Genomic DNA, 72089 nt, shown 5'->3' on the forward strand with positions numbered 1-72089 from the left:
TCACACTTCACTTCAAATCATACATACATTGAGGAACAAGCAATCTCTGTCTTGCCTGCAGGTTCCCCTTATGTATCACACAGAGGATATGTCTCGGGAGTGATTAGAAGATGTGAAGTTTTGCAACAGCTTCCAGACAACAGTCTTCAAAAACTGACATAGAATGAGTTTTAGACGCAGCAAAAATCCCTAAGGATGATAATCGGAGGCTTCTTGTTGCCATGTCGCTTCAGTTACACGACTCGCAGACATTTGAAACACGTTCACACTATTTCACGATTTACACTAGATGCAGAGAGCTGTGGTCCACTAATTCCGTCCTGGGGGTATGGGGTGGCGACAGGAAGGGCATCCGGCCACCCCTTAACTTAACCATGCCAAATCCGGATTTAACCCTGCCAACCCTGCGCCCAATGTGATATAAAGGCAGTAGCGAAAGAAAGAAAGAAAGAAAGAAAGAACTTCTACAAAAGGTGCTCAATATGGAGCCCATCAGTGCTCAAAAGAATCTGAAGGCGCAGGATTTCATTCTACACAGCAGAAGAAAGCATGTCTGTAGGTATGATGGCTACCTCTCTTGACATGCAGCGCTTCAGATCTGCTGATGTGTGAATGTTCCCTGTCCTTCAGGTAGCCCCACAGCCAGAAATCACGGGGAGTGAGTGCATTTGGAAACGATCGGCTGATAACTGGATCGTTTCCAAATGTTTTTTCGGAGAAGCATGTGCACTTCAAGAGCGATGTGTGGCGGGGGCCCCCTCTTGCAAGCAACCTATTGACAATGAGTCTCCTTCCTGTACAGCGGGTATGACATTCTGGCGAAGCGTATCACAGTAGTGCTGGCCAGCCACGCTGCACATCTTTGGTCCTTGAGCAACAACATGTTCAAAAAAGGATGGACCAATGATGAATATAGCCGTGAAGCCACACCATACGGTGACACTTTCGCCATACAGAGAAACATCATGCACAGTGACTGGATTTGAAGATCCCCACACTCGGCTATTCTGTATCTTTACCTCACCCATCAGAGAAAAATGAGATTCGTCTGTCCATAGGATGGTCCCATAGGATGGCTCTCGTCAACTTCAACACTCGCAAGAAAGTGGAGAGAGAAGTCAACACATCGATGTTTATCCTGTGGTGCAAGCTGGAATGTGATGTGGATCTTGTATGGATATCATTTGAGAATGGTTTGAAATCCCTTCTGTAGTGTGGTCATGGGATGTTTAACTGGGGTGACACTGTGTGCACGCTGCTAGACGATCAGGAGTTGCTCACAGCCTTGACTGCCATAGCACCAGCGATTTCATCAACCACCTGTGGTGCAACCGGTTGTCAGAGCCTTCCTGGAGCGACGCCCAGCTATTCAGTTGATTCAAACTCCTTCATCCCACTACAAACAGCAGGTGGCGAAAGAGGACCCTTCCAAAATCCTTTCAGCTGGCAATACTTTCAAAGTGCAGCTACAGCATTACTGTTGTTTTGACACTAGAGCTTCACCAATAATGCCCTGATACTTTTGTCCAAGCTTATGTTGACACTTCAACAAGTGCACTGCGACTAATCAGGTACAGGAGACTATGAATCACGATGACTCGTCACACCTGGTGGCCGTAGTTGGAACTGGACAGTGGTGCTGTGACGCAAGGAAATGATGCACCCCACACTCTGGACATTAATGCTATCAAGTTTCATACTCTTATGGTACTTAGTTCCTATTTTATAATCTGCTAAATCTATAACCACCCATAGACCATCCATTGCTAGTGTGTGTTGACGTCAAACATACGCTGTGGTCACATTAATTCGACTCCACTGTGTATAAATAAATGCAACTTTCTCATCTGTGTTTGTAGGTTGAGAATCGTGTGTTTGATAAGACATAAATACATTTTGCATTAATGTTATAATATACTGTACAAAACTGAATGTTTAGTCATAATCTGGCATTATTTTAAGCATTACGCAATAGTCGCACCTACATGTGTAACTTAAAGTTGGCTGCTCATTGTGAATATTGTAAGTAATTTGAACCACCTTCTGTGTGTCTCAGGGTATCCACTCAAATGATCTGCAACTCCACGGATGGATTAACAGCATGAAACATTTGAGACACATGCTGCACACGAAATTAAGCGGCTGGGTTCATGATGTGCAATCCGTCAGCGAGCAGATGGCGTACTACAAAGTGGAAGAACACAAGAACAGGCCTGGGACTTATATACTTAGGTAAAAGCAAGTATACTTTGTAACTTTTGTCGAACTCATTACGATTCATGAATTTTTATTCCATTCGTTCCCCTCGTACGTATTTTTTACAGTTACGTAAACAGCTGCGATGATTTAATTCAGGACTGAGCAGAAAATGTGACAAGTGGACAATAGTCAAATACCGTTGCTGCCAGATACTACATAAGTTTACATAATTTATGGAAACAGTGAGAACCTCTGAAAATTTGTGGTACTTGACACATAAACCTGGTATAGAGGACAAACAGGGCTAAAACAATTTGTCTAATCGAGGAAAGTCATGCTAATAACGTGTATTTCCACGTCTATGCCTAGATGATGGCACCAATTAGGGAAGGAAGAGCGTACAAAAGTTATGTTAATCTAAGGGCTAACCAGCGATAACGATCAAACAAAAGATGAAGAGGTGTCGATAGGAGGATGTGGGGTGGTAATTGGTCATAGTTTTCATGTCTTACACTGTGACGTGCGGTTTTAAATCCGCTCATAGCACAGTGCATAAATACTGAAAGATAGAAGTGAGAGGTACAACGTGTATGCCTCTCCACCACTGGGCATGTGGGGTCACGCAGTGGCCAGCTTGGGATTGTCGAGGATGGTGAGTGTGTCTTGGAGGTGGAGGGCGAAAAGTTTTACTATACTTACGACGACCCCTTTGAGTGCGGGGTGGCAAAAGGCCAATGATGTTTGTGGCATTCGACTCCTCAAATATTGTCTATCATGCAACCACAATATTGACTGCCAATGGCAACAGGGGTGGGACTGGAGGTCTCCAGCTGCGAGCACAACATGAGGCTATGGAACATAACTGAACTGCTTAGTCAACGAGTAACTCGCAATAGTGTTACAATGCTAGTGGTGCTGATACGAAGCAGAGCAATGGCAACAATAAAGAAACAAACATCGTAATATATCTACAACAACACTTGACGAAGTTGATAATTCGTCAGAAAGAAACACAGGGATTTTTGCAGAGTGAGAAAGAAGTGGCAGATGAAATATTAAGGTTTCTGCAAGATGATTCAGTGGGATGTGTGGCATCGTATACGTTTGACTGTACAGATGGTATAAATAACGAGTGCAATGATGATAATATGTGCTTAACAAGTGAAACTGATACCGAAACGAGTCCCAGCTACGTAGTTCATCATACTTGTAGGGCAGGGAGCTAGAAATCCCGGCTCCAGTGAAACGTGGTAAAGACCAATCATTGTCCAAGGAGCGGGTATTAAACATAATTACGTACATGGAAGATCATCCGCAGCATGGGAATAACGCAACTGTGAATAGATTTCGAATAATTCCACAGCAGTATGACCGTGTTCTGCATAAGAAAAAGGACGAATATTCAGGGTAGAACAAGAAGCACCTTTTACAAAAACTGATCTCCGCGCATTTCAAGGTTTCTTGATAAGATTTATGGGATGTCCATGATAGTTACCTACTACGTTATGCACATCAAATTGTGTGTGACGTAGATTACAGTGATTTCAAGGGAAGTAGTAGACGGTAGCATAACTTGAAACAGTGCTATAGAATTGGAAGACATAAGATAACGACATTTCAAACGAAGTGTCCACTTGATATGCACAGCAAAATACGAAATCGACCCGAAAATTTGTAGATGGTTATTCTATCCTTCAGTAAGGAATTTGTTTGGAGAAGAAATGCATTTAAAAGGAATGCAGGAAATTAGAGGTACTAAGAGAGTTGTGTCAAAGTCGAGTAAAATCAATGCCTCAATACATTAGTATACAATTATACCGATTGTTTAACTTGATGGTAAATCGGCTATAAAGTTATTTATTGTGCTGCGACAAGCTGAAGGTGCTCTGCTCCCTACGACTCTTTCTCGTGTGTGTGATCTTGCAAGAGCAGTAGGATATATTTATGTCACAGAAAGCAAGAATGGAATAGCGGCGTAAGAAAACAACAACTATGGTAAGAGCAGTGGTTTGGGCCAATCGCTGGTCCATTTAACTTGCTTTTGCTTGATTCCTCGTCTCCAGATAAAAATCATGCTCCTTTAGAGCAAACTATTCCTCCCAAAAAATGTGTGACATTGCATTTCACACCACCTGGAACCACTGTGCAAATTCGGCCTCTGGATGTTTGCTTTTTGCACGTCTATAAACCATATTATAGCACTTTCTGGAGCTATGTCTTCAAGGATTTCAGTTTCACAATAAGCTCTTCGGCGAGCTGTTCTGCATTAGGCTGGATGAATCACATTCCATCTGTTTTCACCACCCTATTACACCAATATGATTCTGTATGCTTTCTTTAAGAGTGAATATGCAGTTGGACGTCCTTTTTGGTTTGTAACCCCAAAGAAGTTCGCCTTGGATCTTGATGGTTGGCACCTCTTTGATGACTATGATGCACTATTGTTCATAGTGCAATTTCATGGTTTGCTTTTACATGTCTTGAATATCGACAATGTCTGTCTGTGAAGTATAATACATTACGTGCCATAGAAGTATGATCTGTGCACCTCCTAGACACTTATTTTCTGTCACCTTCCTGATGCACATGGCGAGTCATCAGCAGCTGATGTTCTTCCTGTCAGAATTGTTAACACAACGCTTTCAAATTAGCTTTACTAAAGACTGAAGTTGTGATCTTGGACTCAAGACGGTCCTTGATAGACTGTCAGTCAGGGGTTGATTGCTGAGAAAGAGACGGTAATGTTGAGTGGATCATGGCTGGTAAGTCAATAGAAAGCTTGCCAGTACTTGAGTTTATAGTTGGTATACTCAGAGCTTGTCTGTCGTCAGTCCAGGCGTCTTTTTGTATGAAGTATATTGCTGTGGCATCTCTCTAATTCCCAGTGGCGAGTTAGTCTGTTCAAGACATTGGTGAAGAAGAAGGAGCAGTAGTACCCATGAGATTCTTTGAATATTTCAAGAGGTCAAGGAGTATGGAGAATTCAAATGGGACTGATAGCTGGGATGAGTGTGTGTGTATGTGTGTGTGTGTGTGTGTGTGTGTGTGTGTGTGTGTGTGTGTGTCTGTGTGTGTGTTTGTGTGATAGTGGCTTTCGTTGAACTTTGCTGCAGGAAGGAATGAGTATCGGATATACCTTCGGGATATAGAGAGTGACAAGGTATCTTCTGATTTGAGTCTGTACAGGCTTCTAGTAAACGTCCTAGATTTTATGGTACTGTTCTAGAAATATTTTACGTGGGTTATTGTGAGGTGGATATGACATGGAGTGAGAATAAGGGTTGACTTTTGCATGAACTCGTGATCACTTTCAATCAGATGAAGGATATGTGGAGTTATACGTCTGAGGAGGTAGACAGACGAATCATTTCAGTGATAGCGGAGTTGAGACAGGAAAGGAAGTAGATCATTTGTCCTCAGTTACGTTCAACATGGTAACTGCTGTGGATATACAGGTCCACAACGATAATGCAGATGTAGAAGGGTTAATCAAAGTGAGCAAGGAAATAGTGTACGACAACTCAGAACGATATAGGCAGTGATTGTTAGGTGATTGTTAGGTAGGGTAGATCACATAACTAATGAGGAAGTACTGAACGGAATTGGGGAGAAGAGGAGTTTGTGGCACAACTTGACTAGAAGAAGGGATCGGTTGGCAGGACACGTTCTGAGGCATAAAGGGATCACCAATTTAGTACTGGAAGGAAGCGTGGTGGATAAAAATCATAGAGGGAGACTAAGGGATGAATTCAGCAAGCAGATTCAGAGCGGTGTAGTTTGCAGTAGTTACTCGGGCATGAAGAGGCTTGCAAAGGATAGAATAACATGGAGAGATGCATCAAACCAGTCTTCAGACTGAAGACCACAGCAACACCAACATGGGGAATGACTCCTCTTACTACCTTGGGAGGTGGCGAGGCTTACCTGAACACCTACAAAATGAATTCGTTTTAAACAAGTGCCAGTTGTTTATATTATTGGATATTCTCTCACTTCCTTCCACTTCACATATCTTATTAATCTGTAGTCCACTGCAAGTTGTTAACGCTATTTAGTGTTCTGTTACTTTCGACTCCTGTATACACTTTAATGATCTGATCTGCCTGCTCCAGCTGGTTTCCTCCCAAGTCCTACTTTTTTGACTTACTAACGCAAATATCTACTATCCTTATAGTGTTATTCACTTATCTGTTCTTTGCCTTTTACGTTTAAATCCTTATTCTTTCACGTTTATTTCTGTATACTCATCAAACTTTAGTGTCAATTAAGTCTCCAGAGGGTGGTAGTGATTTTTTAGGTGCTGTGTCGTTGATACTACAGGATATATTTTGCATGTTTCTGAGTACATCTTATCCACCCATGTGACTTTACATTTTCACATCTATGCACCTATCAAAGACTATTGTGTCTCTTGATCTATTTTATGTTCATGATTTATATGACTTCCACTTTAGCATTTTTGTTATTAGGTATAGTTAAAAGAATTTAGGTTTATGCTTTAAAGATTGACAGGATATTTGAAGAACGCATTGTCATACAAAAAACCTAAATGCAGAGATTACCAAACATGAACCTGAGCCCTTATGCTCCTTATCCGCATGTTCTGTATAGCTGCACAGCGCCAGAGATTTTGTTTAATGCTGAGACTCAATCTATCACGTTTTTCTTTCCTCGATGTTGTCTTTTACTCCATAATTGAGTTTCACACTTACCTCTACTTCAGTCCCCTTGGATCCACAATTAAAGAGTACTCTTGATAGGAGAGTTGGCAGTAGTGCAGAATTGTGATATAAACTAGATAGCACCACCGTGGCTATGGGCCCTATAATGGCGAATTTCATAGCTGCAGAACAGTTGTGCGTCCCCTGAGGTTACTTAGTATCGACTACAGGGATCAGTATAAATTTTGTACTCATCACTAGTTTGTAATATATACATTTTCTCATCAAATGTATCCATTTTCTCTTCATCAGGTATCAGATCGCTGTAACTTGGACTTTACTTTGGTTTCTCGTTTGTCCTTTCTTTATAATCTGATTTATACTTCTCCCTTCTCTCATAAATATCATTTTCTGAATTGCAAATGTTTAGCGACTTATCTTTCAGTGCATTCATTCTTGGCTTGTTGAAACGATCGACTTTCATGAAATATACCTCTTTTGCAACACAGGCACACGAGACATTACTAGTGTCCTCCCTGTATTTAGCAGACTCCTTTATTCAATCCCCATACATGTATTTACGATGTCTATGTTCTCTTCACATGGGTGATTGGTTTCGTTTCCGTATGTGTTAACCCACATTATTTTCTTGGGCCGTTTCTGTTTTACTCTCCTTGGTACCTCCAAGAATTTTACTTTGTGCAGTCCCTTAGTTGTTAATGTACATGATCGGACTTCATACGAACCTGGTACGTCACCCATCACCCTCCTGTCTCCATTTGTCTTTCCATGTGATGTGACGTGTGTAATTTTTGACTGAGTCAGGTAAATTTATTTTCCGGTAATTCCACATTATTCCATAAGTCCACAATGCTTCGCTTTTCAGGATGCCTAACGATGGCTGGCGAAAATAGCTATCAAATCCATATCCTCAACTTACCTAATCTCTATTTCACCGCAATCTTAGATCAAAAGACAGTTCGCCTGCAACCCCATTACATTTGATTTCAAATAGTTCTCTTATACTAGAAAGAGATTTGCATACACTTTATCCAGTGAATCACTGCTGCTTATGTGAAATGTGACAGTTCTCGTTTTTCATTTGTTTTTTAATTAACTGAACATCGTTAACTTCTAAAGCCACCAGTTTTTGGTCATTTCCTATGAAATGCTGATGCAGTGTCTACAAGCCAAACTGAAATTTCTAAGTGAACTTCATTCGGTAACTACACCACATTAGATTTATACAAGCTATTGTAGGCTTGTATGCCTCAAACACTCTCTAATCTTACATAATATTTTCCTTTACAGCCTCAAATACTAAATTTTGCCTCTCTGCCAATTCCTTAAATGAGGTCTGTAAGCAAGTCTCATATTAGATCTCGCCAACTTAAGCATTTGTGCCATCGATTTTTTGATTTGTCTTTCCAAATTTTATTTGTCTTCTCACTAGCTTGTTTATATTAGTTATTAGAACTGTCAGTTTTATGACACAATCCCTGAGGAACCTCATTACACCATTTTCAAGATCAGTGCTTACACTGGACGATTTGTCATCACTGTCAGGAGGTACTGTTTCTGCTGATGTAGTGTGGCAAGTCACACTTGGTGCACGCATATCAGACACATGGCCTGCACTCGAATGGTGTGCATCTGGAAACTACCTTCCTTTAGCCCTGAACTGCTTTGCAGTAACGAGCTGTCGTCATTTGATTCCGACAGTTTGTCATGTCAACATGATGAAATTTCATCCCCGTCACTTATTCTGTTAGTAGAGCAACATACCTCTCAATTTCTTAACATTACAAATTTCATACTATCACCCTTGTTTAAAATGTTACTGACTTCTTACAGCTAAAACGAATCTATTTACTACTTGCTGCATATGTGTGCTTGATCTGTGCTGATCTACACTGCTGCCACAGTTTGTCACCACACTAAGCTGCTAGGCCGTTTGAAGTGGTAGGACCAGACAATATGTCATACTTTCCTATGCAAAGCCATCCTTGAAGCTGCGTGTGCTGACTGGCCTGGTAGACTTTGGGTTTCCAGTGGCCACTTCCTACTGTGAAAAGGGTCGTCTGCTCAGACTGCGTTACAACTCTGTCATCCACAAAACTGCTCCACCGTCCACATCGTTTTGTTGCTGGGGGCTACCTGCTCCCTAGCCATGTCGGTCTACAAAGCGATATATTGGCACTGTAGCGAAGTCTCACTGCTTTTTGCTCTTGATGTCAGTCTCCGATTTGGCGTCCGATATCACTATCCTTTACACATGCCTTATCAACTGTTACGACAACACATACTATCACTCACTGTCACAAAATTTTACTAAATGTCAGTATCTTAGTTTTTTCTTTGCGTTTCACTAGTTACAAATGTTATATATCATACACTGTGATCTTTACGACAACTATTAATTGTCACAGTATATATGATCACTGACACTGTTCCACATATTATCACTGTCATAAATTTACCGTTGTGCTGAAAACCTACTTCAGCACCCCTCATCCACAAACACAGTTCACTGTTCAGTCCAATCATGCAGAGTTGAAGCAGTATAAAACCCATCCATCAATCCAAGGGGTGCCATATGAAGCACTCCCCTTGTGTTAACAAGATAGGTCTCAAATTCTGGTTGTAACAGAGTACCTGTACAGACACTGTTTATCATTGGAGATGTGTGTGTCCATCACATCTAACGATTGTTCTCTGAAAAATCTTCAACTTGATTCTTCCAAACATGTGTATCTGTGGCAGTGGAAGTACTTGGGCATCACCTCATGCAAAACTAGCCCTGTAGTGGTCATTATCAGAGACAATCCTTAACTAGTTTCTTCTAAAGAGCACACAGTTACTCTTTCTCAAAGGGTGTCTTTTATTCATTCCTCTGGTTTCCGACCATAGCGTGGTGATCACAACACTCCATGTACTGTAAAGCATATTGTTCACTCCTGAAATTCTTAAATTAAATGATAATTAATTGAAGCCCTCAGCTGCCGACAGGTGTTGTTCATATACCTCGATGAGGACAACTGAGAATGTGTGCCCCGACCAGGATTTGAACCTGGGCTCTCCTGCTTAAATTAGACTCAGATTAAATTTTTAATTAGTTCCGACCTACCTATGCAACCACACTATCCCACCAGTCTGATGATAAGTCGTTTAAATGCAATGTTCAACCCATTTTAGCAAACAACTATCGAGAACCACCACTGATCTGCCAATCTACTATGCCCCTCTCTCCGCGGTTGACGTTGACAACCATGACTTCAGAGAGTCTGTCGACACAACAGAGCTTCTGGCGGAATGGTTTCAGCCAGTCACAGAAAAGGGAATTTCGTGCTACTGTATACAGTGGAGCCTTGCCTGGCCATTGATAAGAGAGGACATTGTTTGTAGTTGAGTGACACCATGCCATGTGAGGAAGTCGCCACACTGATACTGCCACATGTACTTCTGCCTATACTGTACGACTTGTGACACATTGCACCATGTCACGAATATATGATACCCATTTCAGCATAAATTTCTTATGCAGATGGTGTGGAGATCACTGTTTCCGGGAAAAAAGGGGGACAGGATGTGAGGTTGCTGTGGGGATGGAAGACAGGAGGTCTTCAGAGAGTGAATGTGAGCGGGAAAGCATGAAGGTGCAATTGTATGGGGAGATGAATCGAAAGGTAGCGGTTGATAGACTGGGTGTCGATATTTGGAAGGAATGCCGATTTCATGTCCATGAATTCAGATCAGTCATTTTTGGATTGGATTTCTTTTTGTAAATGAGGATGATGGTTATCTGTTCTATTTTGCTAGTGGTTCTGTAGCTGCATGGATGGGATTTATGGGATAATAAGTGGCACTAGATGGGTGTAGGTAGGGACATTAACAGGAGTTCCTTACAGTTGCTATGTTAGTTCAGTACTGGCGAATAAGATTGGAATAGCTGGCACCAGCAATGGTGCTAGTGATACAGGTGGTAACAGTCATGGTGATGCAGGTAATGGTGATGGCGCTGGAGCATTTGGGGATGGCAAGGTAACGAAGCTAGTTATGACTAGTAAAAGAATTGAGGGGATGTGGAATGACGAGAGATTATGGGTGCAGGAGCAGTGGGTGGCTATATATGAAGGAATTGAGGTGGTGACGTAAGTTACTGAGGTTGTTGTTTGTCCAATGTCGATGCAATTTTGAACTACTTTAGCAGTGACAGATCTTTGACACCAATTTTGCAGCTCATGGAGTGCAGCGTTACATGTACATTCTATAGTTTTCGTATCACTGTTTACAATTTGTCATCTATAAATTTCACTAGGCCACATCCTTAATGCAGTCACATAATGTCTATAGCAATGGTTCCATCGCTACAACACGAAACTATGAACTACACATTGATCTCTGAGGCAGCTATTCTTCGCACAAAGACGACAGTTTTTTAAGATTTTAGTAGCCTTTACGCATTTTACAAAGCCTCTAGAAACTCTAATTTCCTCTAACGAGTAAATAGGTTATCTGAGGCATCCCTAGCGAAAATAATCAATGAAAATCGCATTATTTATTGTGTCTTTTGTTGACTTTCCCACTTCTTGTGCCACTGCTAGCATTTCTAAGTTGACTTCCATAGTCAATCAGTATTGATGACTACTACACTGGCAAATTACCTGCCCACATACCTATGGATGTTAAAGTGCCGCTTCTGGGAAGGGAAGGTGCAGCTGCCCAAGATCAAGTTCGCTTGGCGCACGACCGCCTGGCGGACAGTCGCCTGGCGTGTCAGCCAGTCCTGATCTAGTTTGTGCCGGTTTTCCCCAACCCAGTAGGTAAATACGAGGCAGTACACACGTCACATCTCAGTCTTACACGTTTCGCGATAATTTTGAAGACTTTCGCTCACTTACACATCAGCGACACTACACGCAGACATTTGAGTAAATACATCGCCTCCCACATGTAATGGGGCGCCATCTGGAAGGGTATATGGCCACCCCATAAAGTAACCATGTCAAATCCGTTAATGCACTAGAAAACGAAGATCTATACTGGAAGATTGGGCTTTTCCTTACACTTCTTCTGTGAAAATTATAATCTCACTTCTTTCCTGCAGATAATGGTGTCCTCTGATTGCCTGTGGGGAATAACCTATTGCATCACATTACAGGCATCCCTCTCCCAAAATTCGTCACCATGAAGTCTCCTTAGAACAATTGATCAGACCATTGTCAGTACCACCTCCTTCCATATTTGGCATGCAGAACAACTTACTTGCGTCAAAGCATGGATTCTGAGAACCTAGGTTTTCAGTGAATTTGGAGTGGACTGTACGTCCAAGCGCAATGGCCTCTAGCAGGAAAATATCACAGAGAAATGATTTGTGAGTCTCGGACCAATGACATCAAGTGTGATGGAAAAGATTGCTTTACATTTGAAGTCAGATGCAGAAGACGAACTGAACTCCTTACTACACACTTCCACCCATTAATTGATGTTGATGCTCTCTAGTAACACTGATAATGAAAGAACACTCTACCATGAGTACAAGTTCTTCAGTTTTTTAACTGACAAGTAGTAGGGCATGATATGTACTGACACAGTCTCTACTGTTGTGAGATTTCTGTAGGCATCATCGATGAAATCATGCCTTGTTTTCTGATTTCCTCCATCCTTTCCCACCACAATAAACCTATGTATAAAATATGAGTATGTGAAGATGGTGTCTGTCCAAAAGAACAGATACCACTACTGATCTTGCAGCTCTCGAAGAATGAGATTAGAATGAAATCCTGACCATTAGCTGCTTACAGGTGTTGATAAATATCAATGGGGACAGTTGAAAACGTGTGCTGTGACCAGTACTTGTACCCGGGATCTCCTGCTCACACGGCAGACACTCTATCTGACAACCATCGTGGACACAGACGATAATGCGACTACAGGAACTTATCTCTGGGATGCTCCGCATGAGACCCACAATTCCCACTTACTGTCCACACACTACATTTGTAGTGACCATGCCCACTATACTCATTACTCGCGGCAGTCGATCTACTGGTTTCAGTAAGAGTTTGAGCAATGCGAGTGCATCCTCATTGAAGAATATCATTGTCCAATAAGCCTTATCTATATGAAGATGGTATCTGTTCTTTTGGACATGTCAATGACCTTCAGACATGTCGTACTGTCCTACTGGATTTGCACAAGCCTGTCAGAATGCACAATGGACATGAATGGATGCAGGTGAACAGTCAAGATACTTATGTATGTGTCACCTGTCAGAGTCGTATCTAGACTTATCAGGAATCCCACATCACTTCAGCTGCACACACCCCACACCATTACAGAGCCTCCACCGTCTTGAACAGCCCTTGCTGACATATAGGGTCCATGGATTCATTAGGTTGTCTCAGTAGTTCGTTTCACGATACATACATTTTTTTTAAAAAATCGAAATTTTCTGCTCCCGTTCAATAGAGTATTCCCTCTTTAGTGTACTTTGACTTTAGTCGATATTTACTAGCAAGAAGAACAACGAGTACTCCAGCAGCGACTCCCACGCCGCCTTGGTGCGTGCTAACAGCTACTGGGAATCACCACCGCCACTCCTTCAGTAATGGTTATTCTTCCTATCTTACTGGCCCTGCTAATTCATACCGATAAATCGTATGTCTCAACAGGTGCCCCAATGGGCGCATAAAACCCCTATTCTAAAATTATTTTGAATGTAAAGGAAAATAAACAGACCCTTGCTGAAGTCACTGCCCATCTCATGATTGACATCAGCTACTTCGGTCCTCTCCTAAATGAACACTGCTACTGCCACCTTACCCCAAAATATTGAATGCATTATGGGTATAATTTGAAGGGTGTGTCGATAAGGGTAAATTTTTGCATTGGCGTTTGTACTCTGAAGAGACAAAAGTCATGGGATACCTCGTAATATCGTATCAGGTCTCTATCTGCCTGGAGTAGTGCAGCAACTACATGCGGCATTGATTCATTGGAAATCCCCTGCAGAAATATTGAATCATGCTGCCTCTGTAACCATTCATAATAGCGAAAGTGTTTCTAGTGCACGATTTTGTGCACAAACTGACCTCACAATTATGTTAAATTAGTGTTCCATGGCACTCATGTCCTTGATTGTCCAGAATGTCCTTTGAAGCAGTTGCATTCAGAAGCAATCCCATTGTTCTCATTTGATTGACAGGTACTTAACCTGTTGTCCTGTTAAGTGGTTTTACATGTCACTGCAGTTAACCTATTGTCCCCCCCCCCCCCCCACCCACTCCAACTCCCATGCCCCCTCACTGCTACAGGTACACTTTGAAGTCTGAGTTATTGGAATAGAAACTGTCACTACTATTTCACATGATGACACAAGTGCAATTAGACCTGTGATGTCACAGATACACTGATTGGCCTCCCATCACAAATCCAAGATGGCGTGATGGCGCTAGTATTGTTACCCAAGATGGTGATGGTGGGAAATTCAAAAAGTGCCATACCCCCTCACAGGTGGGAAATTCAAATTTTGTGAGTTTTTCGCGAGGGCCATGCTCACCTAGACTTGAAATGAGTTTTTGTGAGTGCCATACCCACCTAGACTTTGAAGGCAATAGTTAAAGCCTCCACCACGCTCTTTAACCGACCACCACATCCCCTTACCATGTTGGTGGGCTAACGTGTACTAACGTGCACTAACGTGTACTAATGTGCATAGTGTCGTCTAAGATGGCAGCTGTGACATCAGTTGATGATGCAAGTGCCACATCCCACTGGCGGGAAGTTGAAATTTCGGCGGGAAGATAGGTCAACTGGGCTACCTCCCCTAACTTAACCTCCCTCCCCTCACTCCAGAAAAATGGCAGAAAGCTCAAATTCCAACAGGATAATGCATCACACCTAAGAAAATGGCAGAGCTCTACATATTTCTAACACCTTGAGCACAGTGCCTAATTTATGTTCTATCTCTCTGCCTATGTGAGTCACAGAGCATGCTCTAATGTATTGTTCTAGAGTCTAGGATGTGTACCTGCAAGGTATTGGTAAGAGAGAACATAGACACACGCACTTCTAGGGCTACAACGTTCTGCACTTAAAACGGGCTATAATGTTAGATCATCTGCATTTTCAACCTATCAGTTGTATGGAATGTAGCACTGTTAATATTCCAATGCAAGAAATATATTTCATGCATGAGACATACATCCTTCTTCTCGGATTCTCTATGATAAACTATGTTATCAGACCATAAAACGAAAAAACTACTTCCTTAAAACATTGGCTCCGTGTGATACGGGTACAATATTGCTTTCAGGTGATGTATAGCACCCACTGTACACATCCAATCATGGTTCCAAAATTATACTATGCCTGTGTCAGCCCTATATAAAATGATTGTTAGTAACTCCGAATATCTCTTACAAGGAAACAGATAAACGTACAGCAGCAGCGCCTGACATGTGAAAATTACCAATCATTCCATCACTAACTGCTGGCCTTTGTGGCTGAGCGGTTCTAGGTGCTTCAGTCCAGAACCGCACTGCTGCTACGGTCGCAGTTTCGAATCCTGCCTCAGGCATGAATGTGTGTGCTGTCCTTAGGTTAGTTAGGTTTAAGTAGTTCCTAGTCTAGGGGACTGATGACCTTAGATGTTAAGTCCATCCGTCACTAACTCTGTAAACAGCACACCTGTCAGGCAAATGTGTACACTGGGAACGCAGTGTCTCACAGGCACCTATCACTAACTTAGTTGTGACGTTGAAGTCCAGAGTTTACACCCAAGATGTGGCAGGAGGACGGAGTACATCACATAAATCAAAGTTCGTTTGGAGGGATGTGTCACGTCTCATCACACATGAGATGGAAGTCCTCTGATGACTGACAGGTTTACTGTTAACGATCGGAAATGTTATGCTGCTGCTTTAATGTGAAGGTACCGTGGCTTATGTTCTGGGAAGTAATCAAACTACTATTCCCGTAAAAACAAAAAAGATTGTGTATGTCTAGTCATAACAGAATGATGGATTGAACATGGTGAATTATGATTTCCATGCATCGAGAAGTATATCCGAACATACGTGGTGATAGATTCATTTCGTAAAAAGCTGCACAATATAGCAAATGCAAGTGTTCATCTGGACCTGGTATAGTGTACAAACACGACAGGCAATAGAGCTGTTACAATACGTCCCCTCATCGGCACCCTGTAAGTGTACCCTAGTATTTTCCTTGTTGTCTGCCAGAGGTGATAATGATTCAGTACACCAACCCGCGTCTGTGACGCCTTTCTTAGCATTACATCTGCGGATGGGGTATTCATTACCACACAGTGCCAGGCGCCTGCCCTTCATAACACTTGTTTGAAGAATCTCGGCAGGGTGCAGCACCTTCCAGAAGTGATGATTCGACGACTCTGTCAGATAATTTCCTAGGACTGTGGAGAATCGAGACATATAGCCAGTGTGAGTGTGGGCCTTTTTTTGGGTGCTGTGCAGATACAAACGATAACTGCACTGTTTGTACAAAATGTGTATATATTGCATTGTAAAGTTACTGTGGTTTATGGTGTGGCATGACTAGAGAAGATGACTGTGTGTCCTATCGTGAGGGACGTAAATATTAGGGACATCGATAACCACAAGAGATTTTTTACAGGGTGTTTCAAAAATGACCGGTATATTTGAAACGGCAATAAAAACTAAACGAGCAGCGATAGAAATACACTGTTTGTTGCAATATGCTTGGGACAACAGTACATTTTCAGGCAGACAAACTTTCGAAATTACAGTAGTTACAATTTTCAACAACAGATGGCGCTGCGGTCTGGGAAACTCTATAGTACGATATTTTCCACATATCCACCATGCGTAGCAATAATATGGCGTAGTCTCTGAATGAAATTACCTGAAACCTTTGACAACGTGTCTGGCGGAATGGCTTCACATGCAGATGAGATGTACTGCTTCAGCTGTTAAATTGTTTCTGGATTCTGGCGGTACACCTGGTCTTTCAAGTGTCCCCACAGAAAGAAGTCACAGGGGTTCATGTCTGGCGAATAGGGAGGCCAATCCACGCCGCCTCCGGTATGTTTCGGATAGCCCAAAGCAATCACACGATCATCAAAATATTCATTCAGGAAATTAAAGACGTCGGCCGTGCGATGTGGCCGGGCACCATCTTGCATAAACCATGAGGTGTTCGCAGTGTCGTCTAAGGCAGTTTGTACCGCCACAAATTCACGAAGAATGTCCAGATAGCGTGATGCAGTAATCGTTTCGGATGTGAAAAATGGGCCAATGATTCCTTTGGAAGAAATGGCGGCCCAGACCAGTACTTTTTGAGGATGTAGGGACGATGGGACTGCAACATGGGGCTTTTCGGTTCCCCATATGCGCCAGTTCTGTTTATTGATGAAGCCGTCCAGGTAAAAATAAGCTTCGTCAGTAAACCAAATGTTGCCCACATGCATATCGCCGTCATCAATCCTGTGCACTATATCGTTAGCGAATGTCTCTCGTGCAGCAATGGTAGCGGCGCTGAGGGGTTGCCGCGTTGGAATTTTGTATGGATAGAGGTGTAAACTCTGGCGCATGAGACGATACGTGGATGTTGGCGTCATTTGGACCGCAGCTGCAACATGGCGAACGGAAACCCGAGGCCGCTGTCGGATCACCTGCTGCACTAGCTGCGCGTTGCCCTCTGTGGTTGCCGTACGCAGTCGCCCTGCCTTTCCAGCACGTTCATCCGTCACGTTCCCAGTCCGTTGAAATTTTTCAAACAGATCCTTTATTGTATCGCTTTTCGGTCCTTTGGTTACATTAAACCTCCGTTGAAAACTTCGTCTTGTTGCAACAACACTGTGTTCTAGGCGGTGGAATTCCAACACCAGAAAAATCCTCTGTTCTAAGGAATAAACCATGTTGTCTACAGCACACTTGCACGTTGTGAACAGCACACGCTTACAGCAGAAAGACGACGTACAGAATGGCGCACTCACAGACTGCGTTGTCTTCTATATCTTTCACATCACTTGCAGCGCCATCTGTTGTTGAAAATTGTAACTACTGTAATTTCGAAAGTTTGTCCGCCTGAAAATGTACTGTTGTCCCAAGCATATTGCAACAAACGGTGTATTTCTATCGCTGCTCGTTTAGCTTTTATTGCCGTTTCAAATATACCGGTCATTTTTCAAACACCCTGTACATGGAAAATTATGTGCACTGTTGATAATGAGATTCGTTCCAGAGGAAAAATTAGCTGTACATCTATCGGTGTCAGACTGCAGTTGCAATCCTAATATTTAATTGTAGTTAGACTGTTAAATATTCTTTGGAGTCTTGTATGTATTTGATGATCTGTAGACAATTTTTTGCAGGGTTTAACTGTCAGTGCAATGTAGCGATCTGTGCAAAATAATTTTGTCTCTGAAAGTCTTGTCAGCAGGTAACAATGGCAGATGGTGCTCCCAGACCAGCAATTTGACAGGTATGTTCACTGGTGGACAGGATCTCCTGTTAGGAATGTGCCCTGGGAAGCATTGCATCATCACTAGGTGGTGGACTGAACTGCAGCTATGTGTCATCACACCAGCAATGGTGCCTAGGTGAACACGTATTTCGATAGGAATTTCTCAAGTGTAAAGTATGAAAGAGATGACACCGTCTCATACTCACAGAGCCCAAACTATTGCGTCATAGATTCGCTGGGAGTGCCAGTGCAGCGTCAGGTGTCAGGTGGTGGGATGTGTTTTTTATTATTAGCAATCTTTTATTTAAACTATAGTGCATCTAAATATATACTCTGCTAGCCACCAAGCGGTGTGTGGTGGAGGGCACTATTCACACCAAAGTTTTCGCGTGTGGGAAAAACGTCTGTCTGATCACCTCAGTATGAGCTCCAATTTCCCTTATCTTTGAATGGTGATCATTGTTCGATAAGAAAGTTGGTGGTAATAATATATGCTCTGCATCCTCAGCAGAGATAGGATTTTGAATTTAGTGTGCAGCCCTTCCATTTAGTGCGTAGTCTATCTACAAGTGTGTTCCAATCCAAATTTTCAATGAGATTTGTAACACTTTCATGATGGTGAAAGGTACCAATCACGAATCTTGCTGTTCTTCTCTGAACCTTCTCAATCTCTTGAATCAGACCCAACTGGTAAGAACCCCCATACAGACAAACAATACTCTAAGACCAATAGGATGCCACAAATTAAAAACAACTACACCATACATGTGAAGAATATCGATTTAATTAATTTGCATAAATTTTTTTATGTTAATGTGGTATTAGCGGTACAATAGTTAAGGGGAGGCAGTGTATGAGTGGGTGACATGGAGTAGAACAGCAGGTTAATTGCAGCACACTAAGTTAATTTGAATACTTTTTATGTGAAACACAGTTCAATAGTTTAAGGGGATGGGGATAACAATGAAAACCATTTAACAGAACAACAGGTTAAGTGCCGACAAAGGGCCAAACATTAGGTTAAACAACCAGAGTACAGTGCTGAACATCACGTTATGCAACATGTTTTCCCCATGTAATTGATTATTGCAAGACCTAGATGTTTCCAAACAGCAGAGAATGATGGGCCAGAGAAATCCAATCCCCACAAACTGAATTTCTTATAAATAAACAACATACCTTTTCCATATATTCCATAAATTTTCTTAATTGTTTAAATAATATTCCATAGAGAGCAATCAAATACCCTCCAAATGATCGATCAACTGAGTCTTTTTCCTACCAATTCCTAGAAAGAGGTGTTGGTTGGGTGACTTAGGTCAGTGGAGGTGCTCTTTTTTCCTGCCATTGTCTTAGGTATGTTGCATTATCCTGTTGGAATTTGAACTTCCCACCACTTTTCTGTGGGGAGAGGAGGGGTGTTAGGTTAGCAGAGGTAGCCCAATTGACCTATCTTCCCGCCGAAATTCCAACTTACCACCAGGGGGTGTGTGGCACTTCCATCATCAACTGATATCACAGACGCCATCTTAGATGACATCATGCACTATGTATGTTAGTACATGTTAGTGCACGTTAGTACCTGTTAGCCTCCTAGCATGGGTTGGTAAGGGGATGTGGCAGTTGGTTGAGGTTTGTGGTGGAGACTTTAACTATTTCCTTCCAAGTTCAGGTGGGCGTGGCGCTCACAAAAACTCATTCCAAGTCCAGGTGAGCGTCGCCCTTGCGAAAAACTAACAAAATTTGAATTTCCCACCTGCAAGGGGGGAATGGCACTTTTTGAATTTCCCACCGCCGCCATCTCCGGTAACGGTACGTGCGCCATCATGGCCCCCATTGTGAATTTCTGATGGGAGCCCCATCAGTATGTCTGTGACGTCACAGGTCTAATGGTACTTGCGTCATCATGTGAAATAGTAGTGACAGGGGCTATTCCAATAACTCAGACCTCAAAGTGTACCTGTAGCGGTGATGGGGCAGGGGAGTTGGAGTGGGTGGGGTGGGGGGGACAATAGGTTAACTGCAGTGACTTGGAAAACCACTTAACAGGACAATAGGTTAAGTACCTGTCAATCAAAGGAGAACAATAGGATTGCCTCTGAATGCATACCGACCCCGTCGTAGGTAATCTGCACTAACAAAATGCGACAGCATCCCCTTCGTGAGGGGGGAGGGGAGTGGGAGGGGCTGGAAGGGACAATAGGTTATGTGCCACAACATGGTAAAGCATTTAGCAGAATAATATGTTAAGTACCTGTCAAACAAAGGAGAACAATAGGATTCACCTGAGTGCATAACTGCCTCTGATGTAGACAACCTGACTACCCCTCTGTCCCACTACAGACATGATGCATGGTCCTCTATAAAATTTCGAACTTTGTTTGGGAACATTACTGCATGAACGACTGCAAATGGTCTCCAAGTAGCCGAACGAGACCGTTTCCAGTCATTTATCAGTCCAGCTGGACCAGAGGACCCTGTTCATTCCATTATGGAGCCATCATCAGCTTGCACACTGCCTTGTTGGGAACTTGGGTTCACGGCTTTATGGTGTCTGGTCTACACTCGGACCCTACCATCAGCTCCTACACAATGAAATCGGGAAACATCTGAAAAGGCCACAGTTTCCCTTACTCTAGGGCGCAACCAATATGGTCACTAGCGCAGGAGCAGTAGCAGCATCTTCTACTATCATTCCCCATTGACATCAAATTCCATTGCACTTTCCTAACGGATACGTTCGTCTTACGTCCAACTCTGATTTCTGCGGTTGTTTCACACAGAACTGCTTGCCTGTTGGCACTGACAACTCTACGCAAACAGTGCTCCTCTCGGTGGTTGAGACCATCGGCCACTGTGTTGTCCGTGATGAGAAGTAATGCCGGATATTTGGTATTTTTGGCACACTCTCTTGGAACTGTCAATCTCGGAATATTGAATTCTCTAACGATTCCCGAAATGCCTATGCGTCCAGATCCAACTAGCATTCCGAGTTCAGAGTCTGGTGATACCTGTCGTGCGATCGTCATCGCATAGAGACCCTTCTCACGTGAACTGCCTGATTACAAAGGACAGCTCCCCCAAAGCACTCCCCTTTTAAACTTCGTGTACGTGATACTGTTGCCGTTTGTGCATGTGCATATCGCTACCCCCCAGACTTTTGTCACCTCCATGTATAACACTGTAATTCATCGAAATTCATCACAATAAACGACTTTTAGTTGAGCAAAATGTTCTAGTGACAGACCGACACACAATTTTAATTTGCCGTGAAGTTTCATACTAGTGCACACTCCAGTGCTGAAAGTAAATACTTTGCAGATACCTCTACATCACACTTGAGCAGCACATGATCTGGCACGCTGAATTAACTTGTTTTTAACTTTTAACCTCGCAACTTTTTTTGTTACAGACGACCGCTGTTGAATCATGACCTACTCTCCTACCACGAGCGGTTCCTCTCCTTCAGGGACGACTTTACTGCGCTGTGCGGCGCGCGACATCAATGGGCGTCACAAATGTTTGGTCTCGCCGACGCACTGTATTCCTTCTATTATTACAACTGGTTCTTCGACCTACAGTTTGTAGGTGACATCGAGAGTTTAGGTAAGAATAATTTTGGCAGTCAGCCACTTCATTTTTGTGCACTGGTGACTCCCTACTGTATTCCAGTTCGAGGACTGAGCCTCGTAAACAGCTAATGATGTGTGGTTTCATATTTTCCGTAATTTCCCATGTGACCTACGTTAACTACTGGTTTTCTTTTCATTGCTGGTTGCTCGACTGGTTGGCAACTCTCCCCCTAGTTCTATTGCAAGCTGACTACTACAGTTTGACGTATCTATAGACACCTGCCCAATAGGATGTAAAAACCTACGTATAGCAAATATTACAGTGTTTGGAAGAGATAAAAAGAATCACTTTAAATGTTACAGAAACGTCACTGGAGCGTCGGTTCCCCACTAGGCATCCGTGAATTTTGCGACGCTAGTGATATTCACAGACGTTGTTAACACTGCTGCGTGACTAGTATGGTTTTGGAGACGTTGCTGGAAACGTCGCGCTATTACATTTATCCATTGCTGCCATCACCATAGCAATGCTTGCCTAACTCCATCAAAACAACCAACTGACTCGTGTTCACTAATGCGCCAAAGGAACTCGTATAGGTATGTGTATTCAAATGCAGAGATATGTAAACAGGCAGAATACGGCGCTGCGGTCGGCAACGCCTATTTAAGACTACAAGTGTCTGGTGAAGTTGTTAAATCGGTGACTTGTGCTACAATGACAGATTATCAAGATTTAAGTGAGTTTTAAATTGGTGCTACAGTCGGAGCAATGGACACAGCATCTCTGAGGTAGGGCTCAAGAGAGGATTTTCCGATACGAGCATTTCTGTGTACCGTGAATATCAGGAATCTTGTAAAAAATCAAATCTCCGACATAGCTGCGGCCCAAAAAAGATCCTGCAAGAACGGACCAACAACGACTGAAGACAAACGTTCAACGTGACGGAAGTGCAATCCTTCCGCAATTTGCTACATATTTCAATGATGGGCCATCATCAAGTGACAGCGTGCGAATCATTCAATGAAACCTCATCGATACGGGCTTTCGGAGCCGAGGCCCCAATCGTGTACCCTTGATGAATGCACGACACAAAGCTTTATGCCTTGTCTGGGCCTGGCTATACCGACATTTGAGTCTTGATGACTGCAAATATGTTGCCTGGTCAGACGAGCGGATGGACGTGTACGGGTATGGTAAGAACCTCATGAATCGGTGGACACTGCATGGTCGCAGGGGTCTGTTGAAGCTGGTGTAGGCTCTGTAATTGTGTGGAGCGTGTGCAGTTGGAGTGATGTGGGACCCCTGATACGTCTACATTCTTTAACCAAATGAAAAATCCATTTTTCTGGAGTGTCCATCGTTGCCCCTACACCGAAGGCTTCATGTCGCTCAGTACGAGATCAGCAGCATCCTGAAAACAATATTCATCACACAGCCATCTGAACATGGTCTCTGAACACAGATTATGTCAAAACTTGATGGACAGCTAGCGGGATAACGGTACGTCTGTGACAACTAAGAGAAAATTTTCTTCTAATCATCACTGAACAGTGTAAGATTTGGTGTACACAGTTCTTTGAGACCAAACAAAAGGCCGGTTTTAAATATGTTTGTTTTCTGTAGCACAACAGCTACAGATATAAATTAACTTTTTGCTAAGCACTGAACTGCTATGGACGAGTTAAATCGTCGTGTTCCGCTGCATCCCAGTTACTGAGTGTGGAGTCTTGTACCGCAAGGAAGCAAGGGAGCAGACGTTGTTATGGATGGTTGGTATCCTCTTTCTACACTGCAAATGCACACATGGATTAATATGGTTCTTTATTTACATGAACAGACTTTTACTTAATTTTAATAGAGTTCATGTGTTTTGGTACAAGTTCATCAGTAATAGTCCTCTTGCACGCAATATCGGTAATCTTGATATTACAAACTTTAGTGTCATTGCTAGTCCCATTATAGTTAATAATCTGGTCACAACGTATTGTCATAGACTGTGACGTGCTCTGCAAACGTACTGACAGACGCCTAACTGGAATTAGTGAGGCCTAGAGGGCGTTGGCGACATCTTGCTTGTGGGTGTGTCTCTGGCCTCTCTCGTGACAGGCGCCCTTGATTCAGCGTGCGGGCATTCTCAATAAAAATGTGATGATGTGAATGGATGGCCCTCAACTACGTACCCTACGACAGAGTCGCAATATGAAAAGTTTTGGCTGGTTTCGTTGTCTAGGGGCTGGGATACGTAGTTGTCGCATTACAGGCCAAATACAGCTGAGTCTACAGTATACAATATGGATGTACACATGAATCGAATGGTCGAAGGTTCCTGTCACTCAACAATTGCAAATTTAGGACGTAACAAAGACGTTTATAAATGAAGGATTGCAATTAAATAAAATCTGCAGCTATTATCTTAACGACTTTAAATGATGAGTACGACAGTAGAAGTACTTTTGACAATGTGGTATATTTCTGCAAAACACTTATTGGTGTCGATGGTCCAACAATTAAATAAAATATAAGTTGAATAACAGGAAAACAATAGATTCCTACTGCACGTAATTAGTTATGAACGACAACATAGCTCGCGAGATATTCACTTCTAAAGGCACACTACGTCTTCACTGTAGAAGCCACGGAAATCTCACAAGTGCAAGAGTCGTCATTCCGAAGTACTTCTATCTGTCGCGACCAGGCGCAAACCGCTGCCCACTCTCCAAGTCTGTCCCTCGACTGCCGCGTCAAGCACCTCCCCTGTGTCCTCTGCCGCACCCCTCTCCCACTTCCATTGAGTCTCCCCATTCACGAGCGCTGTGATTGGCTAGAGCGCTCCCGCCATGTCTTCAAGCCAATTCTCACTCACAAATATAAAACACTCTCGAAATACTGGATTTACATTTAAATAACTTTAAATTAAATAAATATTCCTACGGCTGGACCATAAACACGCTCTAACATCCATTATTAAATACATAAACAAATTAAATAAACATATATCAAAGGAATAGCGAGCCAAAGTAACCCAGTAGCCTAATGTCTCTGTGCTTTCTAAAACACGGTAAAGAATTGACCATTTTCTTCATGAATAGCATATATCGGATTTAAACAAAGACATAGATGAATAAATATATTTATAAGCATGCTGTGGAGTACTTATGGCCTGACGCTATCTATAGTAATCGGCTATTTTCACCTCCAATAACTGATGTACTATTGACGTTAGATGCCTGCAATTCATACCACTTTAACTTTAATCTAATAGCTTTCTAAAGACACGTCGATCGACGAAATCGAATGAAGGGTTTAAATTTTGGAAATTCACTGCTGGGTGTACTAGTATAATTTACCTGCAGATACTAAACTTTAAACTAATAAAGATATTGAAAATCTGATTACAGCGTCAGAATCGTCGTGCAAATGATAGTAATTTACATGTTTCTTTTTGAGGTATCATGACTCATCTGGCTACTGTTAATATCTATACAAACTGCGAAATGTCTGCCACGATGGTTTCAAAAAGTCCGCCACCTTTGGCACTCTCGGTGTGCAAGTCTCCTTCGCTGACACAGCCTCACCGTGGAACTGCCAGCCTCGTGGCCGGGCTGCAGCCCTCTTGCTTCGGCCAACGTCCGGCACCACGAGGTCCGCCTGCCAACTCCGAACTTGGAATATTTTCAGGGCGCCACAATTCGCCTGTTAGAGGCGCCTACTATTGAACTTTGCCAACTGCTGACAGCTTACACCAGCACACTGAGGGCACGTTTGAGTGCGCTCCCTGGGATTTCCTAAAGCACTGTTGACGTATTTATGTGTCCCACTCTGCCGACCTCTCCCTGCTCCATAGCAGCTACTTCATCTCGATTAACAGAAAAGTTTCTATTATTCTCATACAAACAATGTACGTCTTTGAGTGCTGTCATTTGCGTAAACCTTGTCTCACTATCTTGAACGGTTTATGAAATATTATGTTGGTTACGCTCACATGACTATGATGCACAGGGACGGAAATGAACGCATTTCACGGAAGTGTCCATCAGATATTAAATCAATAACTGGAGGACGGAATGAGATAACGATCTGTTCTCAGTTTGAAATAAAATTTCGATATTTTATCTACATTTCCTATACTGCAATGAATGAAGTAGAATTAAACATAAGCACAGTTAATGAAATGTGATATTAGTTATGGAAACTCTACGATATTTGGTGCAATGTTTTACTTAATTTGACATAGTGAAATATGACAAGAACGAAATGAAATTCTGTACCTTATGGAGAAAAGATGTCAGAGAGTAGTATGTGCAAAGATGAAACTTCTTCACGCAACACTTTTCCAAAGATCGGATGATAAGTATTTCATGACAGCCACTACGTCGTCTTTCAGCACAGGTATAATAAATTGGCAAGCAGTGTCCACATTACACTCAGCACGTCTGAGGCAGTGAAAGAGTTAATATTGTAAATGCTGCAGTTATTTTAACGTTTCATACATGAAATGAGTATAATATTTCTTATAATTTTGTATTTTTCATTAATGAATAATATTTTTATTTGTAATTGAATAGTTAATTATGAAATATAAATTGTTAATAATTTTCTTATAAATGTTGATTGTGTGAATCCTAATAATACTGAGAAAACTTTGTATGAATGATGTGTATTAACAGTAGTGGTGGTTGAAAAAATCATTTTAAAAAGTCAATGTTACTGCATTCTGCACAAGGAAAGTACTGGATCGTACAGTATGATACGTACATGATGAAAGAGGTGTTATGGTCGCGCTCACCGTTAGAAACTTAGTACCAGACAAGGGTTGCAGTGGGAACACATGTATAACTAACTGATCTCTGGCCTAAGGAGGAAGTGCAGTCAGATGTAGGTGAAGATGTGAATGAATGGAGGTATGCCAATTCATACATGACTAGCTGCAAACTTTGCTGTGACATTCTGCTAATGCAGCACCTTCATAGTACCTCTAGGACAGTGATAAGATTGGCATTGTAAACATGAGTAATCATCAATATTAATATTGATATACTTACAATATATGTATAAGCTAGTATTACCACCTAACCAGTGTATGTGAAACCACATGAAAAGTACTGTCCTGACAGGGTACACAAAATAAGACCTAACTATTACTTTCACTTCACTGGAAATGATATTTCTTGACAGGATCCAAGTGCCTATCAAAAGATTCTGACAGTGTCAATTAAATAAAATGTAAGCACTTACTGGAGACACACCTGAGTGCCCGCCAAAACGTTGTACCAAGGTTTATCAAATAAAACGTAACCATTGAACTGTATGTTTAAGAACTATGACAGTAAGAGATTTCCAAGCATTATCAGTTATATCCAACAGGCTAGTTGCAGTGCTCCAAATGCAAGTTCACTAGCATTGTAATGGGACACCGTTAATGAGATTAATGCTCAATGGATTTAAAGGTGGCAATGGGAAACAATTTACCCACTGACTTCTTGTAGACAAGGGTAATCAAAATGAGTGCCTTTGGTCTCCACTGGCCAATACCAGCTGAATTAATATTCTTTTCAAACAACGCATAGCAATTAGGATCAGTATTTAAAGTAAAATCTTGATACTGATAGCTGTAGGAGTAGTTTTCTGAGGAATTTCACACAAGATTTATTAAACCATAGATGAATGGGTAACGTTAAACAAAAAAGCATAGATAATTATGTAATTCAGGTTCGTCCTCAATGGAATGAATTAATTAACTGTTCATTAATACTCAGTGCTTGCACCTATTAGTTATGCTAAATTATTCAGAGCACTACACAGCATCATGGATTTTAGGATAGGCATGTGGTAACCTATGATATTGACGCACAGCAGAATAAGACTCACATGTGTGTACAATCTACAAACACAGCTACAAATGAGTTTCCCTTCCGAAAATCAGCGTTAGAATAACACTACAGTGTTCTTGGCAGAGTAGGTGAATTGCATTAGCAGACAGATGCCAAGCCATGAGAGGTTTCATTAACTGGATAATCAAGGACTTGAACTGAACTGAGTAGTGATTTATTACTTATTATTTACTATTATTTAGCTATTATTTATCTTCACAGAGCATGCACTCCCACAATGTGTGTTCTGGTGTGCCTGCACTGTCCCAGGAACAGCTATCATGTATCTGTCTTCTGATTTTGTATAGATACTTAGCATAAGGGCCATAACAGTCAGGTAATGAATCAGCCCAATCGATGGGTTAAGAAATCTCATTTTTAGTCCTTCCCATTCGTTTTGCTACAGTTGTAATATGTGATCTTTTATTTATTACTTTTTCGGATTGGCCTCAGTTCCAGGCACCCTTCATACTTTCATTTGATTGCCTTTCTGTAACCAGTAAAAGACCAGTTTTTTTTATTTTCCAACTATAGTGAGCATATTCCTAGAATTACTGACAAAGCATCATATGGGGCAGTTCAATAGACACCCATTAATTTTGGCAGCACTCCTCACTGAACTCTCCTCACTAATGCAGCTGCCTTAACTAGCTCCAATCTATGAGCCCAAAGCCTCACACGATATCCTGTAATTGATGCTAATATAGATTGGTGGTAAACTCTGATTGTTGTTGCCTGTTAGCTACGGTTATAACTTTATTCATCACATTTATACCTTTTCTGCCAGTTTTCTCTGTTTGTAGTTCAAAGTTACAATGTTCGTCCAGAAGTACACCCAGCTATAGGTATAGATTTATTTAGAATATGGAGTGACTCATTTATCGCTATCATGGGGGCCTCCAATGGACATTTGAATCGATATGGCCAAACTGAGAAAACAATGCTAATTCCATATACCATATTCAGGAGGAGAACGGTTCAATCCCATGTCCGGCTATCCTGATTTAGGTTTTCTATGATTTCCCTGAATCGCTTCAGGCAAATGCTGGGACGGTTCCTTTGAAAGGGCCCCATCCTTCCCTAATCTGATGACACCGATGACCTTGCGGTTTGGTCTCTTCCCCCAAAATCAACCCAATCCTGTTCATTCGCCTCAGTTCCTGATCAGACCCCCATACTGATTAAAAATTGGCCAAGTTTACAGAGTAAATTCAGGAGGTTGAAACCTATTTCTTTAGCAAGACATTTGCAGCCTACATTAACTTTGGTGCACATGTGGGAGGATATGACACTAACAGCCTACACATGTGGTATCTATTTACCAAATCTGGTTTACTATGCACTATGCCCCAATTGAACAAATAGTCCCGTCATGGGAAAAGTCATGTGTAACAGTATAGTGCACCATTTAGTATACAGATATAATAATTCTAACCAATTTTTGTATGTAGATGCAGTATAATGTGAGAATTTTTGCAGAATTTAACCAAGAATTGCCTAGAGAATTTTGCTTATTGGACTTGAAATTAAAGATACTTAAAAACAAAGAAAGTGTCAGATCCAATTTAGATAAAGTTTTAACTACTCAAACGTATTCAAATGAAATAGAATACGGTCGCCAGACTAATAAGGCATAGAAATGCGAAACATTTCTTTTAAAGAAAAAGTAGCCAGTTTTAGTGGAAAAACTCAGTCTATACTTCTTTCCTACGAAAATGCAGTGAACCCAATCACAAGCAAAAAAGTGGTAAAGTGGATACTAGCAGTTATTGTAAAACATGATTGTCCTCTGAAACAAAGAAGACATTGTTACACATCAATTTTAAATACTTTGTCAAGCCTGAGTAACTTAATCAACACAACAATTGCAAGCCAACACTAACTGGAAACTGGACACAGGTCTAGTCTCATTTTGTGATATTTTATTATTTTTCTTTGTTCAGCCAATCAATACCCAAAATCATCTCAGCACTTAATTCAGGCACCACTAAAATGTCATGTTCAAATTTCTGTCCTTGCATTTTAAATTCAATCAGTACATTTTTCCAAATGGGTTTACTGGACTTGCCAGAAGCTCCTACAATCTTCACTCCACTCACAGACATTATTACTAACCCTGGCTTACTTGAAATATGTTCAAAAAATGATTCTGATACAGCACTAATTTGTGATCCTATACCCAAAAGTACTTGCAACTCAATATTATAAACATTACTGGGGATAATGGTTTTGTTTAACAGCTCTAGATTCTTTCACCTCCTGTTCTTCCCACAATAAATTCTGTTCAACCATTATGTCCTTCCAGCAAATGTTACCTAATTATTTCTGTTGTATATCGGGTGGCTTTTTAGGTTTCTTGATCTCTATATCTCTAGAGATCTTTAACAGTTCTCGTCCCTCTATGATTTCATCAGGTAGTTCTTCTGGTTCCTGCAATTCAAATTCTTTCATGAGATTAATTAAAGCATGCCCCAGTATAGAATCATCAGGTGGCTCTTTCGGTTTTGCTTCAGTTTCACATTCTGGATTTTGTTTGGAAAGGATGTCACTCATTTTTTTGTATCATCTTTCGGTAAACGTGTACTCACTTTCCTCTACCTCCGAGAATTCATTCGCATCTAAATCTATAGACACTTCCTCATTTGAAATATCACTGAGTTCTTTCCCATTATAAGTTTCGCACAAGGAATGCAACTTTTAGACATTGGGGCAATTCATCAGCAGATGTTTTAGTCATTTTGAGTTTTTGATCGTTTTGTGCATACTGCATTTGTTTAAATTTTTGGGTACTTCTGTGGTATCACTTTGAATAACATCAGCTTTAATTTCATACTTTGTATAATTGTCATTCACTTTGATAACCTTCATTACACCTTCCTTCCTGCTATTATTTGGAAAGGATTGTGCGAAATTCATACCTGATTTCTGTATCACAAAAAACTTCTTCCTTAATAATCAATTCATTTGCACTGTTCATGATGTCATATTTCCTATTACTGTTTCTTATATAATTGTCCTCTTTTATTATTTTTCTATTCAACACAATCTCCTCTATTTTTATGTCACTTTCCTTATTTATATCACTATCAGCACAAATGTTTTCTTTTTGAATCATGTCTTCCTGCTCCATTTTATTTCTCAATAATGTTTTTTCGTCCAATCTTGCTATTGGATTATCTTTGTTATATAACATATTAGTTTTCTTCTTAGTTCTGCACTCATTTATTATTGAAAATGGATTACTGAAATGCCCCCCCTCCCTTACAGCAGCCATCTTGTTCTCACATCGGCCATTTGTCGATTTCACCGAGAGTACCATACGGTGCTGCTCGGAACATGAGTGGCAGTTATATGAACAACCACCAGGTTCCAGCCAGCGCACGCCACTATGTATTATTCCGTGTGCGTCTATCAATGCAGCATTTTTACTTTTAGTGCCCTACTGATTGCATTCACCACACTCGAAATTCGTATATGATTGCTTTGGGCCTAAAACCGCCCTCTGTCTGAACCTGGCCCCTAACACATGCGGTTTTTAGTTTTACAAATCGTCTCTGTTTTGAAAATTCCATGGTATGAATCCTCTGCCACGGGACGCAAAATATCCGCTTCCTCTGCCACGACATCTCTGTATCATGTTTTTCCGTCCACTAATTTTGATCATTGTTTTCTCGCAATCGGTTGTTATTATTTGGACGGTACTCATGATTTCCTTGCCAGTGATCTTCGTCCTCTACCCTTTCTAAGAGTGCAGAAAAACTTCTATGGTTACTTCCAGCATATCGTTCAGAATTCTCAGGCAGTTTCTTCCAAAGTTCCGAAACGATTTCAGATTCGGTCCGTCTAGTTTTAAAGTGAATTAATTTTCAATACCAGGATTCACAAAATTGTTTCATTGTTTGCCTACTTCTAATGTCATACAGCCTGGCCAGTATAAATTCGGGCCACAAATGGTCTTGTTTCTGTTCCGACCAATATATTTTGTAGTTCTTTACGAAATCAAGCGGGTGCCAACCATTGTACTTTTTGGCAGGGTCGAATTTTTCTTCTCCATCTAAGATTATACTTTAAACTACTCTTTCAATAAAGTGGGTGGGTTTTGCCTGTATTTTTCTTTCCAAGTCGCACATTTTGCCTTGGATTTAGGAATTTCAGTGTTCACACTTCTTCTCGCAAGTAACAATTTGTTTGAACAATTACCTGCCTGTTTCTGTCACAGACAGTTTAATCTGTGAAAATCCGGTGTTGTATTCCGTTTGGATTTCGGATTCAATACCGAATATTTTTTTGTCCACTTTGGTAATTACTAAAGATTCTATTTGATCTTGAATGTTTATTTCTTCAGTGTCAAATCTTTCATTCATGTCATCGATTTGTCCTTGTACAATATTACCATTGATGACATTAATTTCACTTTTGAAGTTTCTGGTTTCATTACTCACTGTGCCTACCCTTGAGTTGACCTCTTCAATTTGTTTACCAAGATTACTGCTTTGCGCTTGCATCTGTTGACTTTGCTCAGCAAGTTGATTATTAATGTTTCGGCCTTGTTCTGAAATGTGTGCATTAATATTGCTATTGTGCACTGCAAGTTGACTGTTAATGTTTTGACTTTGTTCTGCAGCCTGTGCAGCCAACATTTTTAACATTTCTGTCATATCAAGTGACTCTTCGCATTCAAATTCTATTTCCCTTTTTACTTTTGGTGAGTCAAACATGTCCCTTGACTCATTCGCTTAACCACTGTCTTCAATAACATCGTCTGTCATCTTGTTTAGTACGAGCAGGTTGTTTAGCTTGGATCTGTTCATTTATGTTCTAGTGAAATTCTATCCTGGCGGCATCTATACATGCGCTGTTCGAACTGCTGTCAGCTGGTGCATTTCGCCCACTCTCTTCTTGCTTGTCTAGATTCATTTCTAATTTCTTGTCCATTTTAGTTAATATTGTATTTAGATATCTTTCACTTTCAATCTTAGATAACCTTTGCTATTTACTCTTTCAATTGGCTGCAAGTTCGTGCCACTGGACGTTTTATGCTCACTTTAATTTTGTGAATCACGGAATACTTACGTTTTTTCCAGTCTCTAGCTGTAAACTCAACAACTTCATGTCATGCTGCGTCACATGTAACACTAACTACCTACACGTGTGCTATCTATTTACTAAATTTGGTTTACTATGCACTATCCATTTGCACACTGAGACTGTCACAGATCTTATGGAAGAGACCTTCCAACCATTCTTCCTACTTGGAGACTTTAATGTCTTAAATGTCTTGTGCAGATCGACCTCTGCTTGCCCTCACTTTCCTTTTTGAGACCCTCATGATGTCTCACAAGCTGCGTATCTTCAACGCAGGTACTCCCACTCCTTTCTGTGCTGCTACTGGGTCATTGTGAGCCAGCGACCTCTCGAGCCTTCGCAGACCAGGTTCAGTAGGAATGTCATTGACGATCTTCACTTAGTGACCACGTCATAGTCTGGATTCATCTACTCGATGGAACATTACATGCACAGAAGACACCAGAATTGTTGGTCAGTAGGGATAACTGGATGATTTTAGTCCAGCTGGCTGTGTCTGAAGACTGCAACAGTGTCAAGGAATGGGTGGACCACATCACACGATAGATCCATCACGCTACTGACTTATCAATCCCAAAGTCCTGTTGCTTTTTGGACTGGTGAGTGCCGCTCAGCAATCTAGGACAGTTAGCTCTTCAACGATATAAGTACATCCCAGCAGCTAACAATCTACAGTTAGCTCTTCAACGATATAAGTACATCCCAGCAGCAAACAATCTCACAGGCTTTCAGGTCACGAGAGCCAATACTTGACACATCATTAAGGAGAGAAAGAAAACGGCGTACCAAGCGTTTCTGGACTTTGTCAACCATTCCACTTCTTCTACAAAAGTACTGGAACCCATTATGAGGGTTTCTGGCAAAGACAGTCGTCTACCAATAACAGCAGTGCTGAAACAGAAGTGTCTCCAAACTACACCCAGAAACATCACTCGGACCCTGGCAGATCATTTTGCAGCGACTACTGCTGATGCCAGCCTTCACAAGCTGTGAAGGGAAGACCCTCGAGCGAATAGTTAACCGTCGTTTGGTCTGGCTGTTAGAAACCAGGCAACTGCTTAGCCACTCTCAGTGTGGATTCTGGAGGTTTCGATCCAGTGTTGTCAACCTGACTCTGCTAGAGGTGGCTATTCAGCAGGCCTTCGTAGGTAGACAGCACTGTCTTGGCATATTCTCTGATATCGGTAAGGCGTACAACACTACATGGACAGAGAGTATTCTCGTGCAACTCCACGAATGATCTCGCTCTTGACCGACCGTAAGCTCCAGACACACACACACACACACAGACACACACACAGACACACAAAAACACACACACACCTGCTGCAGTTACTGAGAGTTACTGAGATTAGCGTTCACATACAGACAGATAAACGTGCCATAGTAATCGCATGGTTTTCACTCAGGCACGGGCTTTAATTTATCAAAGCTCAGCCATTTTGCACTAAAAATTTACAGATGATACACAAAAACCTATTTCTTGAACCTGTCTCTCTGTTAATGGAAATTGCCCAAAATCTCTACAGTAGAGCCTGAGATTAGGCTTCAGACTCCAAAATGCGGCTAGAGAGTATAAAAAAATAATACTTGTTGGTAACACTCTTGAGCGAGACACGGCAGGTCGCTCCAAGCAGCAGTCAGATTCTTTAATCATTAACTTCGGCCTAAATCCTTTCATTTTCAAATATTTTTTAATGTGGTCATATGTTAGTGACCACAGTGTTTGAACTGAGCAACTCTTTTGCGAAAGGATTTCATTCCAGACTGCTCGGCCAGTGGGGGAGCACGCTTTCACTTGCATTTTTTACGTCCAGCACGCTACCAGTCTTCGCTACATAGTTTATTGCGCTCAAGTCGGCCGCGGTGGCCGTGCGGTTCTGGCGCTGCAGTCCGGAACCGCGGGACTGCTACGGTGGCAGGTTCGCATCCTGCCTCGGGCATGGGTGTGTGTGATGTCCTTAGGTTAGTTAGGTTTAAGTAGTTCTAAGTTCTAGGGGACTTATGACCTAAGATGTTGAGTCCCATAGTGCTCAGAGCCATTATTGCGCTCAAACATGCAGAGTTGTTTTACGAGTGGCACCATGGCATATACTCTCATAATGTTTTTCGTTGTTTGCCTTCTCTGTGGACCTTCGTGCGTCCATACACGCGCCACTAAACGCACCTCTGCAGTGTAACTGTTTCAGCTCGAATTCACAACTAAAATGGTGCTATAGTGAAACAAAAGAATATAGTAATTACACCAACGCTTTTCGTCAGCTTCAAAGGAGGGATACCAAGCAAACGAATGTATGTCCTCAGTGATTGCACAAAGTCACCCACCATGTTAACCGAGAGCACTAATGCGCTGCTTCCTGGACCAGGGTAGGCGTGCCGGCCCCAGATCGAATTCGCCTGGTGGATTACCGACGAGCGTCGGTGTGCCAGACAGCCTGGATGTGGTTTTTAGGCGGTTTTCCACATCCCACTAGGTGGATACTGAGTAGTCCCCACGTCCCGCCTCCATTACACGACTCACAGACATCTGAACACGTTCACACTATTCCATGGCTTTCACTAGACGCAGACAGCTGGGGTACACTAATTCCATCTTGGGGGGGGGGGTTATGGAGTGGGGATAGGAAGGGGATCTGGATGCCCTCTGCACTAACAATGGCAAATCCATAGTAACAACGCCGACCCTGCGGTGACGTGGGACAGAGGACAAGGAAATGATGAAGAGTTACTGTAGATAGTCAAGAGGGTTTTGGGGACTTCCTGGATACTCTGTAGATGGATACGAATTGCGTACTCTTCTCTCGATTCAACTCTGGTATATATCTTTCCGAATACAAAAAAAATTGTTGACATTATTTGTCATCGATGATGTAGTTAAAATACACCTGGCCTTATCATCCAGAGGAGCCTCTAGGATCAGATGCGTACATCTGCTTCTACATACATTTGGTGTGTGAACACCACTCAACTCGCAGTGATTCTTTTGCAGATGAGGAGTGGCAGAGGGAGGACAGAAGCAACGCCATGCTCTCCGTGGACACTGACTGCGTGCAGCTGTTGGCGAACGCCCTCGACCACCCCACGTGTCCGCTGGAAGACCTGCCACCGGAAACCAAAAACCTGCGCGAGCGGTGCCGCGTGCAGCTGTGGGACGACATGGTGCAGAGGTCGCCCCACGTACCCGTCACCAGCTACCTGGCCTACACGCAGAGGATAAACGTCAACCTCTGCCTGCTGGCCTGGATGACAGTCAACTCGTTCAGCGTTTGTCAGGACGTCCCGTTTAGTATGCTACAATCTGTACATGATGCTCGCTGCTATTTCGACAGCCCTGGCGATCAGTCCTGCCTGCAGTCGAACGCTACAGACGCCATCTGCTCTGTTTCCAGAGCAGTCCTGTTGCTGATGTGTGGCGATTTTTCTTTCCATAAGTCTTTCGATTTATGCGGCGTCAGTTTCTACACAAACGGATCGCACTTCACAACGTACAATTTAACGTGGGAAAGAGAGTTCTACAAAGGGTATGTGAGGCCAACAGAAAGGGCTCTTAAGTACAAAGACAGCTTGAACAGTGCCACCTTGAAATACAAAGATTTCAAAATCGACAGCTTAAAATCTTTAGAAATGTCATTTATAGCCATAAATATTATTTTCCGCTTTTTGACCACTGTTGTATACATGTCCCTGCCCCAGTTACGCAATGTCCCCGGAAAGATATTCCTGTCCATTCAGATCACGGGTATAACGCAGATCTTGTGTTCTGAGGTCATTTATCGTATGACAGGTGTCCCCGACCTATCTACGATGGTGCACATTGATAGTGCCCTCACTCTTCTAAGATGTATCTGGCTAAACTTATTCTGCTACCAAATGTACGCGTGTGTCCGTCATCTTAGGCTCCCTGACGACCTGCCACCTGCTGAAGCCAGAAGGGTATTCCGTGGTCAAGCGCTGTACGCACTGATACCCTGGACTGTGGTATGCACAGCAACTATTGCTTTCGAAAAGACGAGCAAATATTACCTGATGCACAGTCGGATAATATTCCTTGCGGGGATTTCTCTATCGATAACTTTCAATTTGGTTTGTCTTGGGTCGGTGGGATACATGTACTTACGTGCTCGGAACTCCATGCGGCAACTCAAAATTTTTAGTAAACATAAATTTGCCTCTAAGAAACAATACGTTTTTATGTCAGTTAAGGCCGTTATTTTGAGCGGGATAGGTATAATTATTAGAATTGGTTTCCACCAGGCACAAGGCATAGCGCAGCTTGTGTACTACGTACACATAGTTACGATGGTGCAGGGACCACTGCAGTTCGTTTTCTTCGTTTGTAATGGAACGACGCTGCCTCTGCTCAGGAACAGAGTGCTGTCGTGGTGGAATCCGGATATCATCCGCCCAGAACAGGAGCTCTGTTCAACAGCCGAGAGAAATCTGGAAAGGAGGAGGAATGAACGGTCTCTCCTTGCGCAATCCTCGTTGTAAGTTACATGGGTATTGTTTCCAAAGGGCTGCCTTGACTGCAGACAGGACTAAAGCCAGTGACCAGTCATAGTGATTGAATCCAGCTGATAATACAAAATTAACTCCTACTGCTCACGCAAACCAGTGTCTTATCTTTCTCATTTGTTCTCAATTAATTATAAATGCCTATTTCTACATGTCTGTGTTTGTCTAGCTACTTTAATGCATTGACATTAAGTAACTACCATTAAAATGTAATTTGCTAGAAGATAATAAGAATGTTCTTGCTCTATTTCTTCCAACCCACCATGTGATAACATGTTAACTTTTGTTACCCTTAGCATATTATGAAAACGAAAATAATGGAAGAATTTCTTGCATATGAAAAAATTTTTCAACCACTGTTTAGTGAAGGGAACAGAATATACTCTTGCAATGTCTTTACAGGAATGTTTGCCTTTTCCATTGATTCCTACAAAGCTTTAAAAAGATGTCTACGTTATCCTTATTATTTTGCAAATAACTGCAGAACTGTACTTCGTCTTATGTCTCACACTAGATGGTTCAATCCAAAATTCTGTCTTCGACTAGTGCTAGGAATTTTTTTATGACAATTTTACATGACTTTCACCTTTGGCAACGCTTCGTATATCTGAAAATTATTCAGTTGTACCATATTAAACTTCAGTTTGATACGAAATTTTTTTGTGAATTTATTTACTTATCCTCATTGTTCCATAAAAGTATTTATTTTTTAGGAAATACGCAAGTCTTAAATAAGAATTGTACCGGTATGTGTGTATTATGTGTATGTTCAGTACTGTGCCAAGAAAAATTAATATCAGTGTCAAACCAGAGGAGCAGGAAGATGGAGATAACTCAACTGTGTGGAAGAACATGTAATGGTGTTCGTAGCGCTGATTAGTGTTCTGATTGGTCAGAGGGGCACAAAATGTTATAGTATGAGACAGTAACAAACAAGTGTCGTTGCGACATGTTGTCTGAAGTGAACGCATAGTGTTAAAGGACAATTCCAGAGGACACAGGAATAAGAGCAGTTGTTGTACAGGATGTTGACATACTGATTGAGAAACACAGTAAGGTATTAAAGAAAACGTTAAAAATTAATGTATATACTGTGTAGCACTTGTAAAGAAGAAACGATGTTGCTTAAAAGTGTATTTTTACAATTAATATAATGGAAGAGGAAAAAATGTGTCAGAATGTGAAATAACATATGTCTGGCAAGAGTTAAACTGTAAGGACGTAGTACCTCGAATTTAGTGTGATTTGTAATCAACAGATGATGGCCAATTTGTTCGAATAAAAACAGAGTGAGCGAACAGTGCAAATGGAACCGATCCCTGTGTGAATTTAATATACACTTCGACTGAGCATCACTGCCACAGACGGTATTACATAGAGCCATTTTTTCAGAGACTGTCAAGTTACAGCGAACCTTAACGGTGAATTTCATGGAGGAAGGATTGCTATTTTGGAACAATAGATTGCAGCATCCCTCGCCATCTTCGTATGACACGAGGTAGGTGTGACGTGCAGCTCAGCTTACCTGCATACCTATTTCATCACATACACACTCAGTCACTCTCAAACAGACACACACATACACACACACACACACACACACACACACACACAAGTGCGCGCGCGCGAGCACGCTGCAGAATCGAAACAAAGTGATGAACTCCTTCCGTCGTTTCTTCGGAACCCCCGCAGTGTCGCGAAAACACAATCGCGGTTTGCCCCGCGTCAGCCGGCCGGCGTGGCCGAGCGGTTCTAGGCGCTCCAGTCTAGAACCGCGAGACCGCTACGGTCGCAGGTTCGAATCCTGTCTCGAGCATGGATGTGTGTGATGTCCTTAGGTTAGTTAGGTTTACGTAGTTCTAAGTTCTAGGGGACTGATGACCTCAGATGTTGAGTCCCATAGTGCTCAGAGCCTTTTTTTTTTTTTTTTTGCCCCGCGTCAAACACATCACGTGACGCTCTACTCCGCGTGTTTACTTGCAAGCAGTTTACTGGCGGAACCGGATAAATTTCCTACACTAGTAAGTCGTCATCTTCGATCAGCGAGGCATGGTTAAGCTTCACCAATCTAAGTCCAGCACCGGCAATTACCAGCACTGTTAGTACACTGAGGAGCCAAAGACACCTGTACACCTGCCTAACATCGTGTAGCGCCCCCGCGAGCCCGCAGAAGTGCCGCAACGCGACGTGGCAGGGACTCCATTAATGTCTGAAGTAGTGCTGGAGGGAACTGACACCATGAATCCTGCAGGGCTGTCCATAAATCCGTCAAACTAAGAGGGGTGGAGATCTCAGCACGTTACATCCCAGACCTGCTCAATAATGTTCATATCTGGGGAGTTTGGTGGCCAGCGGAAGTGTTTAAACTCAGAAAAGTGTTTCTGGAGCCACTCTGTAGCAATTCTGGACGTGTGGTGTGTCACATTGTCCTGCTGGATTTACCAGTCCGTCGGAATGCACAATGGACATGAATGGATGCAGGCGATCTGCCAGGATAGTTGCATACGTGTCAGCTGTCAGAGTCGTATCTAGATGTATCAGGGGTCCCATATCACTCTAGCTGCACTCCATTACAGAGCCTCCACCAGCTTGAACAGTCCCCTGCTGACATGCAGGGTCCATGGATTCATGAGGTTGTCTCGGTACTGATTCACGTTCAACCGCTCGATACAATATGAAACGGGGCTCGTCGGACCAGACAAAATGTTTCCAGTCATCAGCAGCCCAATGTCGGTGTTGACGCCCAGGCGAGGCGTAAAGCTCTGTGTCGTGCAGTCATCAAGGGTATATGAGTGGGCGTTCGGCTCAGAGAACCCATATCGATTATGTTCCGTTGAATGGTTCAGACACTGAAACTTGTTGATGGCCCAGCATTGAAATCTGCAGCAATTTGCGGAACGGTTGCACTTCTGTCACGTTGAACGATTCTCTTCAGTCGTCGTTGGTCCCGTTCTTGCAGGATCTTTTTCCGGACGCTGCGATGTCGGTGATTTGATGTTTCATCGGATTCCTGATATTCACAGTACACTCGTGAAATCGTCGTACGGGAAAGTCCCCAATTCATCGCTACCTCGGAAATGCTTTTTTTTTTTTTTTCTTGGCGTTTCAGTGTAGTAACGTTACTACAATCGCGTAAGGTTCCAAGATGAGACCGCAGGACTGGGGAGATAACCATCTAAGTTGAATAAATAACCTTGCATTGGCTGCATGCAATATACAAATCAAAGCCAGCAGGGAAACGGTGACTTAGAAAACATCGCTCTCAGATCTGCACGGGAAAAGTTCAGTTTATACATGTGAATTCACCCTAGCCACACCCGTCACTTTCTACCTAACCACTACTTCCAGCTACCTAACATGTCCACGTTTCCTCTGAGCTCACCGACAATAACGCTTCTGTCTACAGGAAACCATCCAGGCTTCCAGAACACCTACAGCCAATAATGGAAGAAATCCTCCATCAGCTATAATTGCAATTATTGTCTGAGGGTACTGTTGAAGAGGTGTAGATGTTTTAACCCTTCCCAAAAATGTTGTCGAATGGTACAAGAATGTACAGATTACGCTGTGACTACAGATACCTCAACACAAGGACTATCACTGGTGCACATCCAACATTCAATGCAAAAGAAATTTTGGACATCTTGGGTCAGTGTAAATACATTTTTAAGATGGACTTAAGAGCGGTCCAGAACATCCACACAGGGAACAACAGGGCCGCGCGGGGTAGCCGCACGGTCTAGGGCTCCTTGCCACAACTCGCGCGGCTCCCCCCGCCAGAGGTTCGAGTCCTCCCCCGGACATGGGAGTGTTTGTTGTTCCTAACGTAAGTTAGTTTAAGTAGTGTGTAAGCCTAGGGACAGATGACCTCAGCAGTTTAGTCCCATAGGAACTTACCACAAATTTCCAGATTTCCCAAATCACAGGGAAGTGGGTCAGAGGCAATACACGCCCAGCACACGGGAACACACTTTCTAATACTTTGTCGTAACTCCGTTAATCGTGGAGGATCACTCCCTCCAGAACACCGATGTAGTAATCATAAAACTACGCCTCAGTCGGACCCACGACTTAGCACATCCATCCCAAGAGAACTGACAGCCGACTTGCCGATTTCGCTAGCTCTAAACTTCTCCACGATAACATCGATCACACAGCCCATTCAGCCTGTCGGAATAAGGAGCCGACTGGAAGGCACATCACTGGCCACTCCCTGCTGCTGCTTGCTGACGCTCCTGTAAGGTGGTTCCTTCTGGCAGGACGTTCAGAACCTTACCTGCAGCGGCGGTCGTGTGGGAATTACCCTCCCAGTAAGCCCATCAAGTAGGCTACCACTGACCCACCTAAGACGATTGGCGAAAATCCCCTCCAACATGCAGCAGTAAATTGGTTCAAACGACGGGAAAGGCGAATAAGCTGGCACACATGGATAGCCACAAATGATTGTGTGCACCTAGAGTCTAGAAACATTAATATTGTGAACCAGTACACATACACAACTCAAAAAAAACGTTTACATCACCTCGGTTCTGAGAGTTCCGGAACCTGTACATAAAATTGGAATACAGATCAACATAAACATCATTTCCGACCTTTTTACTGCTCATGAAAATCACATATTGCATGTTGTACCACCATGCAGCGAGACCTTCAGAGGTGGATATCCAGATTGCTGTACACACCGGTACCTCTAATACCCGGAAGCACGTCCTCTTTCATTGATGCATGCCTGTATTCATCGTGGCATACTATCCACAAGTTCTTCAAGGCACTGTAGGTTCAGATTCAAAGTGGTTGGTGGGTCATGCCATCCATAAACAACCCTTTTCAATCTGTCCCAGACATGTGAGGCCTTATCTTTTCTCGGCGAATTGAATGTTCAAGTAACTTACGGTTTGCTGCCTGGTGACGTCGTCGACCACCGCCGATATTTCGACAGGAGTACACCCTGCCATTCTCGAGGCACAACTGCAAGGAGGAAGCAATGTGCAAGGGAATGTAATACCTCGGTTCACAGGGTAGAAACAAGGAAGATACTACACACAGAACAAGTCGGCCTGTGTGGCCGAGCGGTTCTAGGCGCTTCAGTCTGGAACCGCGCGACCGCTACGGTCGCAGGTTCAAATCCTGCCATTTGAACGCACAGAACAAGTAACCGCAGAGTCAACACACAACCAAGGACAACCAACATCAGAAATATCGATAGTGACTATTAATCAACAGGTGAGGTAGCACTAATTCTGTCCCTCTGGTTTTTGATGAGAGACAGAGCCGGATTCCAAGCAGCTTTTTAACAAAATCCACCATCTCTGTTTATAAGGTTGCTTGATAGTTTGATTTCAACGGCTTCCTTAATAACACTATCCCAATAGCTGGACGTGCAAGCCAGAATCTCCGTGTTGTTGTATTACACAGGACGGCCAGTGTCAAGGCAATGTTCTGCAATAGCGGATTCGCTCGGCTAAGCGTGTGTGACGCTTATGTTCAATACACCGGTCTTCCACAGTCCTGATTGTCTGAGCAATGTATGACATGCCACAAATGCAAGGAATACGACAGACACCAGCTCTACGCAAGCCAACATCACCTTTTACGGACGCCAACAGGTTCTTAATCTTAGAAGGTGGTCGGAAAACACATTTCACATCATATTTCCGCAAAATAGAGCCAATCCTGTTGGAAATGCTTCCTGCATAAGGCAAAAAGGCCGTAGACTTGGGTGCCACTTCGTTGCTATCGTCACTCACCCGTTTCACAGAAGGCTGATAGCGCAACGCTGGTTTGATCTGCCTCTCACTATAACCATTCTGACGAAAGGTGACTTCGAGATGTGATAGCTCAGCTGGCAAACTTTCAGGGTCTAACGAGGGCCCTGTGAACCAAGGTTATTAAGGAAGCTGTTGAAATCAAACTATCAAGCGACCTTATAAACAGAGATGGTGGATTATGTTTAAATGCTACTTGGAATCCGGCTCTGTGTCGCATCAAAAAAACAGAGGGAGAAAATTAGTGCTACCTTACCTGTTGATTAATAGTCACTATCGATATTTCTGATGTTGGTTATCCTTGCTTGTGTGTTGACGACGTCACCCAACAGCAAACCCGTAAGTTATTTGAATGTCCCAGGCATGTTAGATAGGGTTCATTTCTGGCCGCTCTAGTCGAGCGATGACGGGATCCTGAAGGAAGTCATTCACAAGATGTGTACGATGAGGGCGCGAATGTCGTCCAGGAAGACGAATGCCTCGCCAATATGCTGCCAATATGTTTGGACTATCGGTTGGAGGATGACATCGTACAGACGTTACGGCGCCTACCATGACCACTAGCAGCGTACGTCGGCCCCACATAATGCCACCCGAAAAGAGAAGGGAACCTCCACCTTGCTGCACTCTCTGGACAGTGTGTCAAAGGCGTTCAGCCTTACCGGGTTGCCTCCGAACACATCTCCGACAATTGTCTGGTTGAAGGCATAGGCGATACTCGTCAGCGAAGAAAACGTGATGCCGTTCCCGAGCGGTCCATTCGACGTCTTGTCGGGCCCCTCTGTACCGCGCTACATGTTTTCTTTGTTGCAAAGATGTACCTCGACATGGATGTCGAGAGTGAAGTTGCGAATCATCCAGCCTATTGCGCACAGCTTGAGTCGTAACACGACGTCCTGTGGCTGCACGAGAAACATTATTCAACATGGTGGCATGGCTGTCAGGGTTCCCCCGAGCCATAATCAGTAGGTAGCGGTCATCCACTGCGGCAGTAGCTCTTGGGTGGCCTGAGCGAGGCATGTAATCGACAGTTCCTGTCTCTCTGTCTCCTGACAACATCGCTTTGGTTCACTCCGAGACGCCTCGACACTTCCCTTGTTGAGAGTCCCTCCTGGCACAAAGTAACAATGCGGACGCGTTGGCCCCGCGGTATTGACTGTCTAGGCGCGGTTGAACTCAGACAACGCGAGCCTTCCTGGTGGAATGACTGTAACTGATCAGCTGTCGGACCCCCTCCGTATGATACGCGTTGCTCATGCACGGTCGTTTACATCTTTGGGCGGGTTTAGTGATATCTCTGAACAGTCAAAGGGACTGTGTCTGTGATACAATATCCATAGTCAACGTCTCACTTCAGGAGTTCTGGGAACCGGAGTGAAGCAATACTTTGTTTGTGTGTGTATTAAAGACTTTCCTATTATACTGAACGAAACGAAACTGTTTTAGGAGCGCTCTGGCAGAGAAAACACTTTTGTTAAACTCTGTGGAAAAAAATTTGTGCACCCATTTAGAGGTTTCCAGTTCACTCACGATTTATTGTTGCCACTGTGCATATGGAGTACATGAAATTGTTACGTTAACAGATCAATAGCACCAGTGGTTCTGCAGTAGCACGTATCGACGTCTGCTGAAACACACATATTAGTGTATGGTGTAGCTTCCACAGGTGGTAATGCAGGCACTGACTCTGGTATCCAGTCGGTCGTACATATGTAGAATACTGCGATACATTATGCCATCCCTGCTCGACCGGTTCACACAGTTGTGTAAGAGTTGTTGGTTGTCGAGTCGCACAAGTCATTTCTCGTCCCATCGTATCCCACATTTGCTCGATTGCAGACAAGTCCAGGGACATTGCCCGCCAGGGAGTTTGCTGCACATCTTGCAGAGCACGTTGAGTTCCATGGGCAGCGTGTGGGGGAGGATTGTCCTGTTGGAACAACACATTACCTTCCTGTTACAAGAGCGGCATTGAACAGGTCTAACAATATTCTGCACGTATCAACTGCATGTTAAAGTCCCGTCCAGAAGCAGCAAAAATGAAAGGGAGCTGTAGTGGGTGGGACCAGTGTGTCTTGTCTACGAGACAGCGCTTACCAGGTCTACGTCGTACGAGCAAACTACCATCACTTGCGTGCAGGCAGAATCTGCTTTCGTCGCTCAAGACCTCGGCACGCCATTCCATCTTCCAAGTGATCCTCTGATGACACCAGTCGAGTGGTGCACGGCGATGCTGTGGTGTGAGGGGGACACAGGCTACAGCTTGGCCTGCCCACAGCATCACTCCTAATAACAGGTTCGCAAAAGTTCGTGTGGACGTGTCTGGGCTCAGAGTGCCTCTTACCTGTGCTGTGCTGGCTGTACAACCTACCACTGCTGAACTGACAATACAAAGACATGGGCCGGTGTCTCTGCTACTTGGACGTCCAGAACCTCGTCTGTGATGTTCAGAGAGTTCACGTGACCACTGATAGCAGCGTCATTGCACAACTGAGGCAGCAGCGCCCTCTTGTGTGGCAGTTGTCCGAAAGGGCCATCCCGCCACAATTTTACCGTGGCATGGTTGCCTGCTTGCTTCAGATCTGAGCCTTCATGGCATATATCGTCATCGGATCAAAATAGACGTCGTCTTTCCAGATGTAAAAATTTTTGTTTTGACAATGTTTCTATTGGGTCTTTAGCATATATTTCACTCAGAGAAACTTGCTGCCAACTGCATTGTGGGCATCATATGCCACTCTTGTTATGTGCAAGACTGTGTTGTTCATTGTCAGTACACTACAGATTAGGGCAGTGAGAGTTAGTGACGGGTAGTGAGGGCCACCGGCTGTTGGCTGCTGAGGTAAGGATGTAACTCAGGGCTGAGGGCACGGGTTCATGAGCAGGGCATGGGAAGTCTAGATTATCCTGTTCCCAACACGCAACAACAACGTGCAACACACCAAAACGAGACAACAAACTTCACCCGCAACAAAGCGTGATCGACGCGCCTGCCGCCGCTCGTCGACTGCACGACACCAAATAATGAAAGTCGCTAGCGACGCTACGCCGGTGTAGACGCCCACACAGTTGTAACATGCCGACCACCAGGCAGCAATTGGAGGCAGGAGCAGCCGGAGAGGATAAAGATCTCCTCTCGGCGCTGCAGACCCAGATAAATCAAGCAACAGACAGACGATCTGCAAATGGCTTCTCCGCAATCTAATGTTGCTAAGCAAGTGCTAGAGGAGGAACAGCCGAAGCAGGTGACTCCACCACTGACTAGTGCAGAATCACCTGTGGCTGTGGTGCAGAGCTTTCCAGCAGTAGCGTTTGTTCCGGCGTTCGCTGGAAAGTCGCACGAGAATATTGGAACGCTTGTCCAGAATGTCCAGGACATCGGAAAGCTTTGCGGTTGGCCAGATGAATTTCTCTTAAACGTGATGAAAATGAAGCTCATCGGTGAAGCGCGGAACTACGTGCAGTCGGTCGAGAGCTCGAAAAATGCCCCCACCGTCCAGTCCCTTGCAACAGCATCGATTGAAAGGTATACAGAGAAACGTGGTACTAGTTAATATCGCGACTTGCTTTCCACCCTTAAGCAAAAACGGGTGAGGATTTAGAAGCATTCGCGGCCAGGATTAGAAGCGTCGCGTGCCACACATACGCACTAAGTGCCAGTTCTGCTTGTAACGAGGTTCTGTTGGAAGAATTAGAATGTCGTGCGATAGACGTGTATAAACCCTCAAGTTTTTTTTTTTTTTTTTTTTTTTTTTTTTTTTTTTTTTTTTTTTTTTTTTTTTTTTGGTCATCAGTCTACTAACTGGTATGATGCGGCCAGCCACGAATTCCTTTCCTGTGCTAACCTCTTCATCTCAGAGTAGCACTTGCAACCTACGTCCTCAATTATTTGCTTGACGTATTCCAATCTGTCTTCCTCTACAGTTTTTGCCCTCTACAGCTCCCTCTAGTACCATGGAAGTCATTCCCTCATGTCTTAGCAGATGTCCTATCATCCTGTCCCTTATCCTTATCAGTGTTTCCCACATATTCCTTTCCTCCGATTCTGCGTAGAACCTCCTCATTCCTTACCTTATCAGTCCACCTAATTTTCAACATTCGTCTGTAGCACCACATATCAAATGCTTCGATTCTCTTCTGTTCCGGTTTTCCCACAGTCCATGTTTCACTACCATACGATGCTGTACTCCAGACGTACATCCTCCGAAATTTCTTCCTCAAATTAAGGCCGGTATTTGATATTAGTAGACTTCTCTTGGCCAGAAATGCCTTTTTTGCCATAGCAAGTCTGCTTTTGATGTCCTCCTTGCTCTGTCCGTCATTGGTTATTTTACTGCCTAGGTAGCAGAATTCTTTCAAAAAATGGCTCTGAGCACTATGGGACTTAACAGCTATGGTCATCAGTCCCCTAGAACTTAGAACTACTTAAACCTAACTAACCTAAGGACAGCACACAACACCCAGCCATCACGAGGCAGAGAAAATCCCTGACCCCGCCGGGAATCGAACCCGGGAACCCGGGCGTGGGAAGCGAGAACGCTACCGCACAACCACGAGATGCGGGCACAGAATTCTTTAATTTCATTGACTTCGTGACCATCAATCCTCATGTTAAGTTTCTCGCTGTTCTCATTTCTACTACTTCTCATTACCTTCGTCTTTCTCCGATTTACTCTCAAACCATACTGTGTATTCATTAGACTGTTCACTCCGTTCAGCAGATCATTTAATTCTTCTTCACTCTCACTCAGGATAGCAATGTCATCAGCGAATCATATCATTGATATCCTTTCACCTTGTATTTTAATTCCACTCCAGAACCTTTCTTTTATTTCCATCATTGCTTCCTCGATGTACAGATTGAAGAGTAGGGGCGAAAGGCTACAGCCTTGTCTTACACCCTTCTTAATACGAGCACTTCGTTCTTGATCGTCCACTCTTATTATTCCCTCTGGGTTGTTGTACATATTGTATATGACCCATCTCTCCCTATAGCTTACACCTACTTTTTTCAGAATCTCGAACACCATGCACCATTTTATATTGTCCAACGCTTTTTCCAGGTCGACAAATCCTATGAAAGTGTCTTGATTTTTCTTTAGCCTTGCTTTCATTATTAGCCGTAACGTCAGAATTGCCTCTCTCGTCCCTTTACTTTCCTAAAGCCAAACTGATAGTCACCTAGCGCATTCTCTATTTTCTTTTCCATTCCTCTGTATATTATTCTTGTAAGCAGCTTCGATGCATGAGCTGTTAAGCTGATTGTGCGATAATTCTCGCACTTGTCAGCTCTTGCCGTCTTCGGAATTGTGTGGATGATGCTTTTCCAAATGTCAGGTGGTACATCGCCAGACTCATATATTCTACACACCAACGTGAATAGTCGTTTTGTTGCCACTTCCCCCAATGATTTTAGAAATTCTGATGGAATGTTATCTATCCCTTCTGCCTTATTTGACCGTAAGTCCTCCAAAGCTCTTTTAAATTCCGATTCTAATACTGGATCCCCTATCTCTTCTAAATCGACTACTGTTTCTTCTTCTATCACATCAGACAAATCTTCACCCTCATAGAGGTTTTCAATGTATTCTTTCCACCTATCTGCTCTCTCCTCTGCATTTAACAGTGGAATTCCCGTTGCACTCTTAATGTTACCACCGTTGCTTTTAATGTCACCAAAGGTGTAAGTAGGCTGTTTATGTTTTCTTATTGGCAACGTTACGTAGCGCTCTATATGAAAATCACTGGCTGTGCTGTGTTCAGTCTGTGGCTAGTTTGCATTGTTGTCTGCCATTGTAGTGTTGGGCAGCGGCAGCTGGATGTGAACAGCGTGTAGCGTTGTACAGTTGGAGGTGAGCCGCCAGCAGTGGTGGATGTCGGGAGAGAGATGGCGAGTTTCAAAGTTTGTAATACTGGATATCATATATTATGACTATTAAGGTAAATACAGTGTTTGTTCTCTATTAAAATATTTCATTTGCTAACTATCCCTATCAGTAATTAGTGACTTCCGTAGTTTGAATCTTTTATTTAGCTGGCAGTAGTGGCGCTCGCTGTATTGCAGTAGTTCGAGTAATGAAGATTTTGGCGAGGTAAGTGATTTGTGAAAGGTACAGGTTAATGTTAGTTAGGGCCATTCCTTTGTAGGGATTTCTGAAAGTCAGATTGCGTTGCGCTAAAAAAATATTGTGTGTCAGTTTAAGCACAGTCGTGTATAATTGTTCTAAGGGGACGTTTCATATGGCGACCCTGCCAGGATTCGAACCTGGAATCTTCTGATTTTTTCTTGTAGTTTGTGTAATTAGTGTAGATTTTGTTTATTGCTATTGAGTAATTGTAGAGAGAATCTCCTTTGTAGTTGCAGCCTTTCATTGTTGTACAGTAAAACAGTTGTGGCATGCATGTAGATTTGCACCAAGTATTTTGCAGCTGCACTTGCAATTAACTAGATATTATTTTCAGTGCTATGTTAATATGTTCCCCTATTTTTGCTCTTCAAATTGTGTGCACAGGTAGAAAAAAAGAAAGGGGAGGCCATTATCCTCGCTATTGACATTTCCTTGTTGAAAGCATACTGTGGGGCTCGTAATTTATGATATTTACTAAAATGCCTAATGAAATGATGAGAAACTTTTTACATCTATTGTCTTTGTAGTTGAGAGATTGCTCATTTTGTTTAATATCTGGATTCAGCTGTGTTGCAGCATTAGTTTTATAAAATCAACTTAGATGCATTTGCTAATGTGAACACTTTCTGTCAACAGATCTATTAAATAATTATTTTCTGATCCACATTCTTCGAAAAAGGAGCTCTTGGAATGGAAAGAACAATAAGAAGGGACTAATAACAATAACAGCATATATAATTTTCTTTTCAAGTACTTGGTAATTTTTTGTAGAATAAGTTTTTTGGTGCACCACTTTAATTACATAGACATTAAGATGTGAATATACATTTTCCTTATCTGCACTGTTGTTTTCACTGTAATATTTTTTCTGCTTGAGCTATGTCATGTTTAGGTATAAGTTGCTGCTGCTGTTTGCCAGGCATAGTGTAACTGAATTTGACTTTGTATTACGCTGTTAAGCCAGTTTTACTACTGATTTATTTTTCTTGTTGCTGCACATTGGCTCATATTAGTTGTAATGTTGCATTGCTTGGTAATTTAGATTTACTGTAGCTTGCTTTGCAATTTGCATTTTTTTGTCATTGCTGTTTGCGTTAATTGTTTTGTGCTGCTGCATTGCCTCGTCCCTTAGTTTAGCATCTGAGCTCAGTAGATTTAAGTTAACTTAATAGGGGGTAGACTATAAGAGAATGAGTTGCAATTAATTGGAAGAAATGCATTGAGAAGTTATACAAAAATAGTACAGAAAGCAGGTATAGGTAGGATTTTCTTGGAAATAAATAATGAGGTAAGAAATATGTGAACATATAAATACAGAAGGCATGCTTGGATAGGATTTTTTGGTGGAAACAAATGTTGAAATAAGACGAAAAATCTATGGAATGAAGTTTTGGGTTGGACTGCAGTACCAAATGTTACACTGAAAACAAACCCTGTCCTTTCCTTTTGTGTTATCCCACTATGTGTTTGTGTACCCTTGTGTATTTGTTTTCTTCCTGTCTCTGTGTAGTTTCATAGAATTTTTTCTTTTTCTAATACTCTGCTACATGAACTATGATGAGGAATACTGTTATCCTCGAATATAATTGGCATTAATAATATGTTATTTACCTTGTAAAGATGTTTAGACATTATTTATTCGGTTTTATTTTAATGTTCATGTGTAAAGTTGATGTTTCGCAAGTTATTCTGATCTTTTATGTATGTACTCATGTAATAATTCCTGTAACACTGATGTATATATTATTTCGATTCTTTTCTATAGCCTGTACTACAAATGTTATCTGAATTCTTATGTTCTTTTATGATGTATTTTGTACCTTTGTAATTGTATTCTCATGTTATAATATTGTAATTGACACCAGTTCATCAAATTAAGTAACTTGGAAGTTCCATTTCACTGCACACTTTTCTGTTGGTCATAGTATATGGACAATATGTGAGAAGATGGGACTGTTAGTGTTTGCACGTGTGTTAATAATTCAGCAAGAGACTGGATAACAGCATTGCTGGTTCTAAGGACAATTCAAAAAACTTTGTGAGTGCACAGGTGGTGGTTATGGACTTGCTATATTATCTGCAAGACTCTTCAATGGTGATTGTGCACTCGCACAGTCACAACAGATGGCTGCTGGCCATCTCTACAAGGACTACAGTGGGTCTACACCTTTGCTGACTCACCAATACCATTATTTCTGCATGGACTACAGTGGGTCTGCATCTTTGATGGCCCACCAATACCATTATTTCTACAAGGACTGCAGTGGGTCTGCACCTCTGGTGGCCCACCGATACCATACTCTCTACCAGGACTACAGTGGGTCTGCTCTGTGATGACCTACCTACCAATATTCTTCAAAACTTCGACTGACTCTGCTGTGGGTTTGCTCTGTTGTGGCCCATTACCTGTCTGCATGTCAAGAGTCAGCACTGTCTTTCCGTTGGAAGGACAACACTACTTCTTCAAGACTGCATGGAAATCCACTACTTCTGTGTGCAATTTCTTTTACTAATGAGACTTTGTGAAAAAAAACTGTAATTACTATTATGATGAATGATCAGGACTATCTTTATGGACTGTGAGAAAATTGTAGCTTTTGACCAACATTGTATCAATAAGTGTGTGCATTTGATATATTTGTAATTACGATCATGAAAAATTTTATCAAATCATTATTGGCCACTGCCCAAAACAGTTTGTACAATTTTTTGTGGGGAGCATGGGAACTATGTAAGTAGGCTGTTTATGATTTCTTATTGGCAACGTTACGTAGCGCTCTATATGAAAATCACTGGCTGTGCTGTGTGCAGTCTGTGGCTAGTTTGCATTGTTGTCTGCCATTGTAGTGTTGGGCAGCGGCAGCTGGATGTGAACAGCGCATAGCGTTGTACAGTTGGAGGTGAGCCGCCAGCAGTGGTGGATGTGGGGAGAGAGATGGCGGAGTTTCGAAGTTTGTAATACTGGATATCATATATTATGACTATTAAGGTAAATACAGTGTTTGTTCTCTATTAAAATCTTTCATTTGCTAACTATCCCTATCAGTAGTTAGTGACTTCCGTAGTTTGAATCTTTTATTTAGCTGGCAGTAGTGGCGCTCGCTGTATTGCAGTAGTTCGAGTAATGAAGATTTTGGTGAAGTAAGTGATTTGTGAAAGGTACAGGTTAATGTTAGTTAGGGCCATTCCTTTGTAGGGATTTCTGAAAGTCAGATTGCGTTGCGCTAAAAAAATATTGTGTGTCAGTTTAAGCACAGTCGTGTATAATTGTTCTAAGGGGACGTTTTGACTTTCCTGTATGCTGAGTCTGTCCTTCCAGCAATCATATCTTTTTCGATGTCTTCACATTTTTCCTGCAGCCGTTTCGTCTTAGCTTCCCTGCACTTCCTATTTATTTCATTCCTCAGCGACTTGTAGTTCTGTATTCCTGATTTTCCCGGAACATGTTTGTACTTCCTCCTTTCATCAATCAACTTAAGTACTTCTTCTGTTACCCATGGTTTCTTCGCAGCTACCTTCTTTGTACCTATATTTTCCTTTCCAACTTCTGTGATGGCCCTTTTTAGAGATGTCCATTCCTCTTCAACTGCAGTGCCCACTGCGCTATTCCTTATTGCTGTATCTATAGCGTTAGAGAACTTCAAACGAATCTCGTCATTCCTTAGTACTTCCGTATCCCACTTCTTTGCGTATTGATTCTTCCTGACTAATGTCTTGAACTTCAGCCTACTCTTCATCACTACTATATTGTGATCTGAGTCTATATCTGCTCCTGGGTACGCCTTACAATCCAGTGTCTGATTTCGGAATCTCTGTCTGACCATGATGTTCTCTAATTGAAATCTTCCCGTATCTCCCGGCCTTTTCCAAGTATACCTCCTCCTCTTGTGATTCTTGAACAGGGTATTCGCTATTACTAGCTGAAACTTGTTACAGAACTCAATTAGTCTTTCTCCTCTTTCATTCCTTATCCCAATCCCACATTCTCCTGTAACCTTTTCTTCTATTCCTTCCCCTACAACTGCATTCCAGTCGCCCATGACTATTAGATTTTCGTCCCCTTTTATACACTGCATTACCCTTTCAATATCCTCATACACTTTCTCTATCTGTTCATCTTCAGCTTGCGACATCGGCATCTATACCTGAACTATCGTTGTCGGTGTTGGTCTGCTGTCGATTCTGATTAGAACAACCCGGTCACTGAACTGTTCACAGTAACACACCGTCTGCCCTACCTTCCTATTCATAACGAATCCTACACCTGTTATACCATTTTCTGCTGCTGTTGATATTACCCGATACTCATCTGACCAGAAATCTTTGTCTTCCTTCCACTTCACTTCACTGACCCCTACTATATCTAGATTTGCATTTCCCTTTTCAGATTTTCTAGTTTTCCTACCACGTTCAAGCTTCTGACATTCCACGCCCCGACTCGTAGAACGTTATCCTTTCGTTGATTATTCAATCTTTTTCCCATGGTAACCTCCCCCTTCGCAGTCCCCTCCCGGAGATCCGAATGGGGGACTATTCCGGAATCTTTTGCCAATGGAGAGATCATCATGACACTTCTTCAATTACAGGCCACATGTCCTGTGGATACACGTTACGTGTCTTTAATGCAGCGGTTTCCATTGCCTTCTGCATCCTCATGTCGTTGATCATTGCCGATTCTTCCGCCTTTGGGGGCAATTTCCCACCCCTAGGACAAGAGAGTGCCCTGAACCTCTATCCGCTCCTCCGCCCTCTTTGACAAAGCCATTGGCAGAATGAGGCTGACTTCTTATGCCGGAAGTCTTCGGCCGCCAATGCTGATTATTTATCAAAATTTAAGCAGTGGCGGGCATCGAACCCGGGACCAAAGACGTTTTGATTATGAATCAAAGACGCTACCCCTAGACCACGGGTAGGGGGCGAAATCAAGGTAGCTTCACCCCGCACTTTACATGCAGCCGTGCGATTAGCACTCTTGAGAGAGGAGGCGAGCCGATTTATGGCCGTCTCCGCGCGGCAAAGCGAGCCCCCACGTGTCTTTTCGAACGACACTAAGTGTGGGCGCTGTAGCAGACAAGCACGTGTAGCAGAGCAGTGTCGCGTGCCATATTGTCATTGGTGCAGGAACATGGGTCACCAAAGTGTACATTGTCCGAATAGTAGGCCACAACCGCCTGCAAATTCCAGGCGAAACGTAAACCAACCACAGAATTCGGGAAACGGCCACGGGGCAGGAAGTACCACCCCTCCCGGCCCCCGTTAAAAGTAGTCACCCCACCAGCTTATGAGGGAATCACGCAGGTGGCGAGCGTCGTTGTCGACGGTGTTGGAGGCCGCAAACCAATACGCGTGCTAATTCACACAGGCGCACAGATCAGCTTGGCATTTTTATCGAAGAGAGATAGAAGAACATTGCAACCGCCGCGGTACCATATCAGTGGTATTGGTCCCGGCATAGGTAAACCTGATGGCAGCTGTTGCGTTGAGTTCATGTTGGACTCCACAGAATGTGCTTTTACGATGGAGGTTGTACGGAACAGGCGCACGGATTACGACATCATTCTGGGAAGTGACTTTCTGCGTCATTTCCAAGGGGTTATTGACTATAGGTTAAATACCGTCCAATTAGGCTACAACGTGCACCGTTTTGGACGTGACTGCACGTTGCGGGCGAGCGGAGCTGGGAAAAAAGGATCCGTTTCCCAAGTTTTGGAGTCTTCCGTAACGATGCTAAAAGCCGATAATCCCGTCGAGTTACCAGAAGGCACAGGAATGATCCTTTGGGTGCCTGTCGGGATACGTGAATCTGAAGAGGTTCATTTCTTGGTAGATCCACTCTGCCAGAATGAAACTCTTGACCAGATGCAGGTCCACGTAAAACGTAGCCTGTGCAAAGCTCAGCAAGTACAGAAAGAAAACTGTGTACCCGTGTGTTTAGACAATTTTAGTCACAAGCAAGCTTTAATACCGTGTGGTACAGTATTAGCCAGCTTACAGGTTATCACAGAAGATGAGTTGCCAATGAAAACCCATTCTCTGAAAAAGAAAAAGAAAAAGAAAAAGACTGCTGCCGCCTCTCAACACCCTCGGACAATCACGTCACATCTGACAGATAAGTTTAAAGCTAAGCTTAGTCACCTACCATTGCGTGAACAAAAGCTAATAAATGAAGTATTGAATGAGTATTCATGGTTGTTTGAAGACAGGAAATATTTACCAGCAACAGATCTAATCCAACATGAGATTCCAACCGGAAATGCTAGGCCAACAGCTCAAAAAGGATACCGAATTCCCTACCATCTTCAGTCAGTGGTAGAGGAAACTATACAACATCAACTAGAAGCAGGAATAATACAACCCTCTTCTAGTGCGTGGTCTAGCCCAATTGTAGTCGTTCCAAAGAAATCTATAGACGGAGAAAAATCCTATCGCCTCTGTGTAGACATGCGAGCAGTAAACAAGGTTACTACCCCAGATCACTATCCATTACCCCGGATCCAAGACACACTCGATCGTCTGGGCAATTGCCGGTACTTTACAACATTAGACATGCGCAGTGGGTATCATCAAATTCCAATTGCTCCTCAAGGTCGAGCTAAGACAGCTTTTGTAGTTCCTGGAAGCTTATATGAATTCTTAAGGATGCCTTTCGGGCTTCACAACTCACCAGCAACCTTTCAGCGATTTGCAAATCTGCTATTACGTGGGTTGAAACCTACTATGTGGTTTGTGTATCTTGATGATATAATTATATTTTCAAAAGCCATTGCTGAACATGCTGAATATCTACGCAGTGTACTGTTGCTATTGCAAAATGATAGTTTAAGCTTAAAATTATAAAAATGTTCTTTTGTTCATTCACAAGTGCAGTATTTAGGTCACGTAATCAGTTCCAGCGGAGTCAAGCCAGATCCACGATTAACTGAAGCAGTAGACACTTTTCCTATTCCAACAAATTTAATGGAATTACAATCCTTCCTTGGTCTTGCAAATTATTACCGCCATTTTGTTAAAGATTATGCTACTATTACCAAACCTCTTACTAAATTGTTGAAAAAGGGTACTCCTTTTGTGTGGTCGGATGAATGTTCGACCGCCTTTTAAACAGTGAAAACTATTTTAACTAGTTTACCTCTACTTGTTCACCCAGACTTCACCGGACCTTTTATTTTATCTTGTGACGCATCTGATTTTGCTGTAGGATGTGTCCTAAGCCAAGAGCAAGATGGTGAGGAAAAACCCATTGGGTATGCCTCTCGTCAACTGAATAAAGCCCAAACTAATTACAGTATTACAGAAAAGGAATTGCTTACCCTTCTTTTTGGAATTAATTATTTTAGATGTTACCTTTATGGTCGCAAGTTTACAGTTCTTACCGATCACTATGCTCTGCAGTTGTTATTGAATCTTAAGGACCCTAGTAGCAAACTTATGCACTGGGCCATGAAATTGTCAGAATATGATTTTGAAGTTCGGCACAAGCCTGGTCGGTTGCATCATAATGCTGATGCGTTAAGCAGAAAAGTGCGTGTCATTCAGACAGATGAGGTATCAACTGAAGAGTTAAAAGAAGCATAGCAGGTGGACGTTCAGTGTCAAAGATACGCCACCTTGCCAGAATTTGAAGTAATAGACGACCTTTTGTATCGAAAAACTCCCCATGGAAATCGTTTGGTAATACCGGAATCCTTGCAGCAACGTATAATACGGCAATGCCATGATACAATCCAAGCATGTCACAGCGGAAAACGCGCTACGAACGCTCGAACTGCGACACGTTATTGGTGGCAATACCGACAACGTGACGTGGACAGGTATGTAAGATCTTGCCTGCCGTGTGCACAACGAGCACAAAATAGGCATCCGAGAGTGCTGCTGCAAACACTTCCTCAGGCATCTTCACCCTTCGAAATTCTTGCTTTAGATTTCCAAGGTCCTTTTCCACAGTCGCAACAAGTAAACAAATACATTTTGTCTGTTATTGATCACTTTTCACGTTATATAATTTGAGTTCCCCTCGCCGACATGACAGCTGAAACTGTGGCGAGAGAGTTTGTAAATCGTGTGATACTACCTTTTGGAAGTCCTGATGCCATTTTTACGGATCAAGGAACCAATTTCATGTCTGCTCTATTTGCTCAAGTTTGTAAATTGCTAAGAATCAAAAAATGGCGTACAACTCCCTTCCATCCTAAAGCCAACGGTCGCTTTGAACGCGTTCACCGTACAATTTGTAAGATGTTATCCTATTATGTTACAAAAACGCACGCTGATTGGGACAGATATGTACCGTATATCTCTTCTGCATACGACACCCGAATGCCGATGAATTCGCCGTTCGAAATAGACAAACTATCTTAGGGTGTAGAAATAAAGGAAGTAAAAGGTTTAGCCCGCCGGTTAAAGGCGATCTGGTATCAGGTAAAGAGGAATAATAATCAAAGCTACTAATAAACAGCTGCACAGGCAGAACAAAAATGCTGTTTTACTGACTTATCAGGCTGGTGATTTAGTGTTACTACGAAACCTGACAATCAAAAAGGAACGAACTAAAAAGTTCTCTCCCCGCTTTGAAGGCCCATATCGTATTGTACGGTTGACCTCACCAGTCAATGCAGAACTGCAATTAACCGATCGTACGGTGATAGTGCACTTTGACCGCCTCCAACATTACCTCAGTTGGGCTGTGTCAGTAGAGGGACAAGTTTCGCGTCAAGACACGCTGCATTGTTGCCAAATTTATTCAAGATGGCGGTGATGACGTCTTCCAAGATGGTGGCATGTAGACTTGGCAACAGCGCATGACGTCATCCAAGATGGCGGATTTTGGCGGGAGAATAGTCCAATTGTGCTACGTCCAGTAACGTAACCTCAAAAAAATATGGCGGGAATTTTGAATTTTGGCGGGAAAATAGCCCAATTGTGCTACGTCCACTAACCTAAGCCTCCAGAAGAAAAAATGGCGGGAAGTTTGAATTACAACACAATAATGCATGCAGAGACCGTACTTGTCTTTCTATTACTACTGATTATCATTCATTAACATTCATAATTATCTATTATTGTTTATTATCATTTATTGTTATTGATTATCATTTATTATTATTGACCTGCCTCCACTAGAAAATTCCTTCCAAATTCAAATTCCAACACGATAATGGCTGCAGAACCTTACTTTCATTTATTATTATTCATTATTATTTATTGATATTGATTATCCTTCATTGTCATTTATTATCATTCATTATCATTTATTATCATTCATTATCATTTATTATCATTCATTATCATTTATTATTATAGGCCTACCTCCACTAGAAAATTGCGCCAAATTCAAATCCCAACACGATATTCTCTCGAAAACTGTACTTCCACGTATTATTATCATTTATTATTTATTCAAGATGTCCGATTTTCTCGGTGAGACAGCCATTCTCCTCACATCCATAACAAAAATCTATCACAAGTTAAAATCCCCAACACCATAATTGTTCACATGTATGAGCTTTCTCCATCAATTATCTTTTTGCACTGTTAGCCTATCATAATCGCGTCAAATAATAAACTGCACTTGTAGTAACGTAATTCATGTCCTTTGATTGTGCAGGGGGTAAAGGACCGAAGACTTTATTTCAAGCAGTATGGTCGTCACTTGTTCTCCAACACAGTCAGCACACACATCTTTGATATCGTAGTGCAGTCACCACGACGTCCGTGCTTCAACTGAATTAGTTCAAATCCTCGCCACCCCCTGGCCAGCACGCGGAGACACTGTCTACGCCTGTCACGTGAGGCGGCCGACCACTAGCACGGGGGGCGATCCCAGCGATAGCTCCCACGTCGTAAACATGTTTTCGCTGGACACGCTGGAACTTGTCGAGTTTGACGTCACAGCGGCCCCTTGTCCGCTCACCACGTGCATTCGTTTCCCGCCAAAATGGTCTGCCTAGGTGCTCAATCACACAACGGTCAGCCGTTTCCCTGCAACACTTTCGGCGCCACGTTCAAACCTGTCGATGCCGACCGCTCACCGTCCACCACGTGTCCCTGTGCGAGCGAGAACGCAGTGCTACACCTTTGGTGGCAAAGTTTGCTCGACAGTGGAATCCGCCATGACTGTATAACAGCACGTTTGGACTGCACTAGAACACCCTCTAATTCACTCGCTCTCGCGCACGCTTAATAACTGTATAATCGCTGAGCCGCCGCCCCACTTATGTCACACACCCTCCATACACCCGACGGACATAGCCTTCTGTAAATACCTGGAAAATGACTCTTTATTTCAGACATTAGAGTCGTGCAGGTGTGACCCAACAGACTTCTCCATGCTGACACAGCGAAACTCCAGGGCGCAGCTGACGTACGCGCGGCCGGCTGAGCCCGCTCGCTGGCCCGCTGACGTCAAGCACACCCCCACGGCGAGCGCGCCAGGTGGGCGCCTGAGGGTCCCGCCACAAACGGTCGGCCGCGCCCGCGAGCACTTAACGCCGGACACGATGGAACCTGTCGACCGTCTTCCGTACAAAGGACACGTTTGGCGCCAGAGTTTGACCGACAGTGGAATCCACCGTGACTGTATAACAGCGCGTTTGCTCATCGCGAGAACACTTGCTAATTCACTCTCACCACCCCGCTATATTAAATAATTCCATTTACAATTTCATATACATATTCAAACATGTTCAACTCCCTAACTTCAACTACTTTTCGAGGACCAGACCGCCACCTCCACCTCCTCCTAGGAACCAGCGCCAACTTTGAAATCTGCCAGTAAACAAAGCTCACTTGCGCTTCCGCCACCAACCTAAGAAAATTGTTTCTGCCATCTTGAATAAATTTAGGAACAATGCAGCGTGTCTCGACGCAAACCTTGTCCCTCTACTTGTGTCACCAAAACAGGTCGCAGCCCCCGATCCGCCTGTGACACCTCCACCTCAAGTGGAACAAAGACGAAGGAAAAAACGGAGGAGATTACCTTTACAGCGTTGTCCAAGATACGCCTTGCGGAATCGACACCCTTATGCTTTGAGGTCACGTGATTAATCACGCCTAATTAGTGTTTTATGTTATGTTTCATTGCAGCTTAGTTTAAGTCATTTTCTCCAGGGTCTTGGAAGCAAGACGGGCCTGGCTACCACTGAGTTTCCAGCCATTCTCAATTGTCAATTTCCAGTCTTGTCATGTATTTTGCTCATTTTCATATGTATGATTATGTTTTATGATTTGCAAGCAATGCTACGCATTAGACATCACGCAACTGACTTCCTTCAAACGCAACCATTACACTTGGTGTTGGCAGTACTGCGGCCATTAACCCCGAATAATGTTCTTCAACGTCATCTATTGCCATCAATTTGGCAAACCAGTGTTGAAACTCCCTGACGAAAGATTCGTAACCCAAAGACTGGAAACTTGCACAGGTCACACCAATACTTAAGAAACGCAGTAGGAGTAATCCATCAGTTTACAGGGCCATATTACCAACTTCTATTTGCAGCAGGATTTGGGAACATATATTGTGTTCGAACATTATGAATTATCTCGAAGAGAACGGTCTATTAACACACCCTCAACACAACTGGCTTTTATTCACACGAAGTATTGAGTGATATTGACAAGGGATTTCCGATTGATTTCGTCTTTCTAGAGTTCCAGAAGACATCTGACACTGTACCTCACAAGCGGCTTGTAGTCAAATTGCGTGGTTATGGAATATCGTCACAGGCTGAACTGTGACTTGATTCGTGATTTCCTGTCACAGAGTTCACAATTCGTATTAATTCGCAATTGATCCTAAGTAATGAAAAGTGTGAGGTCATCCACATGAGTGCTAAACGGAATCGGTTAGACGATAAATCAGTCAAATCTAAAGGCCGGAAATTGAACTAAATACCTAGGAATCACCGCTACGAACAACATAAATTGGAAAGAACGCATAGGAGATATTGTGGGGAAGGAGAACCAAAGACTGCATTTCATTGGCTGAAGATGCAACAGATCTGCTAGAGAGACTGCCTACACTACGGTTGTCCGTCCTCTTCTAGAATACTGCTGTGCAGTGTGGGATCATTACCAGGTAGAATTAACGGACTTCATCGAGAATGTTCACGGTAGAGCAGCACATTTTGTATTATCGAGAAATAGGGAAGGGAGTGTCACTGACATGATACAGAATTTGGGGCGGCCATATTTAAAACAAAGGCATGTTTCGTTGCGGCAGAACCTTATCACGAAATTTCGATTACTAACTTTCTCCTCCGAATGCGAAAGCATTTTTTTTTCGCCGACATCCACAGGGAGAAACGATCATCATCATAAAATAAGGAAATCAGGTCTCGCTCGGAAAGATACATCTGTTCGTTTCTTCCGCATTCTGTTTCAGACTGGAATAATAGAGGATTATTGTGAAAAATGGTTCGATGAACGCTTTGCCAAGCATGTAAGTGAGGTTTGCAAACTGTCCATGTAGATGTAAATTACGAGTTTACTATGAGTGATGTTGTAGTGGACTTTAAAAGAGATGCATGGTGCTTTCACTTGCACGCGTGAACTGTGATAATTTGTTTCATGCATGTATGGTTTTTTATGTTGTTACTATCTTTTTTGCTAGCTCAATTTATTTGAAATATAGCTTATAACTATGTAATTAATCGCATGAGCTGCAATCGAATTTTATTGTATGTATGTATATTATCTGTCTTTTTTGTGATACATTCTTTGGTTTAGGATTGAACCTCATTGCCTTTAGATGTCGCCTCTAAGTAGCATCTGTGAGTCAGATATGACGTCGATCAAAGCCATAGAAAAATCTCTGGCGTGAGCATTCCGTGGTGTGCATGTTGTCAACATTAAGCTGAAATTGTCGCATGATCTCGGGATGCCGTCAAGTCTCGTCATGTAGAAACATTCCACAATGCATTTCAAGTGGCGGCATTCAGACAAGTCTTCAACAGACCGTCACGTCACGTCACGTCACGGCAGGTAACGGTTTCCAGGGAATGAAGTGTCGACGGTATCATCATCTGCTATCAGCGTAAGTTAACTCGTTGTATAGTAGTGGATATTGTGCTTTTGTAACTTCTTACTGTTCATTTTCTTATTGTGCTTTGATTTCGTGGCAAATTGTAAATGTTCGATGCCGACTTGGAGGTTTTTTGCACTGGATGTTCTCACAGAAGCAATGTGAGATATCTGAAAGCGAAAAATTATTTAGGTTTGGCAATAACAGAAGAGACGCCCACTCACCCATAACATAGAAATGTCGATGTTTTGAGGTGTTGTTTCACGCCCCAGCACTTCAGCAAACAAGACTGATCAAGAACACAAGTAATGAGGTTTGCTTTGGCCATGCATAACATTAGTTCCTCAATTGAAATACTATACTCTGACACGGACTAAGCGAATTGACGTTACATGACGTGACAGACAGTGTGAATACACGCTGACATAACGGTGCTGCGACGTGATGTCTGCTCATTTTGCTCATAAAAACTGCGAGATCAATTTATTGCAGGTATCAAATGCAAGTTGTTATGGTGTCTACAAAACGCCTGTCCCTAATACACAGCACATACGATTGGTTCTATCTGAACTAACGATTTGGCGACATTCAAAATTTATAGGACGTTTGACACACAAACCTATGCCAACGCAAGAATACACAACCACTGTGGCAAGGTGTGTCGACAACAGTAAATAAATTCTGTGCATGTGAATTCTCACTCTATGGTCAAAGCGGAGCGTGAAATCGAGCACTAGAATATGTTCATTGTTTTTTTCTCTTTATTTATCATTAAATGAGGCATCTTTATCGATCTTGTGCCAATGTAATTCGCGTCCTTAACACCAGTGCAGTACTGTGAAGTTACCTTGGCTCCTCATCTCCCTAGAACTGAATTAGTAGACACTGCGCGAATTTGAGCTGCCGGTATGTTGACTCATGTCGCTGTCAACTTTGGCATTCAGGCCATAGGCCTGACACTGTAGTGATCTGCCACATATCAGTTACAACGCGAACTATTTTGATGGCAAACTTTCGCAATTTTCTGTACCATGGTATGTATGAAACATGGACATTTTTCTCATTTAAACCAGTAAAGATGTGGGTATTTCTTTCGGCATGATGTCATATTTTTGTGCTACAACAGGGTGCATACGTGGACATGGAAAAAAAATTCCCGGATTTCTCCCGGATTTCCCGGTTAAAAATACACTTTCTCCCGGGTGAAAACATGCTTATTCCCTGTTAACTGACAGTATATTTTCTCTCGGAACAGTATAACTTATCAGTCCTTTGAATGATTATGGTTTTATACACGGGCGTAGAATTTCCCGGCACTTTAGAAAACTAAACACGAGGAAAAAACACGTTTCGGAACGATCTTTGACGTGCAGCAACAAGTATCACAAAAGTATAAATTCGAATTCCACCAAACACCGCATGTTACTTTCCGAGCATTGAAATCGAGATTTCGATGCGCTTTTGTAAGCCAGTCACAGCTCATGTCACGTGATCTCGCCAGCCGATGACAGCGGGTATTCAGAGGTTAGGACACGTGATGTAGTCAGCCAATAGCAACAGCACTGTTAAGTAGCGCAAACACACAAACAGAAAAAGTTAATGGTTTAAATTAATATACATTGTGTTATTACAAGAAAAGCAAAGCTTCCTCATACAAAATTAGTCTCTAAGGTTAATAAGCTGCAAGAGAAGCTAAGCTTTCGCATATAATGTTGGTCTTTTGGCGTGTATTAGAATTTACGATATATCACACAAATGTGCCAGTAAAATTTCTGATAACGACATAAATGTCTGATCTTCTGGGCTCGAAATTCATCTAAATGGCTCGTTATCAAAGAGTTGATTTTTAAATCACAGTTAAACGCTCTGTGATTTAGGAAATTCATCGTACATTCTCGCACATAGTTCAACTTGCGTAAAAGGAAATGTGCTTTGATGGTAACCCTTATCAAACCACCATTCGGAATATTTTCCTGCGACCTGTTAGAAATAGGTTCGTTTCTGCAGTTGCCAGAGAGCGCCAGATGGCATTTGTCACCGCGCTTGCGCAGCTATGGTGACGTAAGGAGCCCATATGTTCATACGTGTAAAACATTAAAAGATCTTACATTATATCATAAAAGAAACAAGACACCAGAGGATACTACAAGAGCGTTGGAATTTCGTGATCCATACTAAAATGTGCACATTTAAAGTGCATATTCGTATGTCCAGATTCCCAGTGAAGTAGGCCACGACCTGATATTAAGCTTATCAACGTGGTTTTCGGGATGTAAATTTTCTTGGAGTACCAATACTGTGTTATCTCATGATTGGTTGTTTGTTATGGCATAGCGCCATACCTGCTAGAAGTTGAAAACGCGCACTTGAAATGCAGCGAACCAGTGTGTGGAATTAAACACTTCGTTTCAAATATATTGTCTGCATCAGCGGAAAAAATTAATAAAAGAAAATTTCCTTAGAAACCGACAAAAATAACTTCATTGTTGCGCAAGGTAATTACTGCTTGACTGTCAGGAAGGTGGAAATAAAATAAAATCTGCAACTAACAACACATTTTAGCCTTCCATAATTATGTGAATGTATTTTAATTCACTTGATGGCTCCCGGCCAGAGAAATCTGATTTGTTTTCATTTGACGTGAGAGCAGTAAACGAAGAGGAAACAGCAAAATCACTAAATGTAAACACGGGTCACGTGGAGACTACCCACTTCGTCTACATCTACATATACATTTATACTCCGCAAGCCACCCAACGGTGTGTGGCGGAGGGCACTTTACGTGCCAATGTCATTACCTCCCTTTCATGTTCCAGTCGCGTATGGTTCGCGGGAAGAACGACTGTCTGAAAGCCTCCGCGCGCACTCTAATCTCTCTGATTTTACATTCGTGATCTCCTCGGGAGGTATAAGTAGGGGGAAGCAATATATTCGATACCTCATCCAGAAACGCACCCTCACGAAACCTGGCGTGCAAGCTACACCGCGATGCAGAGCGCGTCTCGTGCAGAGTCTGCCACTTGAGTTTGCTAAACATCTCCGTAACGCTATCACGGTTACCAAATAATCCAGTGACGAAACGCGCCGCTCTTCTTTGGATCTTCTCTAGCTCCTCCGTCAACCCAATCTGGTACGGATCCCACACTGATGAACAGTACTCAAGTATAGGTCGAACGAGTGTTTTGTAAGCCACCTCCTTTGTTGATGGACTACATTTTCTAAGCACTCTCCCAATGAATCTCAACCTGGTACCCGCCTTACCAACAATTAATTTTATATGATCATTCCACTTCAAATCGTTCCGGACGCATACTTCCAGATATTTTACAGAAGTAACTGCTACCAGTGTTTGTTCCGCTATCATATAATCATACAATAAAGGATCGTTCTTTCTATGTATTCGCAATACATTACATTTGTCTATGTTAAGGGACAGTTGCCACTCCCTGCACCAAGTGCCTATCCGCTGCAGATCTTCCTGCATTACGCTACAATTTTCTAATGCTGCAACTTCTCTGTATACTACAGCATCATCCGCGAAAAGCCGCATGGAATTTCCGACACTATCTACTAGGTCATTTATATATATTGTGAAAAGCAATGGTCCCATAACACTCCCCTGTGGCACGCCAGAGGTTACTTTAACGTCTGTAGACGTCTCTCCATTGATAACAACATGCTGTGTTCTGTTTGCTAAAAACTCTTCAATCCAGCCACACAGCTGGTCTGATATTCCGTAGGCTCTTACTTTGTTTATCAGGCGACAGTGCGGAACTGTATCGAACGCCTTCTGGAAGTCAAGAAAAATAGCATCTACCTGGGAGCCTGTATCTAATATTTTCTGGGTCTCATGAACAAATAAAGCGAGTAGGGTCTCACACGATCGCTGTTTCCGGAATCCATGTTGATTCCTACATAGTAGATACTGGGTTTCCAAAAACGACATGATACTCGAGCAAAAAACATGTTCTAAAATTCTACAACAGATCGACGTCAGAGATATAGGTCTATAGTTTTGCGCATCTGCTCGACGACCCTTCTTGAAGACTGGGACTACCTGTGCTCTTTTCCAATCATTTGGAACCTTCCGTTCCTCTAGAGGCTTGCGGTACACGGCTGTTAGAAGGGGGGCAAGTTCTTTCGCGTACTCTGTGTAGAATCGAATTGGTATCCCGTCAGGTCCAGTGGACTTTCCTCTATTGAGTGATTCCAGTTGCTTTATTATTCCTTGGACACTTATTTCGATGTCAGCCATTTTTTCGTGTGTGCGACGATTTAGAGAAGGAACTGCCGTGCGGTCTTCCTCTGTGAAACACCTACTATAACTCAGACTGCTCTGCGCATCAGGCCCGGGTTTACGATATTTCCGAACTGGAGCAATACCCCGCCACTCCCCGAGCGTTTGAGACAGGACGTCAAAAATTGAAAAAAAAGCGAATTTTCAAAAATATGTTCATTTTGTAGCGCTCAGCTTTCTGAAGAGTCTGAAAACATATGTGTTCGAGGAAATGTAAAACGTTATTTGGTCTAAGTGTGCCAAAGTGCAGTGCCTCGCCTCCTCACACTGAATTCTTCTATCGCACGTCACTGTACTTCGCTCTGTGGAATTGAAACATGTATATTTTGTATTTTGTAATGGATGCCATCAAACCATATTCAGAACAATGGAAATTAAAATGACCTTTGGTGCCTCTCCTGCTTACAGTCAGCCGGATTGAAATCCTGTCCCTCTTTTTTATTAAAAAAAAAAAGAACTCTTCAGAAATTATGCACTCTTTATTCCCTATCAGCTAACAACTTGCTGCTTTGTGTGACATAAAATTAAATATAGGACACATAGACCCAGTAAAGACATGAGACAAGCAAGACAATATACAGGGTGTCCAGAAAAGGACTCCTTGATTTCAAAATTAAATATCTCGAAAACAAAGATCGATAGAGGAATGCAGTAAACGGTATGTTTATTGTGAAACCTGTAAGAAGTTTATACAGCAGTTTGAAACACACTCCTGGAAATGGAAAAAAGAACACATTGACACCAGTGTGTCAGACCCACCATACTTGCTCCGGACACTGCGAGAGGGCTGTACAAGCAATGATCACACGCACGGCACAGCGGACACACCAGGAACCGCGGTGTTGGCCGTCGAATGGCGCTAGCTGTGCAGCATTTGTGCACCGCCGCCGTCAGTGTCAGCCAGTTTGCCGTGGCATACGGAGCTCCATCGCAGTCTTTAACACTGGTAGCATGCCACGACAGCGTGGACGTGAACCGTATGTGCAGTTGACAGACTCTGAGCGAGGGCGTATAGTGGGCATGCAGGAGGCCGGGTGGACGTACCGCCGAATTGCTCAACACGTGGGGCGTGAGGTCTCCACAGTACATCGATGTTGTCGCCAGTGGTCGGCGGAAGGTGCACGTGCCCGTCGACCTGGGACCGGACCGCAGCGACGCACGGATGCATTCCAAGACCGTAGGATCCTACGCAGTGCCGTAGTGGACCGCACCGCCACTTCCCAGCAAATTAGGGACACTGTTGCTCCTGGGGTATCGGCGAGGACCATTCGCAACCGTCTCCATGAAGCTGGACTACAGTCCCGCACACCGTTAGGCCGTCTTCCGCTCACGCCCCAACATCGTGCAGCCCGCCTCCAGTGGTGTCGCGACAGGCGTGAATGGAGGGACGAATGGAGACGTGTCGTCTTCAGCGATGAGAGTCGCTTCTGCCTTGGTGCCAATGATGGTCGTATGCGTATTTGGCGCCGTGCAGGTGAGCGCCACAATCAGGACTGCATACGACCGAGGCACACAGGGCCAACACCCGGCATCATGATGTGGGGAGCGATCTCCTACACTGGCCGTACACCACTGGTGATCGTCGAGGGGACACTGAATAGTGCACGGTACATCCAAACCGTCATCGAACCCATCGTTCTACCATTCCTAGACCGGCAAGGGAACTTGCTGTTCAAATAGGACAATGCACGTCCGCATGTATCCCGTGCCACCCAACGTGCTCTAGAAGGTGTAAGTCAACTACCCTGGCCAGCAAGATCTCCGGATCTGTCCCCCATTGAGCACGTTTGGGACTGGATGAAGCGTCGTCTCACGCGGTCTGCACGTCCAGCACGAACGCTGGTCCAACTGAGGCGCCAGGTGGAAATGGCATGGCAAGCCGTTCCACAAGACTACATCCAGCATCTCTACGATCGTCTCCATGGGAGAATAGCAGCCTGCATTGCTGCGAAAGGTGGATATACACTGTACTAGTGCCGACATTGTGCATGCTCTGTTGCCTGTGTCTATGTGCCTGTGGTTCTGTCAGTGTGATCATGTGATGTATCTGACCCCAGGAATGTGTCAATAAAGTTTCCCCTTCATAGGACAATGAATTCACGGTGTTCTTATTTCAATTTCCAGGAGTGTAATAGTTACAAAAGCTGCTAACAGATGGCGCTGTAATCGCCATACGTAATGCCTAGTATAAATAGTGATCCGAAGCCCAGAGCGATCAGTTCCACTATTGAAACGTGAAAGGAGGTTAGCGTACTGAAGGAAGAGATTAAAACCATGTACTCCATTGAACAACGCGTTTTTGTGGTGCTAGAGTACCACAGGTTAGAAGAGAGTCCTAGACATGACATGACGCAACAAGGCGAAGTTCTCAAGCACGATTTAATGTTCCAAAAGGATCCGATGCGAAAACCATTCGTACGCTCTTCGCAAAATTTCAACGAACAGGCAGCGTAACTGATGATCTAGTGGGGCATGTTGGCCGCAAGCAAACCGCAGTTACGCCTGAAAATATCGCCACAGTTTCTGGAATTATTCAGCGAAATCCAATGTCATCCGTCCGTAGAATTGCATCTGAGACTGGTTTGAAGCGTTCCAGCACGCAGAAAATACTGAGAAAGAGCCTACACATGTTTCCATTCAAAATTCAAACGCACCAGGCCATACCCGTACGAGCTGTGCAACAAAGGGTTGCCTTTGCTAATCAGATGCTCACAATGATTGATAGTGAAGGATTTGATGTTGGGCTGCATTTGGTTTACAGATGAATGGATACGTGTATAAGCAGAACTGGCGATTCTGGGATTCCGAAAAGCCATATTGGTGTGAAGCGAAACCCCTGTATTCTCCTAAAGTTACTGTGTGGGCTGCAGTATGCAGCAGAGGCATTACTGGCCCTTTTTTCATTCGAGAAACGGTCACTGGTGCACGTTACGTTGCAATTTTGGAACAATTTGTCGGCACACAGCAAGCCTTAGAGGATCGACCAGGTCCTGAATGGTTTATGCAAGATGGAGCCCGACCACATTGGACCGACCAAGTGTTTCGCTTTCTCGAGGAATACTTCGGGAATCGAGTCATTGCTTTGGAATATCTCAAATTTACTGCTGCAGGCATGGATTGGCCTCCATATTCGCCGGATTTGACTCCCTGTGACTTTTTTTGTGGGGCACAGTGAAAGATAGGGTCTACCCGAAGCATCCCGCCACGCTGGACGAGCTCGAATCGGCGATCTCTGTGGCATGTGAATCCATTTCGGTTGAGACACTACGAAATGTGATGGCGAATTTCATTCTTTGTTTGCGCCACCTCTGTAGTGCCAATGGCGAACATTTTGAAAACATTGTGATGTGATTGTTTGCAAAGATTGTTTTCATACGATTATTTCATTTATGTATGCTGATATGAGCTGTACAGCGTGCAGCGCCATCTGTTAGCAGCTTTTGTAACTATTATTTCAAACTGCTGTATAAACTTCTTACAGCTTTCACAATAAACATACCGTTGACTGCATTCCTCTGTCGATCTTTGTTTTCGAGATATTTAATTTTGAAATCAGGGAGCCCTTTTCTGGACACCCTGTACAATTCTTAGCCCCTAGAATTTTTTTCTCTCTAATCTTGCTACAGCTTTATATGGCGTGCTTTCCTTTCTGCGAAAGTTCGTCAAACGTTTTGCTACATGAAAAATTGAAATGTTGCTGTCTAATACTGAAAAAGCTGTTAATACAAATAGGGCCCAAGACAGGTGTGGTTTCCCGATCTAATTACGTCTATTTTCTCACGGCAACAATTGTAACATACACTAAATAAACGTGACTGTTTTGGCACAAACGGTCTTTTTGTAACGACAGAATATATTTCACAAAGTACCAGTATCAAATGCCTATTAGGCCTACTACAAGCAAAAAGCTTTACGTTAGGGGATAGTTTCACACTTCATTCATACGCTCCAGTTTCTCAAACATGATCGAAAAGTAGTAGTACGGAATTTTTATACAAACTTGGAATCGTCATATTGTTCCATAATTTGTGTGGTGTCCCCGTTTCTTCTCCTTCCTCGTTCTAACAAACAGGCTTCTTATCACTAATTCTGTAACTATTCCTGCCAATGTCAAAGCTTATTCACAGGTTAACTTCACTAACTCTGCTACAATCATCGGTTTAGTTATTCACGATTATTCTCTGGTTAGGCTTTGTTACATGTTCATACAACGCGTTTTCCGCACTTCTTCCAGAGTAGAACTTAAAGCGGCTGCTAGCTGGACACTGTGCGACTGGCCCTTACTAGTACAGCGATCTGGCCAAACATTTTCCGTCAAAATTTCATTTTCTTGGATACACCGAGAAGGGAGTATGTAATCTTTATTACCTGTTATTCGTTTATTTCCACTTCTGTAGTCTGAATCTATGGATTTCGCTAGTAATTATAACAACGCTCATCATTCGCAAACCCAATCAACAAGACAATCAGACAGCGGTTGGCATTCAGCCATCCGGCTCTCCTCCGGTCAGCTGGTATAGCCGCTTTTGTCTGTAGGAAAGTTTGTTTCTACACGCGACGAGGATTCCCCTGGCAGGTACATCACGTACACTATGCACGCATTCACAAATCAACTTATGATTCATTCAGAAATCAACTTATAAAGTGTTGGAAAACCGACAGGGATGCGTTTCAAAGTCATATGAATAATCGATAGACGTAAGTGCGCTGGATGCTAGTCGCTTTGTGAAACAACGTTTTTCCCCCCCTCAAGAATATGAATTTGCCCACACCCCTCCCCTTCCTAGATCTGGACCTGCTGCGCATGCATGAATCTGGCAACTTGGGCGCTCCAGTAAAATTTTTCCCGGTAGCATCTAGCTGCTTGCTGCGACTGCTTACACAGCCAACAGCCACATTTCAGTAGCCAGCAGCGGGACAAGGTACTACTCAACTGCGCATGCGCTTGATCCCGCTCGTAACTGCTAAAACGAATCTAAACAGTTGTAACGTCACGCTCATCGGAGGCAATTTGTTGTTACGAAGCATCACATCGTCTTCCTAAAGCCTTTGACTCATTTTGCTGTTGGTAGACGCTTGTTTGAGCACTGTGTTTTGTTGCTGTATATGGCGCATTTCCTTTGCAATTTATGTTTTATTTATGTTTTTTCTCTCGTTCATGTCTTATTGCTGCAGTATTATATGTAGCAGTGGGATACAGTAATATCCTTTGTTAGAGTATCAGTTCTTACCAGTCAAAATTACAAAAATTTAACTGAAAACAAAAACAATGAAAAATTCCCGGAATTCTAAAAAATTCCCGGGTTTTTTCCGGTTTTCTCCCGGATGAAAAAATTCCCGGATCTCCCGGTTTGTATACACCCTGTACAAACATAGTTTTTACACCTTGTGCTCACAGATAACACTGCCCTTCCACAGATGTATTTATAAATGTATTCGCAGATAACATAGTTCTTCCAAAGATGTTTGATTTTGTGTACCTATGATCTTCCTGTGGACTTGGATT

The 72089-nt window shown here is 42.9% G+C and overlaps 1 protein-coding gene across 1 annotated transcript; it reads left to right on the top strand.

Moving 5' to 3' along the window:
- The first annotated feature begins 10821 nt into the window (after nt 1-10821).
- LOC124553333 lies at nt 10822-45926 on the top strand. The gene is made up of 4 exons (XM_047127210.1): nt 10822-10901; nt 21742-21935; nt 35847-36238; nt 45819-45926. The coding sequence occupies exons 1-4, from the start codon at nt 10822-10824 to the stop codon at nt 45924-45926; spliced, it is 774 nt and encodes a 257-aa protein (XP_046983166.1).
- Nucleotides 45927-72089: the final 26163 nt, after the last annotated feature.

The sequence above is a fragment of the Schistocerca americana genome, chromosome 11, assembly GCF_021461395.2.
Source record: "Schistocerca americana isolate TAMUIC-IGC-003095 chromosome 11, iqSchAmer2.1, whole genome shotgun sequence".
In the NCBI taxonomy this organism is placed as follows: Eukaryota; Metazoa; Arthropoda; class Insecta; order Orthoptera; family Acrididae; genus Schistocerca; species Schistocerca americana.

Excerpts from the sequence above, each read along its gene's own strand:
- LOC124553333 (XM_047127210.1), top strand. The coding sequence starts at position 10,822 with ATGGTGCTAGTGATACAGGTGGTAACAGTCATGGTGATGCAGGTAATG. Across the intron at positions 10,902-21,741 it reads GAGCATTTGGGGATGGCAAG|ACGACCGCTGTTGAATCATG; the intron begins GTAACGAAGCTA and ends TTTTTGTTACAG. Across the intron at positions 36,239-45,818 it reads CTACAGACGCCATCTGCTCT|CATATATTTCACTCAGAGAA; the intron begins GTTTCCAGAGCA and ends TTGGGTCTTTAG.